Source organism: Pseudopipra pipra, chromosome W (genome assembly GCF_036250125.1).
Source record: "Pseudopipra pipra isolate bDixPip1 chromosome W, bDixPip1.hap1, whole genome shotgun sequence".
In the NCBI taxonomy this organism is placed as follows: Eukaryota; Metazoa; Chordata; class Aves; order Passeriformes; family Pipridae; genus Pseudopipra; species Pseudopipra pipra.
In genome coordinates this window covers 48,476,350-48,548,245 of record NC_087580.1, presented here as the reverse complement: position 1 = coordinate 48,548,245, position 71,896 = coordinate 48,476,350, and the positions used below count along the sequence as shown (strand labels likewise).

Sequence of the window (71,896 nt, the reverse complement as noted above, 5' to 3'; positions counted from 1 at the left end):
GGAGGGGGAGGAAGGCACTGCAGGATTTCAGAGACCTCTGTGTGAAGCAGATTAACCTGTAATTTGATGTTTTCAACCAGGGAAATTTTATCCCGTCATCCGAGGAACCCCATGAGTTATTTGTGTATTGTCTATGTGTGCATTGATGAAGGGAGATATTGAAACCAGCATCAAAACAGCTCATGGCAATGGTGAGCTGAGCAAAGCCTTCCAAAACCTGTGTTTTAAGCTTGATCTGCTCCAAAAGTTGGCTTTACAAAGGATCGCAGAATTGTATCTCCCCCGCCTCTGCACTGCATGCTTCCAGCTTTGAGCAAAAGGCTGTTCTGCTGTTTTCTTACACTTCTGATAACATTTTGCAGAGCGTCTCTCGTGTTCTGTTTCCAGGTGAGCTTCCCAAGGTCAATAAAAAAATAAGTTATTATCAGGCTAAAAAACAACATGCAAGGGAGCAAATCTGAAGTGCAGATGGGAGAAACACAGATGTGGTTACACATGGGGAAGAGCCCCTGCAGCAGCATCTGCACGGGATGTGGAGGAAGGGAGTCACAGAGATATTGAAATTTCTCACCTTCTCCCTATTTCCCATTTCTTCCCCACTTCTGGGCACAAGCACCTCAAAGTCCTAGCGAACCATTACCAGGAAAAGTGTCCAAACACTCAGAAAAACCCAGAATCACAGAAAATGCACGTCCTGTGTGCTCAGATAAGGACCCAAATTAAACAATGCAAACCACTGGTAACAGTAACTGAACAACGCCGGTGGAAGATTCACTCTCAGCGTGGCGTCCTTGACCACAAGTTAGGTTTGTAATGCTTGGTCCTATAAATGAGGCCACCAAATCCCACAGAGCAAAGTGAGAAGGTGGATTCCTGACAATTTCTGCCAGCAGCATCCATGGCTGAGGAGACAAGGCAAGGAAGGAGAGCAGGACTGGCTTAGAGAAGAAGGAGAAACGTGGGGCCTGAGCTTGCACTAAGCAGCCTCCAAGGCCAGGCACAAGGACAAGAGGTTTTTCTCATCCATGGCTGGATTTAAGCTGGATATTGGGGGAGATTTTCCTTCTGTTCAGGCGGAAACATCAGGAATTCCTAAGTTGAAGGGGCAAAGGTGAAGCTGAGTGGTTTTAATGTGGAGCTCGACAAGTCAATGAGCAAAAAGCATCACTCCTTGGAAAGGGATTTGCCAGGTGAAAGCTCGGGGGAGCATAGGAAGATGGCAGACAGGGATGAAGCACTTTGTGCTGCAGTCTTAACCATCAGCTTGCAGTGTGGTCGTGGGAAGTACTTCAATGCCCTGACAACTCATCTTTCTTCTGTACAATAGGGATAATACTACTAAGCCATGCTTAGGAACCACTCCAAACATTATCATTAAGGCATAACCACAAGAGAACCCCTCCTGATTCATGTTGCAGCAAAAAATATTGATAACTTAAGTCAATTGTGGCAATTTGGGAGTGGGAAATGCTTGACAGAGAGCTCAGCTCATCCCAAAGCAGGTAGAAGCCCCATGAGCACGTCACAGGTGACGCAGAAGCCAAAGCATCTCAAAACCTCCAAACCCATCCCAAGGAGGGAAGGACAAACAGCCACGGAGCCAGGCAGGGATGGAGTAGCCTCAGAGCTGGGTGCCCACCAGCACAGACATCCCTTCAATACTCATATTTTATTCATACACGAGTCCCACTGCATGGGCTCACTCCTCGCATGGGAGGCTGTTTAAATTTTAATTGGCACGTGCATGTACGTTCATACCCAACCAGCTCCTGCCTGAGATGTTGCCATGGCACCTCCCAGCCTCTGCCTCAAAGCACCAGAGTTCAGCCCTGCCCATGAAGCAGGGGGGGGTTTCACAGCTGGGATTCACCAGCGCGGGGTGAAACAGGCCGTTTTTATGTTCATCAGCTTCTAAAGAATCAGTGAAATCGCTGCAGTTCTGCCTAATTACCCACTTCATTATCAGTAGGGGAAAAGAGCGGTGAAACTCCAGCCATTTCCAAATTTCCCAGTTGCCTGGAGGGAAGTGAGGAGCTCAAGTGGAGCTGGTTCACCAGGAGAGCACTGGCACTGGTTTTGGGATGTATCCTGTGACAAGACCTTCCAGCAATTCACTGCGGGGTTAACACTTCTGCAGCTGCTCATATACATATTCCCACATCCCATCCTCCTCGGTGCAGCCTGTGGGCAAGTCCCGGGGCTGTTTCCCAGTCGGAAGCAATCCTGAGCCTTTGTCTCCTTAAGCAAACTGAGCAACAACCAGAAGGAAACTCTGCTGCAAATAATAAACACAAAAAAAATCAACACATTCCCAGCTTGTAAGAGTCAGTATATTATTTAATTAAAAAACCCTATTAAGATCAATGTGATTTCCCAGAAGGAAAAGATATTCAAATTATTTCAGCAGTTGATGCTCGCTGCTGTTACTGAAAGGCAGGGAGGCAGCTCTGCCCCCAACACCCCCTGCACTTGACAGCAATGAGAAGAGGAATATTTTAATGCCAATTCCCTGTGCAGTCAGGTTGCAGGGCCACTTTCACCTTGATGAGTCTTCCCAAGAGGCAGCACAGGCTGAGAATTTACAACCAATTTATTCAGACATGCTTAAACATGGAGCCTTTGCAACCTAAGTTTTTTTGGGTTTAAAAGCTTTCTGACTCCTAGGATATTGCAGGAATACATTACTGGGCATTGCTGAAGAGCTAGAAATGTAATTTTGATTTAAGATCATCTGGAGGCAGATAACTACATCATCTAGAAGAGCAGTTTTCCTTACAAGGCACCTGACCCGTGAGGACACACCATCACAAATTATGTACTTTAATAAAATAAACCTGGTTTATCCACAGTGGGTGTCATCAAAAGGTGTGGGTCTTGGGCCAAGTATTACTTAGAAATTAGAAGCTCTCATGGCAGCAGCAGGGAATGAAGGGTCCCATTAGTCTTTTAATTGCATTTATTCCCTGACTCTTTTGCAAGGGTGCAGAATGGGCCCATCAGGCCCCGTCCGATCCAGGCTTCCAAAACGACCGGCACAACCACACTCTTCCCAGATGGAAGCAGACAAGAGACAAGCAACAAATCTGATCTTAATTAAACATTTGTCTTGCAATTACATACTTCTGTGTAATTATCGCCATCAAGGCAAACACCAACTGGATCACACCGAGAAGAGACAGACGGTAAAGGTTAATGGGTCCTTCTCTCCTTTCACAATTATTCCAAAGATCCTGCAGAGGGAAGGGCAGGACGTCCAGAATGCTGCTGCCACTACAAAGGAGGAACAAGCCCATTCAAGGAAAATCAGCCTGAACTAGCAGACTCTGAGATCACATGTCTGAGAGGATGGATGATGATTTCTTTGAGGTCTCGCTCCAGGCTCGAGCACAGCCAACCCCAGTGGTTGTGCATCATTCCCATGTTTTATCACCCTCAAGCTGCCATGAGGATAAATCTGAACCCACCATTAATGGTTCCACATCTCCTTCTACATTAAGTAACCCAAATTCCTTACTGTCTCAGTCTGATGAGACTGGAATGTTTGCTAAAGAGGATGTTATGAGATAGACCGAACTCCACTCTCTCAGCAATTGTAAATGCAAAATTAAGGGGCTTCAATCAAGGAAGTGTGGAAAAATAGAAGAAATAACAACCCTTTATTAAAAGATATATGCACGCAGCCCTCCATTAGCCAGGAATTCCGCTAGATCTTTTGTAACGCTAATCGGCTCCCTTCCCCCTTTTCCACTCAAACTCCATCTTTCCTACAGTGAGGGGGGCAGGGGAAAGACAAATTTTCCTGACTTCCTAACCTATAACACTTACTTTTCCCTTTCATCACACCTTTGAAGCCTTCCTCACTTCCAACTTCTGGCTTCTCTTTGATCAGCCCAAACAGGCAACCAGGACCTCACAGAGAAAGGCTCCAAGCTGAGTCCACACCTGTTGTTCGGAAGTTGACTGCTTTCCATTTCTAGCATAAGAGCTTGGTAAACTCAGTGTTTATATATATTTATTGGTTTACTTTGCAATAGCTTCAAGAATGGATTCCTACTTTAATCTGTGCTCTGCTGTGACCAGCAGGTCTCCTATGACCTACCACTGCTGCCCAGCTCATTCCCAACCTTCCCCAGTGTCTGCTTCCATGGATATCTCTGCCTGTCATTATCACAGGACTGGCACAAGGAGAAGGGGAGGCAGCATTTAGATGCATGAGGTGGGGAAGCAGGGATGTCTGGAAATTGGATTTGAACAAAATTCACCAACACAGCATCTTGAACTCCTGGATAATTCATCACATCCAGCTGTAACTGGGAAGAAAGGGACACCAAGATATCATCCATGAGTAACTAGACAGGGATTTAACGCCCTTATGCTGCCATAGTGGGTATTGTAGCAACTCTGTCAGTATTCCTGACATCCCCACACAGCTGTGTCATGACTGAAGGCATAACAAAAAAACGAGACTATTAAAACAAATAGGAAAATATGGATTATTACCTCAAACATTTGAATAGTTTGAATAAATCTCAGACTTGCACAACAACCAAGCCATGCTAAGTCACCACCGTCACCCCAAAATTAACTCTCCAGAAGCAAGGTTATTCTGTGAACTAGTAATTTTGCTGCTCTAAAATCAAAGGTTGCAGGGAGCAGCAACCGCAGAGCATTCCCAAAGGTTAATCTGATGTGCTGAGCCACGGCTGAATTATTGATGATTAGTGGGGCAGGTTTTATCAAGGAATGAGCCCACAGGTAGGGACCACTATGTCAGAAAAATCCTTCAAGCCAGCACAGCTCACATCCGTGAAGAAGCTCATCCAACTCCTGGTCTGCTCAGGCCACAGGGAAATTTAATTATTTAGGTTTCTCAGCTGCTGCATAAATATCAAACATAAAACATTAGTTCATAATTGAACAGGGCAAGAGAAGCTACATTAGCAGGGGTGAGTGAGTTGAGGCTGGCCAGCACAAAGAGGTAGGTGGGAAAAAATTCCCCCTGAAATCTGGGAAAAAGGAAAGTATAAAAGGAAAAAAGGCAAACCTCGGAATAGATCAATCCACGAAACTACTGATCGTGAAACAGCCTTAAATTAATGCCAGGAGAGCCCATGCAGCTTCAGTTCACAAAGGGACATAAAGGTCTGGACTCATCATCACTTATTAATCTCACATCAATTAAATAAGATGCACTACTGAACGGGGATAGAATAAAAATTAAAGCCATTGTGTTGCTATTCCGCCCTATGATATTCCACTGGTTTATCTAAGTTGAGTAAATCCACGAAGAATTGAGGAAATGGGAAAACCACTTTTCTAGTGCAGTTCTCCATCTGAGGAAGCTGAGGCTACCACCTGATACATCAAAGTGCAAATACAATTATCTGGTTTCAACCAAATCTTTCCAAAATACTGAGTTTATTCAGCTTTGAAAGCAACACGTGTAGGGATAAACTTGTTCCACATTTCTGTCTGTATATATAAAATGTTTAATGGCCTCTGCCTATAAAGAAACCCAACCATTTTTAAAGCTTTTTCCTGCATTTTAATTGCATCCCAATTCCCAGAAAATTCTGTGAGATCGAAAAAAAAAATTAAAAAATCAACTGTTTAATTAGCAAGCACCATTGTTTCTGTACTTTGCCATGGAAAAGGGTTAGCATTTAAAGCTAATTATGAGGATATTAAGCTGCTTACATATATATCATCTTGTTTGTGACACATAAAGACTCCAAATTTCACAGGCTAGGGAAGGCAAGCAGACCTGTGACTGCAATCCCTGTGGTTTGTCTGGATTATTCAGTCCCATGAGGTACAGCAAGCATCATCCTAGAAAAAAGGTTCTAAGATTTTTAAATTAAGAGAACAATTCAGATGATCATTTGATAAAATCATGTATGGGAGAGAAACCTTTCTCAGCTCGGAGACTCCTCTGTCAAAGACCTCAAAATCAATTACTTTCTTTATCACCCAGTTCCCTTACACAGTTACTCAACAGCTTTGCTCAGTATCAGCTCCCTGTAAGCAAAGACCCGTGAATGACAGGAAATGCTCCTTTCTCTTCCTCCTCATGGCTACTATGAAAGGGAACATGTGCTCTCACAGATGGAAATCACTGCCTCCTGAAACAACACGAAGTGCTAAATACTCAGGGGTGCCAGCGCTCTGAGCAGATTTCAACAGATAATTATTTCCATTAGTGTCTCTTCAAAAGAAGAATTAAGGAGAACAAAAAAATGCCTTTTTTTTGTTTTAATTTTTAACCAACAAACCAGCAAAGCAACAGGAACAAAGAGCATTTTAAAAAAGCAGCTTGGTTTAGACTCAGTTTTGCAGAGGCATGGGTCTCTGACAGGCACAAAACCCAGCTCCCCTGGGACGTGTGAGGCCTTTCCTCTCCCGAGCAGCACAGTCCGGTGGCTCATCAGTCCTGCTGCTGTCAGGCTTGTGCAACGTTGCTTTCTCACTGTCAAACAGCATCTCTCCCACTCTCCGACCCCCACACCGTGCACACAAGGCAACAGGAGTCACTTTGATTTCTGACCAAGGCCAAACTTAACAGACACTTCTTTCATCTCTGCCAGAGGCATTTACCACATCAAATTATTGCCGATATTGGGTTCCCTGTTTCATCTAGACCAGGCCAAGAGGTAACCTTGCTCACCAGATACATACTAATCAACCACTTCTGTTCTTTACAGCTCCCACTGTCCAGGGGGTAGAGAGCAACAGGGGTGAAATCATGAAATGAGCTGTGTCCCAAGGAGAGTAGATTAAGGCTGCGGGAAGACAATTCCTTTCTTGTGTTGCCTCAGTTCCATCTTGTTTTCAGAAGCCAAAATAGCAGCAAAGCTGACGGTTGGCAGAGCACAAGCCAGCGCTGGGAAGCTGCACATTGGCTGTATTTGGCAGGAATATTATGTTAAACCATCCGGCAGGGCTGCCTCAAACACCTACAGGCATCCAGTGCCATTGCCCACTGTCTGCTGGTGAACGACACGGGGAGCACTGGTCAGAGAGAAATAAGTAAACATACAGCAGAAAACAGCCATATTTTGAGGCAACTCCCAGAGGAGAATGTTTTCTCCCCCAAATGCTTTGGGAACACCAAAGAACTAATTCAAGAGAGGAGACAGGAGCTCACTGAGCCCCTGGGATGGCTGGGAATGGCTCTTTCCCAGCTTGCAAGTCAGCACGAACTTTTGGAGGAAGAAAGGTGGAAAGGCACAGTAAGTGACCACAATCCAGACTTCCTCGGGAGAAGTAAAACAAAAGAAAACGTACTGTTAGGGTAGGGAATTAAAATAATGAGCACATTTGCGAGAATATGCCTGAGAGAAAATAGTTTTGAAAATTAAAAACTCCATAGTAACAGACTGAAAGCTGCTAACCAACACCTAGTTAAGCACAAACTGCAATCCCCACAACAAAACATAGGAAGGAGGTAAAAAAAAAGTCATGCAGCAATCAAGCTTACCCAGACCAAAACAAGTACTAGGAAAATAAAAATAATAAAAAAAAACTGTTCAGTGATACCTGAACAGAAAAAAAACTTTTTATGAAACTGTCAGCACTTTACAGTGAATAGGCAAAACCATGTTTTGACATATATGTTCTATACTATAAGGTTTTGGTTTTTAATATCCAACAAAAGGAAAAGGCAATCCCAAGGATCCCAGCCTCCACCTAAGTATAAAAAAAACCACTGTCAGCAACAACCACCCATTGGGTTGCGGTGAACACCATCATATAATTTCATTTTGTTTCAGCAAGGAATCAAATGTTTTGAGAACAGCAAGTTTTAATCATTAAGAATAGGTCTCACAGAATCCCAGAACAGCTTGGGTAGGAAGGGACCTTAAAGCCCATCTCATTTCACCCCCTGCCATGGGCAGGAACACCTTCCACTAGACCAGGTTGCTCCAAGCCCTGTCCAACATGGCCCTGATCATCTTCCCCAATTATACTACTAATTAAAACATTAGACACCTGTCTCTCAGTCTTGTTTGCCCATCAAGTTCCTTTTCAAGGCTGCCATACTGTTCCACATGTGGGACCTCTCCTTATAGTGCTCACTTTTCACTTGGACATGGTTCCTCTGGGCCCGGCCCAGGCTCTTCTTGCTTCTTCCCTACAACTTTCAAAGTTAAAGTTACATAATCACAAAGTAAATGGCACAGGAAGAAAAGTCAACCTGCTGACACAGAAAATTCCAAAACATATGTGACAAAAATCTCATTTATTAAATTTGGAAAAACGGCAAAAGTTTGCAAAACAAAAGGAATAAAACGAAAAGGAAAAATTAATTACAACACGTGTTGGGTGTCCTAGGCATGCAGGATTCCCAGGAACACGCCTTCCAATTCAAAAGGCCCGCTTTTTAAACATTCTTCAGGTTCAACCCTGTTTACGTCATAGAAGAGGCATTCCCCTCTCCCTGATTGGCTGTGTCATGCTGGGAGGTGGAGTGTCCAGCAGCATGGCAGCTTCCAGGATCAGCCATGTGGTATAAGGGGTTTCCTTACCAATATTCATTTTACAGTTCCCTATTCCCGTCCGTATGTTTCCCTGACACCGGTTCCAGGCTGAATCTGGCGTCTTACAACTCCACGATACGCCTTATAGGTTGGTAAAGATAAACTCCTACGTTACTGATTTAACTCATTTGCTTGTAACAAAACCGATTCTTTATTCCCCACAATCCCCCCTTTTTCTTTTTATTCATGGTTTTATTATAAGCTTTTTCTGTTGATTGTCTTTAGGCTTTCCAGCTTTGCTCCCACTCGGTTAATATATCTTGTGCCTTGTTCATTTCTTTCGTTTCTTTGAGGGCCGGCCGCAAGATCGTGATGTTCTAGATTCTCGGGCTTCTGGTTGTAGTGGTCTTTGGATTCATTGGCATAGTAGTACATTGCATTTCTTGGACAACACTAAAAATTAATCTCATAAAACATGGGATTAAGCAGGGTGGAAACAATAATTCAGAGATAGTCCCCAATAAGAAAAATTTCACTTGACTCTTTTTGCTCTGCTTTGGGTTTGCTGGCAGGCCAGTAACTCTGAATTTTGTGTAATTTGATTAGTAATTACTTCAATTACTGCTTGCCATCGTATTATTCGGTTAAGTATATAAATAGGAATTTGATAACCCCAGCCTCTATCATATGTCTATGTGTTCGGGGAACATATTTATCAGTAATTGAGTTTGTACTTAAGATTCTTTTATAGGGGGTATTCCCAACTGATTGTGAAAAGGGGTTCTTATTTTTGTAAACACTCTATTCTAATTGTTGTAAAGTTTCTTTACAATAAGCATTGTGGTAACATTTTGGATCGTCGGTCTCAACTGCAATAATCATCGGCTGTAATACTATTATAGTAAGCAGAGGTCCAGTATGACACGTGCCTCCACTCCTCATGCCTATTGGTTTGCAGCCAACAGCAGGGTAAAAGATCTTCTTTGTGACAGGTACAGAGGCCAACCTGGTCTTGCCCTCTACTATGTTGTCTTTAATGGTTGGTGAGAGCTATTATATTCTTTGCTTGCATAAATTTTCTTTTGTGACAACCGTAATATTTAGTTCACAATGCTTCATATAAAGAGGTAATTTACTTGCAATTATTACACTTCTATTTCACTGTGAGATGTAAATCTATTCTTTGTGTTCATATCTTGTTCTCAAAGCTCAGCTTGTATTTGTTTTACTAATTTCTTTATTGGTGACTTTTTTCATGAACTAGAGATCTCACTTCATTTTACAGCAAGATGATGTCTTTCTGTAATGTTATTTCCTTTTAATTGTTTGGGTTTCCTTTTTTTTTTCAATTCAAATGATCTTTCAGTTTTGCTTCCCACAAAGTGCCTACATTTTTCCTTTCTCATCTCAGGAAATAATGAAAACTTCTCTTAATTACACTATTTGCATTAGACACTAAGGTGTTTATAAGTGCTTATTACAGTTAGTATCACAGAGCAATAAGAAGCTCTTTCTTGATCACCCTGTCCGCACTAGACACTGATTAGAATTGACGTTACAAAATAGCAACAAAACTTTTCTTACAGCACTGAACACCTGCCGATCAAAACAAGGAAACTCTCTTTGCATCACTCAAGATAGTGGGAAAACTTTTCTTTTTTTTTTACTTGCAGCACTTATAGAATCGATATTACAAGTCTGCGAGAAAACTTCTCTCACAGCAACCATACCAGACATCGAAAGCTATACTTCACGCACACCACACTCACCAAACTCCTGGAATAATTTATCAAGACACACAAGCTCCAGTTCACTCACTGCACACAAATTTTGAAATAGAAACAATTTACTGAGTTACACAAGTCCTGGCTCACACACTGCACGCAAATTCTGAATCAGCAGACAGACTCCGAACCAGCAGACAAACTGAAAATTACCAGATAAACTGAAATTCACTAGACAAACTCACTCTGAGCCACCGGAAAATCACCAAACGGAAAATCAGCACACAGTCCCAAACAGAATCTCAAACAGCACACAGTTTTAAACACTACACAGAGTTTTAAACAGTACACAAAGTCTTAACAGCACACGAAGTCTCAAACAAACAGCACACAAAGTCTTAAACAACACACAGAGTCTCAAACAAACAGCACATGAGGTCTGAACTAGCACACGGGTTCTCCACTTCCGAGCCTTCTCTCTAAGTTGCTGTTTAAAAGCTTTTTACTTAAACTAGAGCCACTCGATACTTTTCCTCTTAGGTGCAGCCTGCCTCCAAGCTCTGAAACTCACTCTTCCTACTAAAATCACTCAAAAGCTTTTCTTCTAAGCCAGAGTTCTCCCCGAAACTCTTTCAGCCGGGGCTGCTTTAAAGTCCCATTCTCTCAACGGAGGCTGTCTAGACCTCTTTCTAACTGCTTTGCCAGACTTAATGGATCTCTCAGCAGCCTCCCCATCGCCTTCCTAAGTTTTCGTACTTCGGCTCTCGTCAAAGGACTATTCACACAGCTCATATTTTTCTATGGCTCGGAGCTGTGGCACTGCCCCAACCCTTGTCCTGTTACGCTGCGGGATGTTCCCTCCCGCCCAGGCCCTTGCCTTGCTAGCTGCGGGATGTCCCTTCCCGCCCAGGCCCTTGCCTTGCTAGCTGCGGGATGTCCCTTCCCGCCCAGGCCCTTGCCTTGCTAGCTGCGGGATGTCCCCTCCCGCCCCTCTGCGCTTACCCCCCCCCCAGCGGCGTCCGTGTGCGCCGCGGCCAGCGGGGCCGGCTCCCTGCGCGCTGCGGTCAGCGGAGCCGTTGTGGTCTACCAGAGCTGCCCCGCTCGCAGCCCGCGCCGCTTGCAGTTCGCGCCAGCCAGCACCGCAGGCATTCCGGGCCGCCCGCAGCCCGCGCCGCATCGGCGGAAGCGGCCGCGACCGCCGCCGCTACCCCCAGCGCCAGCGGGGCCGGCTCGGTGGCGGCTCCGCCGCCTCTCCGGTCAGGAACTTCCCCCGCCGCTCCGGCAGGGCTATGTCCCCCCGCCTCCTGCTACGAGGCCGACCTGGACCCGCCCATGCTCCCAGACCGAGACTCTTTCTGCTCCGCGCGGCATCGCGCCACGTGGCCGCCGCCATTTTCGGCGACCACTACACTCCCGGTACTATACAGTCTCGGCACTGCTTCGCGGCTCCTACGGCCGCCGCTTTGCCCTGCTCCGCCGCTGCCCGGGGCACTTCGCCGCCCGGCGCCGCTCGCCCGCGGGCCCCCCCGCGGCCCTCCCGGCGGTCTGGCCCCGGCCGCTCCGCCGGTTCCCGCCCCGCTGCGCTCGCAGCAGCCGCCTGGCTCTACTGCACGCAGCCAGCGCCGCTCGCTCCCGGCCTCCGCGGGTCCATGTAGACGATCTGCAGACACGGCACAGCACGACTCCCGCCGCCACCGCCCCCTCGGCACCAGCCCCTGATTAGTTAAGCTGCAGGAACCCCCGCCCCCCAGGAACCGTGTATTTCCGTCTGGCGCCGCCGCCAGATCCCCGTCCGGCGCCGCCTTTCGCTTTAGCGTACCGGCGGGCCCTTGGCCGGCACTTTACACGTTCGCACACACCGCCGGACTCCCGGCTGGCGTCGCCTCCCCCACGCACGCGCCACCGGACTCTAAAGCTCCCGCGAGCGCCGTGCCAACCGCTGCCGCTGCGCCGCTCAGCCCCTGTCCGGCTTGCCCGAGATTAGCCCGTCTCCAGCCGCGGGGCCGACTCGGTTCCGCCTTCTCCCCCGCGCGGCCCCCGCGGCGCGGCCGCGCGCCGCGCCGCTTGGTGCCGGCCCCGCGCCGCTGTTTAGCGCCACTCGCTCCTGGCCCCGGGCCGACCCCGCCGCGCCGCTTCGGGCCAGCCCCGTCGGCCGGCCCCGCCGCGGCTCGCGGGTTCTCACTGCTCTGGGGTCCGACCACCCCCCGGTCCTCCGCTCTCGCCGACACTTTCATTTACATTCACACACATATACACACACATTTCACGCAGCCCGCCCGGTAGAATTTAAAGATTATTAGTTCCTTACCGGGTTCTGTGCACAGAGTTTTAAGGGCTCCAGAGTTTTAATTTGTATACCGGCCGGGATTCCTTTCGCTTCCTTTTGTTCTACAGTCGTTCATCCCGGGTCTTTGCCGCGACCGACTCTGGCGAGGGTACAAAGCCTCCTGGGCCGCCAAAATCAGGGCGGAGCGCGCTTTCCAGGGGGTCTTGGCACCCCCAGCTGTGGTCGGCAGGCAGTTATCCCGGACGAGCTCCCAAATTGTGAGAAATATCTCATTTATTAAATTTGGAAAAACGGCAAAAGTTTGCAAAACAAAAGGAATAAAACGAAAAGGAAAAATTAATTACAACACGTGTTGGGTGTCCTAGGCATGCAGGATTCCCAGGAACACGCCTTCCAATTCAAAAGGCCCGCTTTTTAAACATTCTTCAGGTTCAACCCTGTTTACGTCATAGAAGAGGCATTCCCCTCTCCCTGATTGGCTGTGTCATGCTGGGAGGTGGAGTGTCCAGCAGCATGGCAGCTTCCAGGATCAGCCATGTGGTATAAGGGGTTTCCTTACCAATATTCATTTTACAGTTCCCTATTCCCGTCCGTATGTTTCCCTGACACCGGTTCCAGGCTGAATCTGGCGTCTTACAACTCCGCGATACGCCTTATAGGTTGGTAAAGATAAACTCCTACGTTACTGATTTGTTTAACTCTTTTGCTTGTAATAAAACCGATTCTTTATTTCCCACACATACAATTAGAATAAGAAGAAATATTAAAAAAAGGAAATCTGGAAATTGGTTAGAGGCATTGAGAAAAAAAAAATCAAATGCTTCCTTTGAGTAGCTCCAGAGTCTGTAATGCAATCTCCAACTCATAAACACAAAAAGAAAATTATTAACATGCAGAGCATTTAACTTCCATATGCTGACATGAAAATGTGATTAAAGCTGCCTGTAACCAGTTGCCTTTCTGGTTTGAATTAGTAACTTACCAAAAGAGAGTAGTTCCCCTCAACTTTTCAAAACAAAACTCAAATAACCTCAAGGCCATTTGATATTGCCCCTCTTTCCTCACTCCTGCCTTTCAGAAAATAAGAGAGCTGGAAAGGAGTGCACACAGACAGAATGTCTCTCTCTTGGGTAGACAGACCATGGGAAGCTCATTAGCAGATGATGTAGCGGACCAGGTTTGAGCCACGAACTTCTCTCACTCTGTGGCAGTGCCTCAGGATGCTCAGGATGCTGTGTCCACCTTCAGCTGGGTGAACGCCTTGATATCAGCCTCCACAATAAAAATTCACCTGGAAAACAAATAACGATTTTGCCAGAGAAAGGATAGGATACACTTTTAACGTTTCACAAGTGAGAACGCCACCTTTTCCTAACAATTCCACACACTGATGGAAAAGCTACCATCAGCAGTAGGAAGGCCTCACACTATCTCAGGAACTTCATTGTACTTTATAAATTTGTCATCAGAAAGAGCCTTCCCATGAAGTTCAGACACCCTGCATCATCCTAAGGCCTCACTCAGTGAGCTCTGTCTCCCAGCAGGAACTCAAGTTCTGGAATTGGCTCTTTGCGAAAAGGAGGACAGAGCCCTGCATACATCAGAGCTATGCAGCCCACCATTCCCTTGACCTCTATCCGATTTGGAAGAGAGTAATTCTTCATTACTTAAGGAAATGCAAGAAAAAGACTAACCACAGAAACAGCATCCTCCCTGTGTGTCTAAGAAAATGGCACAGGAAGGTCCTGCATCAGACAGAGCTGGCAGCTCATGCCTTCTTGTGGCTGAGTAACTAATTCCATAAGGAAATTCTCATTACAATTCAGGCTGCCCAGGGCAGTGGTGGAGTCACCATCCCTGGAAGTGTTCAAAAAATGTGAGGATGTGGCACCTGAGGATATGTTTTAGTGGTGAACATCATGCTGGGTTGGTGGTTGGAATTTGTGATCTTCTAGAGGCCTGTTCCAATCTAAATGACTCCAAGATTCTAAGCACTCCATAGCTATATTCCATGGCTGTGATTTCATACTCAGTCTTTATCCACTGCTCAGATAGGAGATAATTATAGACCTAGTAAAAAGACTGTATATTTAATGCTTCCTGTAACATGGCACAAGGTTTTAACCATGTATCTCCACAAAACTGTAAGAAAGAAAAGCAATCTGAAAACAGGGATGTGCTAATTGAGGTATAAGAAGGAAATGTCCAATTATCTTTAAGGAGAGGAGGTAGAAGGAAGTGCTTCCAAGTCTAATGAGAAGGAAGACAAGAGTACGGGTGTTCTAGCTTGGAAAAATAAGATAGCATTCTCCCTCCTCGATTTATCCTTTGAGGCAGAGGCAGTGACATCTAAGATAACAGAAAGAAGAGATGCTCCATTAAAGTTATTAGAAGGTCCTTCCAGTTTAAATGGAGAGAATATAGCTGATACAAGCTGGAAAGCTGAAGCTGCCAGTAAAGGACTAAGGTCCCAGAGTATTTATAAGCATAATGTCCCCCAAAATATTCCTTAACCAGAGCAGAAGAATAACAGGTTGTGTTTTCTCACAGACTGATCCACTTTGAGAGTTGGTGACACGTCTAATAGAAAGTAGAATCTTTCAGAGACAATAACTGTCCAAATCTAATCTCTCCCAAACAGGAAACTATGCTGTAATCTCTGAGCCTGTAACACCACTGAATTCCCATACAGATAAGAAGTGTGAAGTTTGTTTACCAGGAAAAGAAGAAAACCTGCATAACTGCTTAAAATACAAGTACCATTGGATAGAGACCATTTACAAGTTCTGGTAACCATAGAATCATAGAATAGAATCATAGAATCGATTGGGTTGGAAAAGACCTCCGAGATCATCGAGTCCAACCCTTGGTCCAAATTCAGTCCATTTACTAGATCATGGTACTCAGTGCCACGTCTAATCTGCGTTTAAAAATCTCCAGGGATGGTGAATCCACCACCTCTCTGGGCAGCCCATTCCAATGCCTGATTACTCTCTCTGTAAAGAATTTTCTCCTGATATCTAACTTAAATTTCCCCTGGTGGAGCTTAAGCCCGTGCCCCCTTGTCCTATTGCTGAGTGCCTGAGAGAAGAGACCAACCCCCACCTGGCTAGAACTTCCCTTCAGGTAGTTATAGACGGTGATGAGGTCACCTCTGAGCCTCCTCTTCTCCAGGCTAAACAACCCCAGCTCCCTCAGCCTCTCCCCATAGGACTTATGCTCCAGTCCCTTCACCAGCCTTGTTGCTCTTCTCTGGACCCGCTCCAGTACCTCAATATCCTTTCTGAACTGAGGGGCCCAGAACTGAACACAATACTCAAGGTGTGGCCTCACCAACGCAGAGTACAGGGGAAGGATCACTTCCCTGGTCCTGCTGGCCACGCTATTTTTGATACAGGACAAGATCCCATTGGCCTTCTTGGCCACCTGGGCACACTGTTGGCTCATGTTGAGCTTCCTGTCAATTAGTACCCCCAGGTCCCTTTCTGCCTGGCTGCTTTCCAGCCACTCTGTGCCCAGCCTGTAGCGCTGCATGGGGTTGTTGTGGCCAAAGTGCAGGACCCGGCACTTGGCTTTATTGAACTTCATCCCATTGGAATCAGCCCATCTCTCAAGTCTATCCAGATCCCTCTGCAGAGCCCTCCTGCCTTCCAGCAGGTCGACACTCCCTCCCAATTTGGTGTCATCAGCAAATTTGCTGATGATGGACTCAATCCCCTCATCTAAATCATCAATAAAGATGTTAAACAGGACTGGACCCAACACAGACCCCTGGGGAACACCACTAGTGACCGACCGCCAGCTGGATGCAGCTCCATTCACCAGCACTCTCTGGGCTCGACCCTCCAGCCAGCTCCTAATCCAGGAGAGGATACACTTGTCCAAGCCATGGGCTACCAGCTTTTCCAGGAGAAAAAGCATTAAACCCAAAATGTTAGGAGCCCAGGGATAACCTGCATACTGGTTAGTCTGTTATATCAGGGGAACACCAGAATGTTCTGAATTTTGGTAAGATTTCTTCTTATATTTGCCCAGAATTCAGGGCAGCAACATTCAGCATAGCAGGATCTTTTTTATGAAGAAACCAGAGCTGGATGAAGGGTGGTGGTTTGGTCCATGCACTAAACAACCAGCTAAACTCCCTGAATCACCTTACTGGCTGGAAGTTACCCTGATAAACCAGGCAGCATCTTTTCTCATCTTGAAATCAGAGAACAGGTCAGCTGGCAATCAGCCCAGGCTGGGAAACTCCGGGAATTCTAAGCAGAGGGTCACTCACAGTAGAGATTTAAGCAAACAAATCAATGAATGCACAACCTCATCCTGAAAAATGCAATGGATAAAGACATTTAATCATTTTGTGCTGGCCAGATAAGAACTGTCTGACAGCCTGCCAGACCTTTTCTCTAGACTTTCTGGATGATTAGTCACAAAAAAATCCCTAAACAAAACAACCTACCACACAAACACATACACTCTATCAGATGCTGAATGTCCAACTGTCCAACATAAACAAGAAAATAAGACTGTCTCTCGGGTGCTTGAAGAAATGAAACACCTCAATCTTTCAGATTTAAAACCCCCCAAATTTCTGGCAGAAATTTCTCTCTGACTAGCTGTAGCTTTCTCAAGTTCCTAGAAAGGTTTCTTCACTGCAGTCAAGGCTCCTGTGGATCATGGAGCAGCATCCCAGGCCTAGGAGGGCCTTCCTAGTGTTTAGCCTGTCCCAATAACCATGGGCTCCAACTCCTTACTATAGTTCTACAGATAGAAACAGTTAAACCAAAAATATACTATAAATTAAGAGTGATGAAGCAAGTACTTTAAGAAATCTCAGATTAATATAAACTGTTGTTAGACTGAGGCAAAACATGTCTAGAGAAACCAAACCATTGGAGCCCGTATCAGAAGCCAGTCACATGAAGTTATCCAGCTGCATGTGTTTAGTATGATTCCAATAGTCCTTTAAACACTGACCTCTGTATGACACGTGAGACCCCACCTGGAGTCCTGTGTCCAGCCCTGGGACACCAATATAAGAAAGATACGGAGCTGCTGGAGCAAGTCCAGAGGAGGCCATGGAGATGTTCTGAAGGCTGAAGCCCCTCTGCTCTGAAGACAGGCTGGGAGAGCTGGGGGTGTTCACCTGCAGAAGAGAAGGCTGCAGGGAGACCTCAGAGCCTCTTCTAGGGCCTAAAGGGGCTCCAGGAGAGCTGGAGAGGGACTTGGGACAAGGGATGGAGGGACAGGACAAGGGGGAATGGCTTCCCACTGCCAGAGGGCAGGGTTAGATGGGATATTGGTAAGGAATTCCTGGCTGTGAGAGTGGCGAGGCCCTGGAACAGGTTGCCCAGAGCAGCTGTGGCTGCCCCGGATCCTTGGAAGTGTCCAAGACCAGGTTGGACATGGCTTGGAGCAACCTGGGATAGTGGAAGGTGTCCCTGTCCATGGCAGGGGGGTGGAATGAGACGATCTTGAAGGTCCCTTTCAACCCAAACTAATCCATGATCCTATGCTTATCCTATAGGTCTCAAAATAAAGTGACAGGCAGGTCCATCAGATCACAATCCTTCCCTACAGAAAAGCTGCATTTAGAATCCAGAAGCAAGTGATGTAATCACCATACTGTAACATTGAGTCTTGAACAGCAACAAAACCAAAGCAAGAACAAGTTGCAGTTTGTCATAAAGTGCCTCCTGAGTACACAGTGAGTGCTCAGGGCAGAATGTTCTCACATTCTGTCTAGGCCAAAAACAGGGAGGTGGGTGCCAAGGTGTTGTCAGAGAAAGTTCTTTTTCTGTGAGACAGAACAGAGTTTGCTCCACTCTTTATGTCTGAAATTGGAAGCATGAGGGCATTCTAAGGACATGGCCAAGCTTGATATGTGCAGTACACCCCTCCAGGAATAATTACATACTTGTTCTCAGAAGGAAAGGAATGTCAAAAAGGGGATTTTAATATCAGAGATTTACCATGCCACATATTTTTGGAAAAACTAACCTGTAAGTAAAACTTGCTTTTCAATTGAGGGAAAGGTATTTTGGTTGATTTTCACTCCCTCTATGCTTTTAAGAGAAAACTTCTTAAGATTGTCAGGTGGACCTGTCTCTCCCACAAAGCCGCTGCAGGACAACTGATTAGTCAGACTTCCCAGCTTCAGAACAAATTTTCAATAGTTCATGTCTATTCTAGCTTAAAAACTGAAAAAACAGTTTATATGTTTTGTTTATCAAACTGGGAGTTTCCAGAACTTGTAGTGATTCCAAACTAAATCTTTGTGCACTCAAAGTTTCTGCCACAACACACCACGGAAATGACATGTTTTCAGTGAAAACATACAAAAAGTGACCAAATCAGTTTTGGGATAACTCTTCAGTCACAAATACTGGAAAAAAAGTCCAGTATTATTATACTTGTGCTGCAACATCCAAGTGTTATGAATTAGGTACTAAAAAAGGGGAAAAAAAGAAATACCTTTTGTATCTTTAGTTTCTTCTTGTATGAACCTGTCATAGAGATTTCTGACTGCAAAACTCATAGATTTCAAAGGCCGATGCATGATCTTGTACTTGCCCACGACGGCCTTGTTAATCTCTTGAACAACTGCATTAATCTGATCATACACTAAACGACCTTTCAGATACCTACAAATAAAAATAAAAATAAAAATCAGTAACCAGAAAGTCGCAAAGTTCCTTGTTTATTTTTCTCTTTCATCAGCCTTATCTGAACAAGCCATTCCTAGTTAGAGGCAGTTTCCTCTGCTTTGTGTTAATGAATAAATGTAGTAGTTAATTCTGTTCATTTCCTTGATTGTTTAACAATCTTGAAGGTAAAAAAGCCATGACAAATTCTAAACCAGAACAATGAAATACTAGAAACCTAAATGAAGAAGTAAAATATATCCAGTGTTTAAGCTGTAAAAAGTCTTTCAAAATGGAATAAAAGTTGCTTTTATAGCATGCCACTTAAACTACAAACACAGAAAAATCAAGTGACTTTGCAGAAAACATCGCATGAAATGAAATGTGTTTGCCTAAGAGCACAGCTTGGTTCATATTATCACCACAAATAACCTGTGTTTGATCTCACATCCTTTTATTTGGTGGGTTTTTTTGAAGAACTACCAGTTTTGTGTTGTCTTCTATATTTCATTGTGCAGCCTACTGAGCTGTGCAGGCACCGTTCTGCACCAGTAAGGTCCACTTTTGAACTTTCAGAGCATTTCATAAAACCAGTACTAGAAGAATAAGATCTGTTGATAACAGCCTAGAGGTACAGGAAGCACAGAAGATAAAACCAAAGTGATGTGGAAAAACTAGAACACTGGGATAATTTGCAAGTAAGGCTATTCAGTATTTATAGATGGAAAGGCATGCCTTTAAGGAAAAGGAACAGTGCTGCAAACTGAGAAGCCATTATATAAAAATGAAATCTGAAACTGAAATAACAACACAACCCCCCAAAAAACATGGCAGTAAAAGCCAGGCCAACCTGAATTATCCTGTGACCATCATTCAGTTGCTATAGCAAACCAAACGTCTTTGGAAAATATACAGAGAATTTAAAGTGGAAGTGGCTAATCAACTACAAGTTCAATATTCCAAACCAGAATGTGGGCAGGATTTTTTTTTTACCACTGCCAACTAAAAGTAAGTGTTTGCTGTAGATTTCAGTAACAGCCAGTCCCTGCTGCCAGGTCCGCACAAGGTGTGTAAAACCTCCCGAATTCAAAGTAACTGTTTTAGTTCAGTCTGAGTTTGAAGCTTAGTTGCCATGAAGTTACTCGCAGCCAGCTTTCAACTTTATTGATACTTCTTCGATTAATCCAAAGTTGGATGTGCAGCCATTTTGTAATTATAAAAATTATCTACTTTGCACAGAAATAAAAGCAGCACTACCACCCCTGAGATGCAGCCACATCATAAAAAACACAGTCTACAACCACAGGAAGGCTTTGCTTGTATGCATTAACTGCTATTTATTGCTCCGAATGCCTCCCTTAGACACAGGGGAACGTGCAGAGCTATGAAGGCTAAGCCCAGAGGTATAAAATACCTGAATTTAAATTCCTGTGCTCCCACTATCAATAGACACTCAGTGAACACACTTAATAAAGTCAAGGGAGCACCTCGACCCATCCTGAGGCTGAAACAGACAAGCAGGATTGGGTTGCCTAAACCTAAGAAACAAGGGCCCTGAGAGGCCCTCGGGCATCCAAGATGCTTTAGTCTGAAATTAAACTCTGTCAAAACCAAGCAGAATTTTTATTCTGTGCATAACTAAGGATCATAAAAACTCCAGCTGTTTCACAGTCCTCTCATGTTTCTACCCAACCATGGCTGGAAAACCTGTAAATGCTAACATTTATTTCAGCCCGTACATACACTAATACAAAAATACAAAGTTAAGAAGTTCCAAATCCAGCCATTTAATTTAGATTTAAAATAACTTTAAAATCTGCTTCGCTATTCCAAAAGCAGCAAAATTCAGAAATCTTCCTTTAAAAAAAACCCAAAACAAGTGACCCAATTTCTTTTTTTAATCCACAGAAGCCCTTTTTCGACACATTTTTTTCCATAGGTATGAAAACCAAAGCACAGTGATGTGCTCCTCAGAGAAAAGAAGAGCATCAGTGTATCACATATATACCACACTAAAAGAGATAAACCTCTTAATGGCCACTACCTGCTCCCTAAAAAATGCTTAGACTAAAAGAAACATATTCCCTCAAGTTACCATCTTCTGAAACTCGAGAGTTATAATGAATGTGCAGATTCTAAAATATTTTAAGCAGTAAACATTTTAGAAAACAGTAAGAATTTTAGACACAGAATAAAGAAAGCTTCTTCCTTTGCCTTGAACTCAATGTTAACTGAGACAGATACCAAGAAATTTCCTTTCTCTTCTTCAAAAAAATGCCTTTCTGGATCAGATTTGAAGGGTAAGATAATTTGCAAGTCTCTGACCACAGAATAGAATCACACAATTGTTTGGGTTGTAAAGAACTTTTAAGATCATCGAGTCTAACCGTGATCCTAGGTCAGAACTAGTGCTGACCTGGAGAACTGGGATCTGAACCCAATCCTTGTTCATCCAAGGGAATATGTTTGGTGTAAGAAAATTTGGGTCACAAATATTTGCTGCTTAGATTTGATCAAACAGTATGTGAAATCACAAGTACTCCCTCAATCTTGTACTACAACATTGCCAGGCAACAGTAATACTGGTAGATTAACAGAGCTATGTAAATTCATGTAAATCTTCCTCCACAGAACAAACATGCTTTTCCCAGCTGAATAAAATTATTTCTAGAGCTCCACCAGCACAGTCTAAGATGTAACCTCTCTATAAGCCTGCAATGAATAGGAAAAGGATCCATCTGGCCTCTGTCCCCATCCTCTGTGTCCACGAATAGCAGTGGAAAACCTTCTATTTTCAAGGATGATCACAGAATCCTGTAGGCTGGAAAAGCCCTCTGAGATCATCAAGTTCAACCCTTCCCCCAGCACTGCCAAGGCCACCACTAACCCACATCCCCCAAGTGCCACAACTACCTGTCCTGTGATATGGAAGACCATAGCTTTAACTGGAAGTTAAAATAATATCTAAGAGACGCAGGTGGTGGCGGTAGATGACCCATGATTCAGATCCATATAAGAGAGTAGACAACACTATGGCTTTGTAAACACTGATCTTGGTGCTTTTCTTCAAGTGTTTATTACGCCATACTCTTTTATGGAGTTTTCCAAAAGCACTATATGCCTTTGCTAATCTGTTGTCTATCTCTCCGTCAATCTTACCATCTGAGGAGATGAGGCTACTGAGGTAATTAAACTGTTGGACTCTGCGTCTCTTAGAACGCTTCCATCAACGCTGCCTCCGTACAATTCTAAACATCCACTGGTCAGACTATGTGACCAACACATCTGTTCTAGAGCAAGCAGCTATCACAAGTATTGAGGCCATGCTGATGAGAACACAGCTGCGTTGGGCAGGTCATGTCTCCAGGATGAAGGACCACCGCCTCCCTAAGATCTTGCTTTACGGTGAACTTGCCACTGGCTGCCGCATGAGAGGAACCCCGAAGAAAAGATACAAGGACTCCCTGAAACAACATCTCAGCCTTGGCCATATTGATCACCATAACTGGTCTACTCTGGCCTCAAATCGGGAGGCCTGGAGACACACCATCTATAACGCAGCTGTCTCCTTTGAGAACACACGCAGGATCACCCTCGAGGAAAAAAGGCAACACAGAAAGAACCGTGTATTGCAGAATACACCATCTAAGGAATCTTTCTGCTGTGCCTTTTGCAATCGGATATGTCTGTCACGTATTGGCCTCATAAGCCACCAGCGTGCCTGTAGCAAATGTGGATAGAGCCTTCCCAAATCTTCGTTCGCGAAGCCTAGCCATGATGATGATGATGAAAATAATATCTACTTGGAATGGTCTGTGTCTACTTCTCTTGCCAGAGCAGAGATAAATGCCAAAGACTCCCATGCCCCAGGTTTACTCTTCCACAATTTTATCAGGAGAGAACTACCTAAGGGAGTAAATACAAAAATACTAGAGGTGATCTGCAGAATAAAAGTACCAGGTGCATGCTCTTTTAAGAGGTAACCAGAAGTCCTTTATCATTAGCTCAACATTCAGGATAAGAAAGAAAATGGACATGACTCACCTGAAAATTTTGAAAGTTGCAGGAAAAATTATTGGAAAGTCTCAAGTAAAATACACTCAAAAACATTTCATACTGAAACGGGTATTGTCAGGGAACACACTGAATCTAGAGCCTCAATAACAGTTTAGCCTTAGGCATCAAGAGAAATTTCTCCTTTTTTGCAGAAATATTTATCCTTGCCCCCAAAAAGCCATTTAAAAAAAGTTATTCCTACATGACAGACTTCAGACAAGGATATCCATTAATCAGGTCACGATGTTAGGGAAAAATACCCATAGCTTTCTATTGAAGAAATTTGGGAATTTCAGTGCAAAGTGTTTTTTCCTTGAAACAAGTTTGATTTCCTTTGCTATCTGAAAACAGATTGATAAATCAAGAATTGAAGTTCCAAAAACCAATAACTGGGTCAAATAAAACCAGCATTTATGATTATTTTTCCTTCTAGCTGTAAACAAATCTTTCATCTTATGAGATCATGGCTCTTTTTTTTTTTTTTGTAAGTTCTCAAAACAAGAAGAGAATTCACCTGTTAGCTAATAAATTTCTGTTCATACAATTATAGTGACTTTTGCAATAAGAGGTTTGGGTTTTAACTGATTAGCTCCGATCTTCCCAATAAAATAGAAGACTCTATTAATTTCATTTTCAGGTTTGCCAGTGCTGCATTTCAACTATTTGGAGCTATTATCATGATGTTTCACCCTGCAGAATATTTAAAGTTTCAAGCCATCTCTGTCAGTCCCAGTTCTGCAGGAGGTCACGTTCCCAAACCTGTGTTTGCCACCCAAATTGACATGACAGGGTGTAAGGAAAGCCACACTTACGCAGGAACAGCTTCAAATTCTTCTGCCATTATTAATGGTATTTCTTTAATGACTCTTTTCTCTTTTGCAGGTTTCTTAGCAGGTTCAGGTTCTGCCACTTTTGTTTGTTCTTCGTGTTTCACAGTTGGCACGGTGACGCTGTGAAATGAATGAATATTAAGTGTATAAATAGCAGATAAGTAGTAAGGAGAATTACATTACATTAGGGAGTCTGCTTACTCACAGATGTAAATCCTAATCCATCTGTTAAGTTGGATGAACACAATTAATGATATTCCACAAAACAGAAATAAATAAAGCAAGCCTACTCCCATTTCAAACTGCATCCTTCAAGTGACTGCATTGCAGCTCTTGGTTTCTCTGCTACAAAGACTGCTAGCAGGTGAGTTGGAAGCAGTCCAAACACAGCACAGCGCAGTTCAAAATTCAATGTACCATTACGTTTCACAGAACATGAGGCCTGGCTTTTTATCAGATGAACCACAGCACAGAGCTGCAGATTCGAAATACTTCGGAGCTCTTTGAAACAAGTTCAAATCTTGGAAAGCCTGACTCATCCATTAGTCTTTTGAAGTAAAGAAATTCAACAACATCCAGCAGACTGTGAATTTTTTAATATTTTCTTTTTTTTTAGCAAGATCCCCAAAGTCAAAGAATTTCCTGCTCTGAGTGGTTATTAGAGCATTATTTTTCCTCTAAAGGCTCATCTTAGAGCCTCAAACCCAGAGTGATTTCCCAGCCACCCACCTAGAGGCTCCTTGGCATGAGGACAGCAAAGAGGATGCATTTGGCCATTGGAGCATATGGACGTTATTGGGATGTGCAACAAAATTAACTAAAGCAGTACAGAGCTGACCTGGCACAAGAAACTGATCCTCCACTTTGATCTGACCTTCCCATAAGAGATTCTTTTTTGATGTGGGGCCCCACAGCCAGCAAATGGCACAGCAGTGCCCCATCTGCTGACCCAGGGCTGGGATTTGAGGTGTCTCTTGATGTGACACACCCAAGCTCAGTGTCCCAATCCCAGGAAAGACAAGTGCCATGGAGAGGACAGGGAGTGCCACCTGCTGGACTCTCAAACAGCCTGGCCAGGGACGGGAGCAGCCTGACACAACGCAGAGCCCTTCTGAAAACCCAGACACCAACAGCTAAACCTACTCCGATGTAAACATCTGAAAAACATCTGTTTACATCAGAACAACAACAAAACGAATCCTGGCATCCTTGGAGATAGCAGGGAATGTCAACAAAAAGGAGGGAAAGGGAAGCAGGGGGGATTCTGGGTGGTATTGGAGGTGGGTTTGGAATGGAAGGATAAAAACAAGGACAAAGGGAAGAGAGTTCACATCTTGAAACTTCACTCCTCCCACGCTCCAGTCTCCTGGCATCCATCCTACTGCAACAATGGTTCTACATGGTTCCTCATCCCCAGGTGCTTTTGCTTTGTGTTTCCACCCAATCCCTTGACCCTGTTCTGCTGCAGTGACGTGGTATAGACACAGTTCACCATGACCTGGATGACGAGAAGAAAGAACTGACGCCTGTTTACAAAATCTAGGCCGGGTCCGGCCTCGGCGCCGCCAAGTCTGTCTGTGCCCGCGTGGGCAGCAGCAGCCGTGGAGTGGCCCTGGCAGCAGCGGTCGCGGCCCTGGGTGCCGGCGGACTGGTAGTAGCTGCGGTCCGGGTGGAGCGGCCCCGGCCCTGCCGCGGTGGGCAGCAGCGGCAGCGGCTCTGTGCGTGATTGCGGTGCCGTGCCCGGCCCCAGCCGGGGGCCAGCGGGATCGCTGCGGCGGCCCCTGCTCGGAGTGGCATGCCCACGCATGCGCCGGTGGCGGCCCCGGTAATGGCAGCCGTGGGCCCCGGCGCAGTGGACGGCAGGGGTGTCTGTTTTCCCCGCGCTGCCGACAGCCATGGTCTCGAGCGGTGTGACGGGGGTATCCCTCCCCCTTCTTCAGTAATTCTACTCTTGCGGCAGGTGTTTCCCGTGCCTGCAGCAGCGCTGACCCCGGGGGGGTGGCGGGCCGGCAGCGGCGGCAGCGATGTCAGGCAGTGCAATGAGGGGGGCTGTCTGTCTTCTCCCCTGTTTTACACCCCCCCTACTCCCTGGAACGTGTCCATCTGCACCTGTTCTTCCCCTCCTATGTATCGTTCTTTCTCAGCAGACCACATAGCTAACTTGCGTCATAAGGAGAGCAAAGGCAATTTGACTCCTCTTCTTGATTTTTCTCCGGATGAGCCCAACCTCTATTCCCCCTCCTCCCCCTCCCTCCCTCCCTCTCCCTCGTCCTCTGACAAATGCTGGTGAAAACTCCCTTAACAAAGCAACACTTTTGCGTCCAGGGGGGCCGAGTGCTCAAGAGAAACAGGAGACGCAGGGGGGGCAGAGGGCGGGAAAAGGTGAAGAAGGGAAGACAAAAGGGGGTAGTCCTGCTCCCTGCAGAAGTGGTCCTTGCTCTACAAAAAAGGTTGAAAATTTTCAAGGTAATATCCTGTCCCTTCCTGTCATATTTGTCTTTTGCATGGAGAGTTGTACAAGATTTACAAGTTAACGTTAGCAAATATGCCATAAATTCCCTTTAAGTTATGAGACTGATGGGAAGTACACAGCCAATAACTACTTAAAATGTGTGTGTGAGTGACGAATGACTGAGTTGGCCACCTAATGCATGACTGGAAATTGACTGTGAAAGAGAGAAGCTACGTTAATGTGTAACTGTGTAGATTTAAAAATACTTTCCGTCGGTGTCGAGATTTTAAAAAGATGTGTCACATGACTCCGTTGAACCGTAGCGAATCCTTATTCTGGATGGTATATGAATTCTTCAAATTCCCACCATAAGTAATTCCACTCTTGTGAAAGCTGGTGACGTTTTAGCTATTTCAAAACTAGCCCTGCCTGGCTAACCATTTGGTTGGGATTGAGGTTAAATGAGAGATTCTTGCGAAAATTTGGTAGTCTATTTCCATCTTGTATGAAATTTGTGGAGGTTAAATCTCAGGTGGAGCCTTTCCACTGGTGGTGTTCCTTTTTCATGTGTCATGCTGCCCATGGATTGTAGCTGTGTGGGCTGTGCAGGAGGCAGAGTCGTTTGAGCTTTTCTGTGTTTTCCAGGGTTTGAATCAAGGGTTGTCGATGTTGCTGCCTTGCTTGATCAGCCTGTTGCGGGGGGGCCCTGCGGACTGTCGGGGCCATCCTGCATCCTTTCTCAGAAGCATCAACGGCGTTATAGATAGTGTGTCTCCAGGCCTCCTGATTGGAGACCAGAGTACACCAGTTATGTTGATCAGTGTGGCCAGGGCTGCGATGTCATTTCAGGGAGTCCTTGTGTCTTCTCTTCGGGGCTCCTCTCGCGCGACAGCTGGTGGCAATATTCATTATAAAACAGCTAGTACTTCATCCTTGGGATGTGCCTTGCCCATCGCAGCTGTGTTCTCAGCAAAATGGCCTCAATACTTGTGACTGCTGCTTGTTCTACACCAGAAATATTTGTTGAGAGTATCTTAGATGATGCAGGACATAACATACTGCTTCAGGCCTACTTGCACAATCCGGTCTGCGTGCCCGATGGCAGGGACCTGTGTTCTCCAGCAGCAGATGTGTGTCCTTGAGCAGCAGATATCAGAAAACTGCATAGAGGAAAACAAGGAAGGAGGATGTTATCCAGGGTGTGAGAAACCAGAAGATGGGGGGGCCTGGAAATGTGCCTTGGCTAGTAGAGCCAATAAAGTTATAGATATAGTGTGTGAAAATGAATGTAACCAATAGAAAGTTAGAATAGAGTGTGTGAACCCTGTAGGACCCTTGATAATGTGTGTATTTTTGGAATAAAGTTAGAGCATTGACTGTATGTCCATGAGGATGTGTCTTTGACTCTGGAGCTCCTTTTTTGCATCTTCTTATTTTACGTATTGATCACATAATCTGACTAGTGGATGTTTAGCATTGTACGAGGGCAGCGTGGGTTAAGTGCCTTGTTAATCAGCCGTTCTAGTAGCACAATTGTGGGATTTTGGGATTTTTTGTTCATGTTGCAGTCATTGATGCTAACTATACAAGGCAGATCTGTGCTATGGTCTCCACACCTTATCCTCCAGTGACAATTCCTAAAGGGACACAAATAGCTCAACTTGTACCTTTTGTGAGTTGTGTTCCCCAAACAGAGCCTCGTGAGCGTCAGGATGGAAGATTTGGTTCTACTGATGCACCACAAGTCTTTTGGCCAGTGCTGATCTCTGTGCAACGTCCACAGATGACCTGTACTCTCTACGATACTCGAAGCTTGCTGTCAGTTGTCCAGGCGAATGAACTTCTGCATTCGAGAGCTGACGTAACTATCATTGTATGGACATCCTGGCTGGCCTCCTGGCCTGTGGTCATGGCAGGGGTCGGGGTTGTGAGACTGAGAGGTACTGCTCAGAGTTTTCTTTCAGAACATGCAGTGCTCATTACTAATCCTGAGGGTCAAACTGCTACTGTCAGGCCATATGTTACTGTAGCACCTTTAGCCCTGTGGGGATGAGATGCTCTATCTCAGTGGGGGTGAAAGATCACTACAGATTTTTAACTGGAGTCACTGTATTGCAGGGTGTGCCATGACCCACCATTGCTTTAACTTGGCTTACAACTACTCCTGTGTGAGTTAAGTAGTGGCCCCTACCTACAGAAAAGTTGTTGGCCCTGCAACAGCTTGTTAAGGAGCAGCTTGATGCTGATCACATTGAACCATCTCAGAGTCCTTGGAATGCCTCTGTCTTTGTGATAAAGAAAATATATGGAAAATGGAGACTGCTGCATGATCTCAGATGAGTTAATGCAGTCATAGCTACCATGGGAGCATTACAGCTTAGTTTACTGACCCCTTCTATGCTTCCTGCAGAATGGCCCATTGTTATTATTGATTTAAAAGACTGGTTTTTCACGATCCAGTTAGACCCCAGATATAGAGAAAAATTTGCATTTTCAGTTCCATCTGTTAATCATACAGAACCTTACGACCGTAATGAATAGAAAACCCTCCCCCAAGGAATGACAAACTCTTCTATGATTTGTCAGTGGTTTGTGGCTATAGCATTGTTTCCTACACAAATGCAATTTCCTGACTGTCTTTGCTATCATTATATAGATGACATCTTACTGGTTGCGGCCACTGAGGATCAGTTGGGTGTGTTGGAAGCTGAAACCAGAAAGAGTCTACAATCCTTTGGCCTAGTAGTTGCTCCTGAGAAGGTGCAGCGAGAGGACCCGTGGAAGTATTTAGGGTTCAAAATCACACGGAAAAGCAGTCATTCCTCAGCCAGTTCAATTGGATTTTAATGTCAAAACTCTTACTAAGGTACAAAAGCTATTAGGGTCTTTGAATTGGATTATGTCCTATTTGGAATTGACAAACAACCAGCTGGCACCTCTATTTGACCTGCTCAAACATTCTGACAATCCTCAGCAACCAAGGGAACTGACTAAAAGAGCGGTTCGAACCATCCAGCAAGTGGAGCAGGCTTTGCATTCTAAATTTGTTTCGCAAATTGGTCATTGTCAAATTGTCTAATTTTTCATTCTTGCAGATCACGGTGTTCCTTTTGGAGCATTGGTACAGTGGTCTGACCATTGGTCTGATCCACTGCACATCATCGAGTGGCTATTTTTGCCTTATCGGGCTCAAAAAACTGCTCCTGGATTGTTTGAGCTCATAGCTCAAATCATCATTAAGGCTAGAAAGAAGTCCGTAGAGTGTACTGGCAGAGATCCAGCTCACATTGTTGTACCTGTACAATCTCATTACTTTGAGTGGTGTCTGGAAAACAAATATGAATTGCAAGCTGCTTTAGCTGGGTTCCACGGCCAAATTTCTTATCATTTACCTTCACATCCCCTTCCTAATTTTTTTTTTAGGGAAATTCCAATTGGACAAAAATACTACACAGCGCAGAGCCCCTCAATGGTCTTACAGTCTCTGCGGACAGCTCGAGGAAGACGGGTGAAGCCACGGTAGTGTAGAAAGCAGAATGTGGATGGCAACATCAAATTGTTCATCAGGAAGGTTCTCCTCAAATTGTGGAACTTCGAGCTGTAACTCTTGCTTTTCAGTTATTTCCTAATCGGCCTTTAAATGTTATTACTGATTTTGCATATATTGTTAATTTGTTACAGTGACTTGATCAGGTGGTGTTGTATTGTCCATCTCCAGGTCTTATTTTTCAGGTTTTGTTTGAGCTCTGAAGAACTCTTTTGCAGAAGCTTGTTCCTTATTTTGTGCTACATGTTCATACTCATACCTCTTTGTCAGGTTTCTTCACAGAGGGTAATGCCTGAGCAGATGCTCTTGTTTCTGCTGTTGCTTTGGGACCTGTCCCTAACACTTACCAGCAAGCTGTCTTGTCTCATCAGTTCTTTCATCAAGGTGCAGAAGCCTTGAGACATCAGTTTAGCTTGACTCACTCTGTTGCTCGCTCAATTATTGCTTCCTGTCCAGACTGTCTTATGTCTGTAAATCTGTCCAAATTTTCTTTACTTTGTGGAGGGTCAGTCATGTTACGGCTGTAGTGGTTTGAACCTTGTTTCCCCCAGAGGCTAAGAAAATGGTAAAACCCCAGGGGGTGGTAACCCCTGGAAGTTTTGAAGTTTTGTCCAATGGGTGCTCCTGCGAAATGTAAACATACCACAAGCAAACGGAAGAGAAGAGTTGTAGTTTGGTTGTTGTGGAAGGAGTAGCCATGTTGTAAGACCACGAGGAAGGAGCTCGGAGCCCCTTGGGGGCCTCTGGGGCCCCCCAGCCCCAGTTGGGGGCTACGGAGATGTGGAACAGTGTTAAGCTGGACTATGTGTCTGTAGCTATGAAGGCTGGGAGTTCTCTTTCCACCGTGGGCAGCGGCAGGAGTAGCAGCAGCCGGCACTGACCGGAGAAACAGTGGCACAGAGCCAGAAGAGATAAGACGAAGCAGCAGAGGCATTACAGTCAAGCAGGAGGGAACTCCTGGAAAGAGAGAGAGAGAGCTGGCAGCAGAGAGACAGTTTTGGGGGTAAGAACTGAACTAGACCCCCAAACCCTTTGAGACCTCCGGGAAAGGAGGGACATGGACTCCTATTAAGGAGAGGAGTTTTTGGAATGCTGCAGCACCGGAGAGAGAGGAGCTAAGAAGCTCAAAGACGTCCCGGAGCTGGACCGGGACGGCCAGATGGAATGCAGAGGGGGGTGACCTTGCTTCCCCCCCCCGCTGCCACATTGGCAGTTGAGACAGAGCACAGGAGCTCTGGTGGAACTCTTGAGGCAAAGACTTTCAACTGAAAGCTGCCCAAGATGTTCTGACTCAGGGGTGAATCCCTTGAGGAAAGGACTTTCACGAAGATGCCCCTGCATTTCATGATATACCTGTGGTGAAGCGAGTTTTGTCCCTGCTACGCAGTCCACAGGTGAGGCCTTCACTTGGAGTCGACGGGTCGAGGGCTTGGAGACCCCCTTGTGTGTATTGAAAAGAAATCCAGCTATCAGCTGCTGCATGTGGAGAGGACAGATTGCTGCTGTAGAAGATCCTGCTGCTCAGAGACTGGAAGGGATCTGTCCTTCTTCCCTCCTGGACTTTTATTTGGAGGGGAGAAGAGATCTGATCCATTGTAAATACTTATGTCATGGTAGAGATAGTTGTGATCGTGTGTATAATGTATTGTAGTATTTATTTGTACAGTCATTGTAATATATTCCCTTTTCCCCATTTGGAGTCTGGTGTGTTTTGTCTGGAAAGAATCATCTCACATTGGATTGAGATGTGACAGGAGGCTAGGACTAGAGAATTGGATTTTGGAGATCTCAAACCATGACACGGCTATTTCACGTTCTTTTACAGGACAGGTTATTGTGAAGAGAGTGTATGGTGCCCTGAAGCAATTGCTTCAAGAACAGAAAGGGGGAATGAGGGGATAACCCCCTCAGTCTCTAGGCTAGACAAAGCTCTGTATGTCTCAAACTTTTTGACCTTCTCTGGCGATTGTCTTTATTTACCTTCTTTTAGAGTTTCAGGAAAAACATGCTGTGCTTGGCAAAAAGCCTCCTCCAAACTGATGCTCTTGTGGTCCCTGTGAGAGCTGAGGATGGAGAACAGCATGCAGATGCAGACCTTGTCTCTGGTCAGTGGTCTGATCCACATGACTTGATAACTTGGGGAAAGGGATATGCTTGTCTCTACAGATAATGGCCCTCGCTGAATACCTGCACGGTATGTACATCCTGCTGTTGGTCCCGGAAGTCGTTAGTGCAGTTCCTGACCTGTCAAAGTTCACTCCATGGCATAGTCAAAACGTCTGGGTGACACTAATGAAGAAACTGAACCACACGACCTTTTGTGCATCACTGGCATATCCAGAGCAGCCATTTCACACCTGTCTTGTTGGTGTTCCTCTGGGTGACACGGAAGCATCTCTCCTGGTGCAGGATGTCGTCCGATGGCATGACTTATTGAAACGGGACTGTCATACTGTGCGCGGGTGTCTTGACCGTGTTGATAGCTGGGATGATGTGTTGTCTGTTAGCACTCCAAGAGTTAGATATTTTAGGGTCACTGTTTGTAGAAGACTGTGTGTATTTTAATCATTGTGTAGGTTATGACATAGAACGGGCACGTGGTGAGTCTATGGTACGGGATGTGTTCCCTGAATCATCTTTCTATAAAAATAGTTCCTTCTGGTGTCGGTAAGAATCGGACTTGGAGTACTCCAGCAGTGAGTGCACCTCGTTGACTCCCTATGGGAGTGTTTCTTGTGTGAGGAGATAGAGCATGGCCAGGAATCTCCGCACAGCCAATAGGGGGGCCTTGTACATCTGGAAGGTTGGTGGTTGTAGTTGTGTTGCTGATGCTGCCTTGTCTAGTGTCGTTCCTGCAAAGGGCCCTGCAGGATACGATACGGGCAGTCTTTGTTGCACAACTACAGACAAGGGGGGAATTGTGGGGTGAAGTCGCAGCCCCACAGTTGAAGCTTGAGGGGTTTGGAATATTACAAAGTGTTGGGTCGTTTTCCATGAGAGCAGTAAAGCTAATTAGATAGTTCTCATGGACACAGCCTCGAGTTATAAAGAGTACAAGGTTAAAGCTGTTTGACTGAGTGCAGGTGCTGCATGCCTAAATGTTTTTGCAAGAATATGTTTATATTGTATGCATGAGAAAGTTGAAGCGAGCAATCTCAATAAAAGCTGCCTGCTACGCTGAGCAGGCAGACATCTCTCTGTCTCATCACTCTGTTGTGTGTCGTGTGTCTTTCTTCCCCCACGGACCAAGACCTACCGACAGATACCCTACAACACATACCCCCACTGCATTCCCACCCAGGCTCAGCAGAAGTCTGGATAGAGGCAGCACTGGGCACAACAACAGAGCGTCATTTCTCACGTACCATATTCACAAACTGTTGTTAAAAAAGGGAGATCAAACAGAACAAAAAATAACCCAACTGTGCTTACCAAACTACAGCCCTGGTATCAATAATACATAACTGCTCAGTTTACATTGGACTTAAATTGCCTAAAAGTTAGTTTCATTGATTAGACACAGTGAGATTGTTCAACTCCACTGATACAGACCTGGTGTCTATATGCATAAATGCTGAAAAAATTAGTTATGCAGCTAAGCAAGCTGCATCCCCTCCGTGTTATCCAAAGGCAGGCTTCTTATCAGAAGTCAGGTATAAATACAATAGCTAACTTTTACTTTCATGATTAACATCAAGTCACATTCTTTCCTCTGCACATAATCTCATCACATATTACTTGCATCTCAGAAAATACAAAACATAAAAAAAGAATGCGAGTTACTATAATCAAATTGTTTGAAATTTTAATTGAGATTCGTTTGTTTTGCAACAGTTTCTCAAAGGCTAGCTATGATGAAACACAAGAATCATTTTGAATGAGACTAAATAAAAGTACAAATCTCAAGAAATAATTTTGCATTTGGAGAAGACTGAATAGAAAAGCCTGATTTTAACAGGATTACCAAGAGCATTAGGGAACGTCCTTGCAAAAATTCCTCCCTTTACTTAAGGCTTTGAAAACAAGGTTTTTCAGAAGTATGGAGGCACCTCTAATCTCAAGGCAATAATTCAGAATTGGAAGTTCTTAGCATCCTTAAACATAGAGCTAGACAAGTATTTTCTAAACAAACTTAAGATTAACAGGTCATTACCGTAAAGTTATTAAAATTATATTCATTCTTGCCATTGGGATCTGGCATTGTAATTGTCAGTCACTCAGTTGTTCCCAATTTATTGGATTAAGCAAATAATGCAATATTTCATGGATGCTATTGTTTTATTATCTAATACTAATTAAAATATTTACACTCTTACTTTTCAATCCACATTTTAGGACTCATGGCTTTTACTTTTAGCACAATGTTTTTGTGTCAAGTGTCAGAATTTCATTAAAAAAAATCAGGAACCTGATACCATATAGACAAGCCTTCTCTATATTTATGTTTAAAAATATTCATTTTCAAAAATGACAATTTATAAAAGAAGAGCCTTCTAGTAGCTTTCTTCTAACTCATGTTTACCACAGATTCTACTGAGCTTTTCCTAATTTAAAGTGTCCCTTTTAGAGTGTCCTGCTGCCTCCACATAGAATCAGTTTCCTCCCTCATCCCCTTCTAAATTTAATGAAAAAAAAAATCAGTAGCTGATATAAAGCACTAAACATTACCTACATCGCCTTTTATTGAACTAGGATCTTGAACACTCCCTAGCTTTGTTGAAATTTAACCACTGTTGTGCTGGTTTTGGCTGAGGTAGAGTTAATTTCCTTCCCAGCGGCTGGTGTGGGACTGTGTTTGGATTTGTGCTGAACACAGGGTTGATAATACAGAGATGTTTTTGTTATTGCTCAGCAGGGCTTACACAGAGCCAAGGCCTTTTCTGCTCCTCCTATGGCCCTGCTGGGGAGGGGACTGGAGGTGTGTGGGAGGTTGGGAGGGGACACAGTTGGGACAGGTGACCCCAACTGAGCCAAGGGATATTCCAGACCATATGACATCATGCTCAGTATATAAAGTGGGGGGAAGAAGGAGGAAGGGGGGGATGTTTGGAGTGATGGTGTTTGTCTTCCCAAGCCACCATTATGTGTGATGGGCCCCTGCTCTCCTGGAGATGGCTGAACACCTGATTCCCATGGGAAGGGCTGAATGAATTCCTTGTTTTGCTTTGCTTGTGTGAGTGGCTTTTGCTTTCCCTATTAAACTGTCTTTATCTCAACCCATGAGTTTTCTGGCTTTTACCCTTCCAATTCTCTCCCTGATCCTGCTAGTGGGGGAGTGAGTGGCTGTGAGGGGCTGGGTGGCTGGCTAGGGTTAAACCACAACAAAAAGGCACAGGATTTTTGTGCTCCAAGTCCTCCAGCAACAATGTGTTTTCCCCAGCCTGAAAGTTAGGGACTGCTGTTAGCAAACAGCAAACAGTCTGCCCAGAAAATTCACAGGTACCCAATTGGCCACTTACATTAGAACCCACCAGATTTTACTGATTCTTCTGCCACAGACACTCCGCAAATCTATAACAAGAGTTTGCTTCTATAGCAAGAGGAAAAGAGGTAAAGTTACTCTTACATATAGCCAGGGATGATGTAAGTGATACAAGCTATTCATTATTAAAATCCTCACAAAGCTGTCCGTGTCTTTGGTAGTTTCTGTTCCATGGCATTACATGAATGGGAAAGTTATTTTTCACATGAAAGAAGTGTAGTTGTACATGAAGAAAGCTAACTTTGGTCCACTTGTCCAGCTTCCTAAGGACAGCATATTGAAAAGGTGACCACCCACCATTGGTTCAAAAATTAATGTAAAAGCTAGCAAAAATAATTGGGTATTTCATTCCTAAACCTGCACAGTGTGATTATTTGTCCTAGTCATCTACCTTTTCATTCTGTGTTTCCACTAATTGTTGAGTTTTTAAGTCTTCAGCTTGTTCATGATTTTCCATATCTGCATCATCTACTTGACTAGTTTTATTTTCTTCTGCTTCTCCTTGATCAACACTTTCATATTCTACTTGTTCAAGGTCTGTTCCATCTATAAGTTCTGCCTGTACTTCTTTCATCTGTATTTGATTTACATGCCCAACGTGTAACTGCTCCATGTGAACTTCAGCACTTTGTTCAGTCTGAATGTGTTCAACTTCCAAGTAACTAATTTGCACCTGTTCTTGCAGTTCCTCCATCTGTGTGCCTTTCACTTGATTATCCTGTATGAGATCCCGGTGCATCTGTTCCACAGTTACCTGTGCAGGATCCACTTGTACCTGAATTACTGGTAGGACATGGACTTGCTCTACTTGTTCTATTATAGTCATTGATGTTACTGGTTCAGCTTCCATAGCTTCCACTGGAAGAACCTCTTCTGTCACTATTCGTTCTGAAATATTGTGCATGTCTTTGAGATGCCTTCTCAGCTCACTGCCTTGCATAAACCACAAATCACAGAAGGTACAGTGGTTGGGTTTGTCACCAGTGTGTATTACCAAATGATTTTTAAACTGATCCCAGCTGTTAAACACGCTGTTACAAACCTGAAACAAAAGATACAGTATGTTAAACAGTGCAAACAGAAATATAACAAAGTATAGTGCCTATTTCAGATCATGGCTTCACATAGTGTAGCTTCTTGCTACTTGGATTAAGAAAGCCCACCATGTATGTTAGAGGTAAAAGCTGAGAAGTCAGCTTCAAATGAACAGAAGACCTGGTATTTATTTTTAACACATGGTGTGCCATTTTGAGTTGTGCATACACAGGATATGAGTCAGTACAACATTTTAAAGCTTTCTTATTTTAACCTTATGTGAAATTCACATACAGATTCACACCCCAATAAATGTCTGGTGCTAGAATTTTGAGTGTAAAGCTATTTATGTAATAATATCTTATGATCAAAGTGCAATGCAAGCTGTCCTTTTACTGAAGTTCTAGATGCAGTACTACTAGCCAACATTTCCTTATAAGCTTTCATTTGTTCATGGATAGAGTAAACTCTCACATTTTGCCATTTCAAAAAAAATATTTGTGATTTTAGCAGATAGAAATGTCTTAAAACTCCATCTTTTTAAGTCTCTTCTAGCTAAAAGTACTGCTTTGACTGCAGACATACTATTTTCACAAAGCATATGAGCACGCTTCCCTTCAGCTGGCACGGAGGTAAGTAGCCTGAAAACAATACACAAAGACTGCAGAAATGAATGAGGTGCCAGGGTAGAAGAGAGAGAGAAGAATGGGGTAGAGTCAGGCTTGGAGTAAAGAAACGGAGTCAGGTGTCTTTGTCCACTCTTGGCTGCAGAAAGAAGCAAAGAACATGCATTTCACTGTTGGCAAATATTTTGAAACAGAATGTTCCATCTCCACAATTTTCAGCAACAGCACAGAAGGATGATAGAGTATCTAACAGGGATTAACTCAAGGAACAGGTCTGTGTAATGGAGCTGAATATCTCCATTTTGCTGTTGAAATCTTAAAACCATGTTTGTGATGCTAGTGACATGCTTTTTGTGTATGTGTGTCCCCTAGGATCATGCTTTAGAAAGAAGCTGAACACATACACTTCTTAAAATACTAACCTTATAGATAAGCACTCAAAATTACTTAGTCATACATAAAGGTAATGACTATCAGTAATACCCAGGCACATAATATACTGTTCTTGCCATGTGGAGCCTAATTCAGTACTCAAGGCGTACACTGAAGAGCACCAAAAGTGCTCATCAAGCAAATGCAATTTTGTTTTCTCCTCCTTGTTCAGTGAACCAAGATTTTATTTATTTAACACTATTAAAATTCAGTTCTAAAGAGAAAAAAATTCAAGAAAAATTTATCCAAGAATTCCTGTAGTTGCTGCAGGCTGAAATAACACTAACCCACATTTACAGTTATCTGTAACAGAGAAAGCTATGAGGTGAAGCAACTAAACCGAAGGGTCACAAAACCAAAACAGTATCTTCAATGAGGCTACTAGGTACAATTTTGTGTTATACAGTAGTTCTCATGTTCAAAACAAACTTATCTTTAGGACAAAAGCATGCTCCCAAGAATTAACTTCAGTATAGCATAACTAAACAATGCAACAGCATTGGTGAAAAACTTTTGATTAAATGAATTTATTCACCTCCTGCAGTATTCGCCACTTTCTGTGAATAAGATCACTCTTTTTTTTGAACAAATAAAGCTGATATCCAACAGTTTTCTTTACTACACAACCCAATTTAACCTCAAACCACAGCAATTCTGTGAACTGACTAAGGTGAGAGCCTTATTTGAGACTGTCACAGCAGTGGGGCAGCAAAATGGTAAATAAATATGCTACAACCAACCTCAGCTCTCATATTTTCTAGCTTTTCAGGATCAACTTTTAAATGCTAAGTAACATTCTTCTAAACAGCTGTTGTGAGTTTACTCGTTCTTTTCCCTCTGGAGCTGAAGATAGTTAATTTCAGGGGTGGACTTCCTGGTGCTGAGCCAATTAGAAGCTTTAGTAACACCTCTGCAAATTACATATTTAAGAAAACAGAAGAGAAGGCTTGTGGCGCAGAAGAAATTGGAGCCAGGAGAGTAGCAGAGGGAGCCGTCCAACCTGGGGGGCTGGGCCCCGCGGCCCTGGCCCAGGATGGGCCGGGGCAGCGGCCATGACCCTGGGTCCGCAGCAGCTGCTAGCCCGGAGCAGGCAGCGGAGGCTGTGGGCGGAGGGGCAACTGGGGCCAGGACTGGGGCCCCGGCTGAGGTGTGCAGCAGAGCGCAGAAGAAATTCCAGAGAGCGAGAGAAGAGCTGCTTGGGAGCCTCCCGGACGGCCTTGCCGCCTCCCCTGCCACAGCGGGGGAGAGGCGGCAGCAGGCTGGCTGCAGCTCTGAGCATCTGGCTCAGAGCAAGCAGAGGGGCCCCTGCGAAGGGGCGGTGGCAGCCACAGGACCAGCCGAAGGACTCTGCTGCGGTGCAGTTGCAGCCCATGAAGGAGGATTGCTATCCTGCCGTGGGAGGACTAAGAGGGAGTGAAGTCCTTCAGAGAATTTGCAACTCGGGGAGAGAGAGAGAGAGAGAGAGAGAAGCCACGTTGAAGCAGGTTGTTCTGGGTAGGACTTTAATGAAAACTATTGGGGTATAAAGACTGAGCCTAACCCCAGAACCTGCGACCTGGGGGAGGTGTGGACCTGACTTGGAGGGGTCCCCCGAGAACTTACTCCCCTGGGAGGGACCCCACGTAGCAGGGAAAAGACTCAGAGCTTTAACTCTCTGTAACCTGTGGTGAAGATCATGGTGGAGCAGGTTGTCCCCCCGCAGCCCATGAAGGATCATCGGGGGTGCAGAGACCCCTCGCACCCCGATGAAGAGAGACTTTAGCTATCGCCCTGAGAGTTCTCCTCCTGCATTGATGCAGGGGGCCGAAGGGTGGTTAGAAGTGTGTTTAATACTATGTATTTTATTACTTTTTAGTCCCTATCCTGTTAGCAATAAATTTTAATATTATCCTCACATCAAGTCTGTCTCGCCTGTGTGAACCTCTCTCACCTTTTAGCAATTTTGTGAGGGTTTAAATCCGGCCAGAGTAAACCCACGACAACAGCTTTTCATGTGACAGTTGCATAGTGACCAAGTACCCTACCTATCCCTCTACAGCATTTATATTTGCTTAAAAGACATTACAGATTGTCATCATAAGTTGAAATGACTTTACAGCCAGTCAATATATTGGTATTAAAGAGAAGAAGAATAAATTAGGAAATAAAATAGTACTTTGTATTTTGGACATTAGTGAAGCATGCTCACAAGCAGGAAAGGCCTAGGTCTGTTCATCAAGAACCTTAAAAAGGAAGCAGAAAGATCAGTAAGATGTATTTGAACACTTACCTACTCACAAGAATCTCTCTGATTAACTAAGTATTATGAAGCTCCATATCAGTAATTTAATATTTTAAATGGAACTACTTAGAATTTACCCTCATATTGTACTTGAAGGCAACCTTTATAATTTATTTTACTAAAAATAGTTCTTGGAGACATAAATCCACTTTTGTTGCCTTTCCTGCTCAGTACTCTCACACTCCCTCAGCACAGGAAGGAGGTATCTAGCCTCAGACTCTGCTACTCCTATTACCCACCTGACATTCGTACAGCTTCTTTCTTCCCTTTTTAGCTCCAGCTCCAGTCTGACAGGCCGTCAGGTGACATTTGAGTGTACTATTCCTAGCAAAACGCTCATGGCAATTTGGACATTCAAATGGTTTTTCACCTGTTAAGACAGACACAAGGATATGTAAGTGTATAAAACCAGCCAGTTTTTGGTCAGCTCTTCCTTTTGTGTAGGTTGATAAATATGCTGTAAAGACGTGGCCAACTGGACTATTCTACAGAAGAAAGACATTCTATGTAAACTTTATGTAAATAAAATGGCAAAAACCTAATATGGAGTCATAACTCTCATTTATAAAATCAAAACAAAATAAACCAAACAAATCAAAACAAAAACCATACACACAATAATGTAATATAATTCCCAGTGTCATTTAAGGCATATTCAGGTTTTTATGAAAGTTAGGTTATTATTCTGATGAAATATCTTAAAGAAATAGCAGCTATTTCTCTCTTTTCACCTGATAATAAGTTAAAGGCTCAACATTAGTATATACAAAGTGACACATTAACGAAGGAGGTATTTAAATAATACAAAGTTTTATTTTCAAGAACAATGACAGAGAGCTGAAACTAAGCTCCAGAAAAAGAAGTTGACACAGAATGACCATGAAGTAACAATGCATTGGTATTAAAACAAACAAACCAATCCTCAAAACTTTAATTCGAAGTAGTATATCATTATTACCATCATCAAATAGTAACAAAGAAAAACTGCTGTCTCTGTTTACTAATTTTATCATACACAAACACAATGAAATTCAAGGAAATTAAAGTACAAAAAAATTAGGAACGATGTGTTTCTTCTGAGTCTGGTAATTAATCTGTGGAGGTACTGATACCAACATCACTATTGAAACAAACTACTTCATGAACTCCAGAAGACGCTGATACATTTCAGGGAGTAACATAAGAATCTATTCTAGCTAGATTAAGTTTAAAAGCCTACATTTTCATGAATGCAGTAAGTATTGACTATTGAGATGGAAAGCAAATAAATCTGTATTTTCAGAAATAAAGACATTCAGAAGTGCAAAAATGTTAAATGGAGGGAACATTCCCCTTAATGGTTATAAAAGGCTATGTTTTTGGAAACTGTTGTACAGGTAATGCAGAAGATGCTTGAACTACCATCTGTCTTGTAGATCAAAAATCAGACATTGCATGAGCAACCAAATACAGAATCACAGAATCAACTACATTGGAAAAGACCTCAGATCATAGAGTCCAACCTTTGACCCAACACCACCTCCTCTACTAGACCATGGCACTAAGTGCCACATCCAGTCTCATCTTAAAAACCTCCAGGGACAGTGAATCCACCACCTGCCTGAGCAGCCCATTCCAATGCCCAATCACTCTCTCTGTGAAGAATTTCTTCCTAATGTCCAACCTAAACCTTGCCTGGTGCAGCTTAAGACTGTGCCCTCTTGTCCTACTGCTGGTTGCCTGGGAGAAGAGACCGATACCCACCTTGCTACAACCTCCTTTCAGGTAGTTCTAGAGAGTGGTGAGGTCTCCCCTGAGCCTCCTCTTCTCCAGGTTGAACAACCCCAGCTACCTCAGTCTCTCCTCATAGGACTTGTGCTCCAGTCCCTTCACCAGCCTCATTGCCCTTCTTTGGACATGCTCCAGCACCTCAATATCCTACCTGAATTGAGAGGCCCAGAACTGGACGCAGTACTCCAGGTGGTGCCTCACCAGTGCTGAGTACAGGGGAAGAATCACTTCCCTGATCCTGCTGGCCATGCTATTCCTGATACAGGCCAGGATGCCATTGGCCTCCTTGGCCACCTGGGCACACGCTGGCTCATGTTCAGCTTCCTGTCAATCAGAACTCCCAGGTCCCTTTCTGCCTGGCTGCTGTCCAGCCCCTCTGTCTCCAACCTGTAGTGCTGCATGGGGTTGTTGTGGCCAAAGTGCAGACCTGGCACTTGGCCTGAATACATTGGTGATCCAAGAGAATACCTCAGGAGGTAAGCCCCAGGAGCAAGAAATCAGGCAAGGAAGGCAAGAGACCAGCATAGCTGAGTAGGGACCTGTTGGTCAAACTAAAGAGCAAGAAGGAAATGCACAGGCAGTGGAAGCAAGGACAGGTATCCTGGGAAGAGTATAGAGATGAAGTTTGGCTGTGTAGGGATGGGGTCAAGGAAGGCCAAGGTGAAGCTGGAGCTGAACTTGGCAAGGAATGCAAAGAATAACAGGAAGGGCTTCTACAGGTATGTCAGCTAGAAAATGGAAGGCGAAAAAAGGTGTTACCCCCCCAATAAACAACACTGGTAAAATGGAAGCAATGGACGAGGAGAAGGCTGAGGTACTCAAGAACTTTTTTGCCTCAGTCTTCACTGGGAAGGGGGAAAGGCTTCAAACTGACAGAGAGTAGGTTTAGATTAGATATTAGGAATAAATTCTTCCCCGTGAGGGTAGTGAAGCCCTGGCACATGTTGCCCAGAGAGGCTGTGGATGTCTCATCCCTGGAAGTGTTCAAGGCCAGGTTGGACAGGGCTTGGAGCAACCTGGTCTAGTGGAAGGTGTCCCTGCCTGTGGCAGGGGGTGGAACGAGACAAGCTTTAAGGTCCCTTTCAACCCAAACCATTCTATGATTCTATGAATACTACAGAACAAAACTCACACCACAAACCTTCACCCGCCCCATGATCTAGTCACATTTAAGGAGTTACTTGAAGCAAGGCACTGCCCCGTTAAGGACTGATTTATTCTATTCTTAATCAAATTCTTCAACAATCTTCAACATATTCTGCTCAAAGTATCTGAAACTGACAAATCAAAAACAACAGTGGCAATATCCAAAGGCCAAAAAAACCATTGTGTGATTTCTTGCACAGTGCAAATCAATGCTGCGACCTCAGCTGTGCTGGTCACAGCAGCAATGGAAAACACAGAGAATGTATCAGCCTGCCTCTAGCTTGAGATGTGCACTGGCAAGCTGGGGAATAAACTCCTCTGCTAAAGGTGACAACTTGCTTCTCTTCCCCCAGGTGTCATTCAACTATGAGTTTATACAATCTCACTTAGATGAGACTAATGAGGGAGGTTCTTGGCCTGATCTAACAATTAATTTTTTTTTCATTTATGAGAACAGGTGAGATTTCACTTGCCAATCATAAGTAACTCTCAGGACAGAAATTCTGATCTAAGATAGTCCAATATTGTGCTGGTCCTTTATAATCCGGCAGCCATAGGAAGGGGACTGCCCAAAATAAATATTTTTTAACCCAAAGACATTCATAACAACACAGTGACTTATTTATTTGCCCAATATGTAAGAAATACTAGGGAATTCAACCATAACCATAAAGTTGCCAAATCATTATTTAGATTGGGTTTAGAAAGAAATAGTAAAGTTTGTTGGGGGTTTTTTTGGGTTTTTTCTTTCTTTTTTTCTCCCCCACAAACACAAAGGCAGGCATTTATCAAATGAACTTCTTGGGATCATTTATTCAAGGTATGCAAATAGAGTCCATTTATTCACTCCTATGGAAGATGTTATTTGCAGTTCAAAGTATGCTTCCTGTGAAACATATTTTAGATTAATGAAGAATGGCAAAGACCTTGATTAATTTTTCCCAATAAGTTTGTATAATCTGCATACAAATTAGTTCAATTACAGAGTTTACAGACATGGGCTGATTAATTTGGCTGCTTGGAGTAGCACATCACTGGAACTGGAAGTAATTAGATTCCATGTGTGATACTTGCATCAATAAATATTTAGAAAGTACTCTGCATCTCCTGTGATATGCTAAGTTGCTTCATCCCCAAAACCCTTTGTCACAACAGCAACCAACATACTGCTATATTTAGCTTATTCTGTTAATCCTCCACAAACTTTTCTCTGAAAAGACTTTTGTCAGGTAGCTTGTATTTGGCTTGGTCATAATGGAGAAACACTCCCTGCTTCATAGAGGATAAGGATTTGCCAAAGAGTTTTCATAAATGCAACTTTTAAGAGGCTATTTGGAGTAGATTGGATACAGTGTTATATATCAATACTCAGCAGTCCCATATACAGATGCAAAGAAGTTGAAATTAAAAGGCTTTCGCAAGAACAAGCTGCAAAAGAAATAAGACTGCTACCTTCTATTAAATTCTTATTGATGATTCATGACTGACATTACACAAAAACATCTAAAAGATCAGGACAACATGTATTTTACATTCAGAGAGCTATCTATATAATGCTCAGTAGCTATTCAGATAGTACAGACTTTTCAGTGAGATGAAGAAATAGCATCTTAACCTCCCATATTATATAGAAGAAGCACAAGTAATTTTGTACTCAAAAAATACCGTCCAGATTTCAAAGATTTTACAGTAACAAAAGTCTACTATAGTCACTAGAAATATTTTGCTGTGTTAATTAACAAAGAAAATGAAATCATAAATGAGATGTCAAGAGCAAGGGGGTATTTTATGCCTAATGCATTAACAGGCATTTGCTCATAAGTTCTGTTAAAGAAACCCTTTAAAATGTATATTTCACTGAGAAGCTCATGGTTCAGATCATATTTCAACAGAAACATTTACTAGTAGAATTGTGAACATAAGAGTGGCTCCTCAGTTTGGTACTTTTGAAGAAAAAAACATGCTTTCAGAAATTATTTTGAAAGAAATATTTTAAGATTTAATAGACTTAAGAGAGAAGCTTCATTAGTGCTTTCTGGTTTTGGGCATCCATTTTTAACCACCTCAATCCCTCAAAGTTTTTATCACTGTAAAACAAAAAAATAAAATAAAAAAAACAAACCAGCAGTTTAGTTGCAACTAGAAGCCAAGTATTTCTAGCACTCAGGACTCATGCGTTTTCTTCAGCATATTCTTTATTTCCCCAAAACATGCAAAACCCCAAAATACTAGAGCCAAAGCCACAAGTACAGGACTATAGCAGTGCTCTTACCTGTGTGCTTTCGGAGGTGCTCTTTAAAATGACCAAAGTGATCAAACTGCTTATCACAGTACTGGCATATATGTATTTTTTTGCCAGGTCTTTGCTTCTTGCTAGCACCACCTTCATCAAGGTGGTAACAGGTGAGGTGTTGTTTCAAAGCACTCTCTCGTAGGTACCTTTTATTGCATATGTCACACTTGTAACTCTCAGCAGAGTGTGTTTTCATGTGTTCCTTAAAATGGTAAAACAATTTAAATGAACGGTTACATTTTTCACAGTGGAATAAATTCTTCACGTGGGACAGCTGAAGTTCCACAATTTCAATATCTTCTACCTGTTTGCACAAGGGATCAGTTGCACTGCCACCTTCTTCTTGGATCTGGCATTTTGTCTCTCCTTGACGATACTTACTGGTGATATCAGCCAAAAGAGCCAAAGCAGATTCATCTGATGTACCCATTGTATGTATGTACTTTATAGATTGCTCTTCAGAAGCTACTTCAAGTGTTTCAATGCTGTTATCTTCTACTTCAATCATCCCTTCAGCAATCTCAACCTCAATTTCAACAGGCTCTGATTCTGCAGATGGCAGTGTTTCTGTGATAACATTAGAGGTTTCAGCTATCTTCCTCTTTTTTGCTTTATTTTTATCTTGCCTTTGATTTGATTCTAATGGTGATGAATTTTCTCTGTTCCTGCAAAACATTTCCATAAACATAGTTAAGATCTATAAGCACTTACATAACAATTCCTGCCTGATGCTGAGCTTCTGCATTAAATACTAGCTAGCTGTTTCTCAAAGAAGCTGAATTATGAATGACCACATAACCTGCACCCATTTCAGAAGCTAATTTGTCCTTTATCTATACACCTTTGAGCTGTAGAACAGCACAGTTAAAGCTGTGGAGCCTTTAACACAGGGTTATTCAAGTGTTTTAAATAGCTCCACTTGAATGATACAAAGCACCTATTCAAGAAGAAAGGCCAGTTAGCCTAATGACATAGGTGTATCTAAGAAACTTGTGAAATTCTGTACTTGGAAAGAAAACTTCTCCAAAGGAAGGAGTTCTTTGGCCTGCCTACCCAGAAATAAGATTAAAGTTCTTCCTACACTATTCACCTCAAGCTCTGGAGTGCATGCAATTGCCTGCAGCACTTACAGCTTCTTAGAAAACACTACAGCTGTGACTTCACACAATGATTATTATAACATCTTGTACTTCAAGAAAACACACAGCTAACAATTGTAATAAAACAGAAAAAAGCCACTGGGATGCGGAAGGAGTATTTTAGTTTAATTTATCTAGGCTTAAACACAGTCCTTTGCTCTGTTCCTCTTTTCCTTGCACCATAAACACACAACCCTCTTCCTCCAAGATGTCAGAGATAGCATCCCATCTCAAACACAGACAGAGCTAAGTGGGCCAATGCTTTCAAGTCACACACTCATGATTATCCACAGCACTTAAATGCTGGAGGTTTTACTACTGATTATCAGTTTTGAAAATGAGTGGCTACCTTCCACTCAAATCAGACTTACAAGAGTAATTTGTGCTTTTATCTTCCTTTGCAGCCTGATAAAAAGAGGAGACTACTGTCCTTGAGTACATTATGTGGCTCAGGTGTGAAACTGAACACATACAACACACTGTACTTCAAGGAATAACAATTGGTTCTTTTCTTTCAAGTCTAGATTATGTGCTGTGCAACTCTGATGCATTACACAAATGGTTAGTTCTATAATAACCTCTACTTTAGCTGAAGTTTCTGAAGCTTACCCCTTTCAGTCAAAGCTCAGATAGAGGCACTGTATTGCAATTTGTCCCCTTCCTACTGTGAAGGAGAAAACTGAGACTGACAGGTAGTACTCAAGTTTGTTTTTCTAACCAAAAACACCTGACCAAAAATCTATGAACAATTGAAATAACTCTAAGAATAAACTGGCTTCAACATGTATGTGTTAAGCCAAACATTTATTTCCTTGTAACGTAAGAATTACAGCATCTACAAGTGATGCATAACGAACAAACTGCATAACATTAAACAGTAGTGGGAATTAATTGCAGACTAGACAGTTTAGCTTGATGGACTGATCTGAATCCTGGTTCAACAGCTCTACCAGTGTACACAGACTCACAGTGATACCAATTAGAACATAGGTTTTCAATTTCAAGTGCCTGAAATTTCTCAAGCAGACAGCAAAGGTCTGCTTTTCCCTGAATGAAAAAAAAAGTTCTTTTGGTGATACTGATGCCTATGGATTTTTTTGATTTTTAGCTTTTTGTAGATTTTAGAAGTAGCTGTAGTCTGTCACACTTTAGCACAGTAGTTTACACATACCCCAACCCTATTACCCCATTTCATATCAAACTTTCTAAATTCCTTTAGTTTGTTTAGACTTCCCTCAAGGTAGGCCTTCATTCTGTTTAAGAACATTTGCACTGTGGCTTGAACAAGAAGATACACCAATAGACAAAGCAACCTTCAAAACCCAGAACCTTGGAGGAGCTCCAAGGACTGGACGTGCTGTGACGAAGAGGAAGATGAGGAAGGGGGGGTCTCAGGACCCCTGACTCAATTTCCAGGGGGGCAGAACTGGGGGGCGGATAGATCTGGGATTGGATGGACTGTACTATAAATTGTGTAACCCCTGGACACGTGGTGCGCGCATCTCTGTACTCCCTGTGGTTGAAGGCCTTCTATTAAAACTGCTCTCTACCTTATCTCTACTAATGATTGCCTGGTGAGTCTATTTTTGGCTCCCGTTATCTTAAGGCAACAATACCATGTTTAATCTTAATAATGTCAAAAAAGGGTGTTGGTGGAGTTGTAGAACTAGAAATGCACAATCCTATCTTTCTTCTTAAAAAACCCCAACATACTTATTCAGCTCTGCTACCAATCAACAGAATAACTTGATTCAAAAAAACCCAAAAAAACACTGATGTTGAAAACCAAGTTTCCAGGGTACCATGTCATGGAGGTTTTGTTTGTTTGGCTCCTAGAAGAACTCTGTGTCAGTGCCACTCTCCTTAGCTTAGTGTGCCTATGGGGAGATAAAGAAGAAACAAGTCTTTCCTTAACCTGAACACAAAGACCTTTCAGAATATTTAGAAGAGAAAACAAAGATAACCATAATGCTGGGAGGCATTTATTGCCCCTCCCTCTGCTTCATGACAGAAGAACAGTGTAGCATATGGAAGGAATGAGAACATGACAGCACTTTGGGAAAGGGAAGGAAGGGGAAGAAAAACAGCATGATGGGAATGGCACCTGCTTTTCTCAGGTTGGAGTTTGGTAATGGATTGCAGTTCCTTGTACTGTTTCTTGTACAGTACTGGATAAAAGGTGCTACAGCAACATTTGATTAAGTACTGATCCCATATGAAACCAATTAATTACATTTTTCAAGAAGTTTGAGACACTAATTTTGCAACAAGAAGTTTTAAAATCACTTCCTATTCTCTTGAAACCAGAAACCTGCATGAAATCAAAACACCAGTGCAAACTTGTTAATGTGGTCTAATTACCTGAGAGACATCGCCACTGTACAGCCAGCTGGCAATCAGGTGTGGGCAGTCAGATAGTACAGAGGCCTGGTATTAGTTATCACGAAGTCACAGCCCTACAATGTCTGCAACATTTACATCCATGTCACTTGTCATCAAGTTCCAGCCCAAAGAATGTGACATTCATTTTTTTAGCCTGTATAATTCTGACCCATATCTTATAGTACAAGAGTATACAATACCACAGAGGTTTAGGAGGTTCCAGGATAAAGAAGAGCACTGCAAAATACTGGCAGTCAGCTCTCGTAAAAGGATTCTTAAGATTCTCCATTTCAGTGTTGGGAAGAAAAAGAGGCTTATGTGTTTACCTGATTTCAAGTGCTTTGATCGCTTCTAACATCTGTAGATACTCAGCTGCTTTCCAAACATCATTTGCTTCTTCCTCACCTTGGACCATTAGTTTTGCTGTATAGGTGAACTCAATTAGGTGGCGAAATGCCATGTTACTTACACCTGTTTACAAGCAAGAAAAACAGCCTCTCTTAGCAATTCCTCAGTCTTGCACACTTGCCTGCTCACAGCACTCCAAGAGCCAGTTTCATGATGTCACCCTTGAAAGACTCACATTTGAATAAAAAGTCTACCATAGAAACACATGAATCTGGAAGAACTACAGAGTCATTCCATGACAAAGATAAAAAGAAGAATAAGATGGACAAAAAGCTACTTGTATAAAATAATAAAAAGTACATATTTAAACATAAAAATATGATCTCTCTCAAGAGAGCTCTGAGCAGCAAGCTACCAGAAGCTGAATTGCTCCAGGAAATTGCTCCTTGCCTACCAGGCAGGTATTGCTCCACATCTATCCTGTTCTTGCACCACAGCCAAGGTATCTTTTCAATTTTTCTTCAGAGGAAGTCTTTTTCAGTGGCAATAACTACCTGTACTGGTTTGGGTTGGGACAGAGTTAAATTTCTTCATAGTAGCTAGCATGGGGCTATGTTTTGGATTTGTGCTGAATCATAGAATGATAGAATGGTTTGGGTTGGAAAGGATCTTAAAAATCATCTAGTTCAAACCCCCTGCCATGGGCAGGGACACCTTTCACTAGACTAGGTTGCTCCAAGCCCCATCCAACCTGGCCTTGGACACTTCCAGGAATGAAGAGTCTACAACTTCTCTGGGCAATCTGTGTGTGAGGAACTGGACTTTTTAAATTGCCTTAAAACATTGCTACTGGAGTGAGCTGTGCAAGCCCCCTTCCAGGGGACTGAAGATAAGGCTGAGGGGAGGAGGCCCTAGGGGCGAAGTCTTGGGGGCGTGATGCCTATCTAAAGGAGACCAGTGGCACTCTCTGGATGTGTGATATTTATCTCCTATGGGCCAGGCCATGTCAAAGGGGCCATGTATACACACATCCATCACTACCCCAGAGGAGGCCTCTTAGTAGGGGTGCCTTTGAAGCACCCCCATCCCCAAGCCTAAATGACTGCAAAAACCAGTGCTTTCAGCCTCTGCAAAAGCGGCTCCCCATACACATGGGGTGGGACCAGGAGGGTTTCTCAGGGTATATAAACCCACCGAATTCTGTGTTTTGTGGGCTTCTCTCCCCCATCACTCCCCAACAGACACCAGTGACAACAGCAACCAAGTTCACCAGAGACCTTTGAGTGGTGACTATAACTTTTATTCTTCTCTCTCTTTCTTTCTTTCTCTCTTTTAACTCTTATTCTTTTCTCTCTTTCTTTCTCTCTTTTCCCTTACACATTTTCTTGGGTGGCTATATTACAATCAAAATGACTACATACCTGTTTTCCTTTGCAACCAAATTATTCTAAAAGAAGTCATATATATATATATGCAAACACTGATGACCTAGGGATATAATAATAAAACAAAAGTTACTCCTGCCTGGCAGGGCAGGTTGTAACACTGTGCCAGTGCCTCACCACCCTCATAGTAAAGAATGTCTTCCTAATATCTAATCTAAACCTACTGTCTGCCAGTTTGAAGCCAATGCCCCTTGTCCTGTCATTCCAGGCCCTTGTAAATAGTCTCTCTCTCTATCTTTCTTGTAGGCTCCCTTCAGGAAGGCTGCAATTAGCTCACCCCAAAGCCTTCTCTTTTCCAGGCTGAACAAACCCAATTCTCTCAGCCTTTCCTTGTAGGAGAGGTGCTCCATCCCTCTAATGAACTTGGTGGCCTCCTCTGGACTTGCTCCAACAGGTCGATGTCCTTCCTGTGATGAAGCAGTGTTGATAACACACTGATGTTTGAGTTACTGCTGAGCAGGGCTTATATAGAGCTAAGGCCTTTTCTGATTCTCACACCGCCCTGCCAGTGAGGGGGCTGGGGGTACGTGGGAGGTTGGGAGGAGACACAGCCAGAACAGGTGATCCCAACTGACCCAAGGGATATTCCAGACCATACGACATCATGTTCAGCATATAAAGCTGGGGGGGGGGGGCAGGTGGAGGGGCCACTGCTAGGGGACTTGGCTGGGCATCGGTCAGTTGGTAGCAAGCAACTGTTTTCATTTGCATCACTTCTCTTCCTTAGTTTTTTTCCCTCTCTCTTTTCTCTTTTACTTATAATGTTTACAAAGTTATTATTTCTTTGTAATTATGAAACTGGTTTTATCTCAACCCACAAGTTACTTTCTCACTTTTACCCTTCTGATTCTTCCCCCCCATTCCACTGGTGGAAAATGAGCAAACCTGGCTCTATGGTGCTTAGTTGCCAGCCAGGGTTAAACCACAACACTACCCCAAAACAACTCAAGAGCTGATATTTAGAGAGCTAATTGATATGATCAAGCATGCATTGAAGCCCATACCAGGAATACTACATTCATTTTGAGCTTGGGCACACAACTCTGAAGGTTTTTATTTGCATGAATCAGACTACCTTCAATTTCCACCAAGGGCTCCTGAGTGAAATCTTGGAAGAATTTGTAGAAGAACTGGCTACAGGCAGCAAGAACAGCCTTATGAGCTTTGAAATGGTGACCTACAAAGACAGACAAAAAATTTGGTTTAGGATAACACCTTCCTTACTCATAGTGCAGAATAAGTACAGATGCAGAGAAAAGAACAGCTGCAGAATCACCCAGTCTACAAATCTATTCCAGCAGCACATAGTCACTTAGTATGTCTCCTTGTAACATGAGATACCACTGCCTGTCCCATCTTATGCAGATCCTTGCTGACATCACTGACCTTGTTGAAGCTCTGCAATTCAATCAGCCGAAGGACTCACTCAAGTCTTTCTCTTTTCAGATATTTAAGTTGTGGGAAATTCCTGTTGAAATTTTTTCCCATATGTCTTTGGCTCAGCTCTCAGGTTTTATCCAAGCTCTCCTTAGTTTTTGCTGCTCTTACATATGGATGTATTTAATCATCACTTCTGCCAGCATAAAGATCCCTGCAGAACAAAGTAGTTCTGCTGTGTTCTTCCTGTTTTCTAGACTGTGTATTCCTCATCACTGTGTTGCCTTCTCCCTGGTGTGGGCATGAACACTCAGAAGGCTCCATGGGACAGAGGTAAAAGAAGCAACATGGATTAGAACTACCCAGCTGCACAAGAAAACAGTTTTGAGCTCCATATGTGGATTTTGTAATACTAGAGCAGGAACAAACATTCAGGATAAGTTTTGTGCAAGCGTTGTCAGTGAAACTACAGTGATTCTAAAGAGTAATGTTTTCTTCATTTGCTTACTTTTTTCTAATCCAGGCTCTGTAGGACCCTTTTCTTTCAAGTAAGTTCTTGCTATCCTTTTAAGGATCAGGTGGTACTTCTTTAGCTAGGTCTGTCCTAGTGGACACTGCCTATCTTCCTTGAAGTGCTCATTCATTCTAAGACATGTTTGGGATAAGAAGCAATCTTAGGTGTTCTATTAGACACCACCTTTTCTAATGAAATAATAAGTATTTATATCTCCATCTTCCTTTTACACTAATACTTATGTCTTTAGAATTCATAGAAAAAGCAAGTTGTTCTACCTTATTTAAACTATTATATTAAAATAGTAGGCAGATACCAGAGAAGCAAGAAGGCAGTCTTATTTCAAGATGTTTTTCCTTTTTTTTTTTTTAAATAATCAACCAATATTTGTATGAGTTCTCTACATGCAAACAATCAGTTAGGGAAAGATATTTTTACAATGTTTTGGAAATCCTTAGACAACACATTAAATATAGCACAGCCATTTCAAAGTGGGTTTCTATCTGAAAATATTTAGCCCCTTGTTTGGAAGGGGCTCCCTATTCTCTGCCTCTACTCCACTCTCATGAAACCCCACCTGGAGCACTGCATCCAGGTCTGGAGTCCTCAGCATAGGAAAGATGTGGATCTGTTATAGCAGGTCCAGAGGAGGCCACAGAGATGATCAGAGGGCTGCAGCACCTCTCCTATGAAGGCAGGCTGAGAGAGAGCTGGGGCTATTTAGCCTGGAGAAGAGAGGGCACTAGGGACACCTTAGAGCACCTTCCAGTGGCTAAAGGGGGTCTATAAAAAAGAGAGTGACTTTTTACATGGGCAGATAGTGATAGGACAAGGGGGAGTGGTTTTAAACTCAAAGAGGGGAGATTTAGATTAGATATTAGAAAGAAATTCTACCCTGTGAGGGTGGTAAGGCACTGGCACAGGTTGCCCAGAGAAGCTGTGGCTGCCCCATCCCTGGAAGTGTTCAAAGCCAGGTTGGATGGGGCTTGGAGCAACCTGGTCTAGTGGAAGGTGTCCCTGCCCATGTCAGAGGATAGAATGAGATGAGCTTTAAGGTCCCTTCCAATCCAAACCATTCTAGGATTATATGAAAAGCAGAAGCAAAATTATTAATCACTGCTGGAGACTGTTCAGCCCAAGATTAATAAATGAAACTCTGCAAACAATTCACATACCAATACAGAGCCAAGAATTTGTTAGCAGGCAAGTTTGACAGCTGACCTGTGACAAACCCAACAGTTTCCCAGCACAGCTTTCAGAATTCTCTGGATACCAACTGGTTCTCAGGCATATACATACCATCGACAATCAGAGTGATATCTGTAAACTGGTCCTGCTCACGTTGTTCATTTAGTCTATCCAAAATAACTTTATAGTGTTCGGGGAATTCCTGGATACATTCCATCATTTCTTCGGCTTCCATGGCAAAAGGATTAATCTGCAAAAGATGTGGTAGGACAGTAAGAATACTGTGCCACTTAGAAAGTACTATGCACAGTCAGGTTAGTATACAAACATGAACTAACTAGCACTTTTCAGGGACTAAAAAACCAATAGGAACACCAAACTGTCTTGGTGACAGATTTACCTGATTTTAGCTGACAGGTAGGAAACAGGGTTAATGAAGTATGGTCTTATTTATACACATGAAAAAGCAGTCAAAGTGGGTAAAGTGCATTTCTTCATTCAACAGATTCAGCAGGGACCCACCTCCCTCAAAGCAAATACTGCAGGGATGTAACATCTCCACTGCTAACTATTCTACATCTCAGCAGCATAATGTCAGAATCTTTATAAAGTTACTTCTTGCAATTCTACCGATCCTCTTTGTGAAAGAATGGTTCTGGAAATTTTCATACTTGTCACATTTTGTATCTAGTAAACATAAGACATTTACTTCCTTTAAATAAGGAAGTAATAAAACAGCACTTTTCAGTTTTTGGGTACACAGCAGTTGCCAGGGATTTAATGTGTTGTCACACCCAAGAGCAAAGAGCTTCTTATTTACCCAGCCTTCTTACACTTCTCCCCCTACAAGGTGAAATATTCTTTGCAAACCTTTTAAGAGATATGTATGCTTGTAATCTCATGGCTCTTCCTCCCTTACTTATACAACAAACATAGCTGGGGGTGGGAGTTGCAGAGATCCTCAAACCTGAAAAGGTTTAGCAGAAGTCTGTGTCTGTGGATGAGACAGATGTTGGTGTGCTGCTGATGCAAAAGAATCTCTGGAGAGAGTCCAAGTGCTTCAATGAAAGCATTTCACAAATTAACTCTGGGCAAAATTACTTCAGATCTGTGCAGCAGCACTCATCTTCAACTTCCACATTCACATGGCTCTCACACTGAGAATGCCACAGACAAAGCAAAGACATTTCAAAGTCACATTAATGCAGAAACTTTGTTTTCATAGTCTAACTCACTTGGAAGAACATATGGTTTCTGAGAGATGGTCATTGGGCTTGAATGAGTCTTATAGTGAAGGGTATGTCTCAAACTCCTTTATTGTTTTACTTAGTATGGACAAAAGGAAGAAAGTCAGAGGAGCAGCTAGTATCAAGCCAAACATTGAATACAGAGATGGAAAATTCTGGTGTGGCAAAGAAGCAGTTTTCTTTAGAGTGCTAGAAGAAACTAGATAGCAGGTGCTCCCTAACTTGTGCAGATCTTCTGTACGTGATTGGATTTGAAAAGTCCTGAGCTGGTGCCACCATGCTTGCTAACTCCCCTGTGCAGCTGCGTAAATCCTACCTCGCTTCCAACAAACACATAGTGGAGAAGAATTACCTGGTTATGATAAAAGCAAAGTTATTGTTTTATGACTAACGGACAATCAAGTGAAGGAAACTGTGGAATTCCTATTTTTACCACAAAACACACTCTTTTTTGCATCTCAGAAAAACTGTCCCATTTTGCCAAGAGATGGAAAAAAGAAGAGCAGAAGCAATTGCTTATGGAAGTTTAGTTCTATCTGCTATCACTGCTTTGCCAGGCAGATGCTGAAATACATATCAGGATCTCATGAGGGCAAAGGAGAAAGTGAGGTTGAAGGAAGAGAATGCTGCTGCCTTCACCTCATCTGTAATGATAGGTCTAGGACAGATGATCAGCATCTTTCTTCCATCCATCATTCCATAGTCTCGTGTGGAAAGGTGTCAGCCATTTTACTTCACCGCTTAATTTTTCTTGCCCATTTTTGACACGTCGTACAAGGATATATGACTTGCAGTTAAAAACGTAATTCCCTAAAAGTTAAACCAATCAAAATTTCAACCTCAAATCTCATCATTTCCACCTATCCAGAATTTACTTCCAAATTGCATGTTTATAGGGAGATCTTACGCCCCCCTCCAAAATAACAGAGCAAGCTCCCCAATCTAAGAAATTTTAAAAAGTTTCAGTCTCTCAGAACACTAAAAATCACAAATAAAAAAACGACTTACGATAGGTAATTTATTGTCCTGAATTAACACAAAACTAGTAAAAATGTGTGAATTTATCACACATCTAAATACAGTTGCAGCATCCTTTGACTCTTCTAATTTTAAACTCTGTGATATTGCAGAAGAAAGCCCAACAGAACAGCACATGTTCAATGAGAGCATAACTACTTTGGAGCAAGAAGTGAAATGCACAGTCCTCAGAAAAAAACCAAGAAGCCAAGAAAGGCAGACAGAAGTGATCCAAGTTGACAGGCTCATATATGAATGATGAAAACTGGATTAATTCAGTTATTTACCTGGATTTTTCAGCAGACTCAGTTGACTACTGACTTTATTAATTTCTGACACTAGATGCATCTCACACAATATACATGCAATCGGCAGATCTGTTCTTATAAATCTACCTCAATTAAGCCATCTTATTATTTCCACACTCCTGAACTTCAACAGGAACTCCTCTTATTTCAGGCACAAGATATTTGTTTTCTTTGTCTACATGGATCATACACAAATGCAGGCAGGCAAGGCAGGCAACACAGAACAGCAGACTGAGCACTGGCCAAACCACTGCCATGTCATTGTAGCCACATCAGGAAAGGAGAATGAGGGGTGTTTGGTGGGTAACAGCAGTGGTTGCTTCAAGATAACACAGACACGAGAACTACTTCTGCAATTTGCTATGCATTTTTCTTCAAAAATAACAGCCACAGAGCAAGGACGTGAGTCAGCCCCTCAGTTCCCTCTCGATCGCATACAAGGCCTCACTATCTCTGAAGCGACCCAGGCACTCACGCCCCGACGAGCAGGGCAGGGCACAAGCTGGGTGTGGCACTGCCAAGGGGCACGAGAGGCCTCCAGTTGTCCATAGCGGCTGCAAGGCAGAACTGCGACCTGCCGCCAAAACCCACCGGCTCGAGTTTCCGCGGAGCTCTCGAAAGCGAGGCCGAGGCCCAACCCCGTCAAAGCCACTCACAGCCCCGCGGTCAGCCATAGCCCCACTGGCGGGCGCTGGCGGTAATCAGCGCGAACCCCGCCAATCGTAAGGCGGCGGCAGAGCCCGCCCCAGGCGGAGAAGCAAATGAGTGCCCGCCGAGTCCCAGGAGCGGCAGAAGACGGAAGGCCTAGCCAGTGCTGAGTGCCTGCCGGGCACGGACACGGGCACAGGCGACGGCGACCGCCTTCAAGTGCGAGTATCCCACGAGGGCACCCCCGAGAAAGGGACCCGACCGCTGCTGGCCCGAACCGTACGTTCAGCAACACTGCCACCTCATTAGTCGTTATTACGTCATCAAAGCGCGCATTAAATACATTCCTTTTCAATTCCCGGCCGGGTTGCACCCTGGAGGCAGTTTCGCTGAGTAACTCACCGTGAGGAGCCCCTCACCCTGCCGCGCTCTCTCTGCTGTTACCGCTTCCTGCTCCCCAGCACGCTGAAAAGCGGGACAGGCGCCGGCCAATCGCTACTCGCACTCCTGGCCTGCACCGCGTGCGGAAGTGACGGTAGGGTCAACCTTTCACACGACAGCGTGCGGGGGGGTAGGGGTGGGGTGCGGTTCGACTGCTCGGAGCATTCTGAGAGTTGTAGTCTGGGATGTGTGCGTGTGTCAGCACCGTATGGCTGCGGGCAGGGAGCGGTCGTTGGAGGTAGGTGACGCCGCCGTGAGAAGCCGCAGCCGGGGCGGGCCTGGGGGGAGGAGGGGCAGGCGGGCTACTTCCTCCAGGATTGGCACATCGCCGCGTCGCTGGTTCTCTCCGCAGGGGAGCAGGCAGTGCCCACGCGGGGTGGGGCAGCCGCGAGAACTGGCGGCTCCGACGGTCATTTCGTGCAGTCTCGGCCCTGAGCTGCGGTGGGAGCCCTGGCGGGTGCCCATTCCGCCCGGTAGGACGGCTGTTCCGCCCCTGGGAGGGACACGGCTGCTTTCTGAACATAAAAGAAAAATGCAATTGAATTCATCATTAGGATAAGATTAAACGCCGTCGTTTTTACCCAGATTTAAAGTCTATACGTTTGCCAGTTTCAGAAATGAGCCAACAAGCACGTGCAGATTACTTGTAACAAAGTGCTGGCAATATTTGACTGCCCTTACTCTGTTATGGAAAGTACATGTGCTAACCACCATAACAGGGTTCAACTCTAGGTTTCTGCTGAATCAATAAGCCAAAAGGAGCTTCTTCTATGCAGTCCTTTTTATTAGTAGCACTACAGCTTAAGCTGGATGCTTCCGAGAGGGACCTTGAACAAAAAAATCCCTGGGCAATTATACCCTTAAAATCTTAATTTCCCACCTGTCATGCAACAGTTCAGACCAGTAGTAATAGTAGGGTCTGGTGTCTTCTGGTTCTTCACATCTTTATCACTGTCTCTAGGCGGGCCATTTCTTATCTCTAAGGTTGCAGTTTCTGTTAATGAATGTTCATAGTGGTTTAATGCCACTTGAATTCATATTTGTTTTAGTTCAGTTATAATGTCACTGTGGTTGTATTCATTCCTCTTTTATGCTACCACCTGTAGCATCTAAATTTTTTAGCCTTTTTCGTCACTGCATTTCACTAGGGACTTTTATGCCCTTTCCTCTTAATGGTTGAGTCCACATAAGGTGTGGACCACTGTTTTAAGGCAGTGGTTCCTTATGGTAAAAAGGAAAGGCTGAAGGCTTCGTACTTTCTTTGCAAATGCTATCAGCTCAGTATGTTAAGTTCTATAGAAATGCCTGAAATATAAATCACAGAATCACAGAATCTGCTGAGTTGGAAGGGACCCACAAGGATCATGGAGTTCAACTCCTGGCCCTGCACAGGACCGTCCCCAAGAGTCACACAATGAGCCTGAGAGTACTGTCCAAATGCTTCTTGAGCTGTCAGCCTTGGTGCTGTGACCACTGACCTGGGGAGCCTGTTCCAGTGCCCAAACATCCTCTGGGTAAAAAACCTCTTTCTAATATACAACCTAAACCTTCCCTGACACAACTTCAGGCCATTCCCTCCGGTCCTGTCACTGGTTCCCACAGAGAAGAGATCACAAGGAAGTTGTAGACTGCAATGAGGTCTCCCCTCAGTCTTCTTTTCTCCAGGTTGAACAGACCAAGTGCCCTCAGCCGCTCCTCATATGGCTTCCCCTCAAGGCCCTTCACCATCTTTGTTGCCCTCCTTTGGATACTCTCTAGCAGCTTAATATCTTTCTTATATTGTAGTGACCAAAACTGCACACAATATTCCAGGTGAGGCTGCTCCAGTGCAGAGCAGAGTGGGACAATTACCTCCCTTGACCAGCTGGCAATACTGTGCCCAATGCCCCCCAGGATACAGTTGGCCCTTCTGGCTGCCAGGGCACTGCTGACTTATATCCAACTTGCCATCGACCAGGACCCCCAGGTCCCTTTCCACAGCACTGCTCTCCAGCCTCTCATTCCCCAGTCTGTTGATACATCTGGGGTTGCCCCATCCCAGGTGCAGAATCTGACACTTCCCCTTGCTGAACTTCATATGGTTGGTGATTGCCCAGCCCTCTAATTTTCGAGGTCTCTCTGCAGGGCCTCCCCGCCTTCAAGGGAGTCAACAGCTCCTCCCAGTTTTGTGTCATCTGTAAACTTGCTTAGTATCCCTTCCAGTCCTGCGTCCAAGTCATTTATGAAGATGTTGAAGAGCACAGGGCCTAAGACAGAGCCCTGCGGAACCCCAGTAGTGACAGGTCGCCAGTCTGATGTTACCCCATTCACTATTACCCTTTATGCTTGACCCATGAGCCAATTGCTCACCCACAGCACGATGTGTTTATCCAGCTGTGAGCTGGACAGTTTGTCCAGAAGGATCCTGGGAGAGACAGTATCGAAAGCTTTAATGAAATCCAGAAAGATTACATCAACTGGCTTCCCTTGATCAACCAGATGGGGAACCTTGTCTTAAAAGGAAATCAGGTTTGATAAGCAGGACTTTCCTCTCATGAAGCCATGCTGGCTGTGACTGACGAATGTGTTGTCTTTCAGGTGTTTTTCAATACTTCCCAGAATAATCTTCTGCATAACTTTACCAGGCATTGAAGTGAGACTGACAGGCCTGTAGTTTCCAGGGTCCTCCTTACCCTTCTTGAAAATCAGGACAACATTCACCAGCTTCCAGTCAGCTGAGACTGCTCTGGATTCCCAAGACTGCTCAAAAATCATCGAGAGAGGTTTTGCAATGACATCAGCAGCTCTTTGAGGATTCTGGGATGAATCCCATCAGGCCCCATAGATTTGTAGGGATCCAACTGGAGCAGCAGATCCAGTCAGGTGAGCAAGGGGTGTTGCCAGGACCATTTGCGGAAGATTTAAATGGCTCTAGGGAGCATGAGTGACCCAGACTGTGGCGAACAGGGGTGTGGCATGTCAGTGAGGGCGTGGCATGGCAGTTCGAGCAGGCAGGGTGAGCAGGAAGGGTGCAGCCACCCTCCTGGCTCCTGGTGGTGGGTTGTGTGTTAGGTGTGGATGTGGTGGGTTTTTTTGGTTTTTTTCTCCTCCAACTTGACTAGATCCAGCAATTGTTTACAGGCGGTCAAAAACCATTGCTGCTGCTGCCAGCAGGAATGTGGTGACACAGAAGCATGCAGCTGTCCAGATCACTGGCTGCAGGGAGTGTCTGAGCCTGGCGTTAGTACCGGAGGACAGTGCAAAAGACACCTGTGTGCGGTGTGAACAGGTGAATGATCTTCTCTGTCTACTGGCAAAGCTTAAGGAAGAAGTGGAAAGGCTAAGGAGTATTAGGGAGAGTGAAAGGGAAATAGACTGGTGGAATTACACTCTTCCAACCCTGAGAGAAGCTCAGCAGGAGTCAGAGAAGCCCTGCCCCTCTTGCCATCAGGCAGAAGGAGGAGATGTAGTAGATGGAAGGTAATGGAAATGGATCCCTGCTCAGAGAGGTAAAAGAATCCCCTCCCGACCCCCATCGCCTTCGAGGTGCACTTACAAAATATGTATGAGGCCCTGGATCTACAGGGTTAGGCAGAGGACACTAGAGAAAAAAATCTGTCTGAAGAGTCTCCCAGTTGCACTCCATCTACCAGACGGATCACTACTGCAGCTATTAAGAAAAAAAGAAGGGTAGTTGTAGTAGGTGACTCCCTTTTGAGGGGAACTGAGGGCCCTGTATGCCAACCAGACCCATCCCACAGGGAAGTCTGCTGCCTCCCTGGGGCCCGGGTAAGGGATATTACCAGGAGACTCCCCGAGCTAATTCAGCCCTTTGATTATTACCCACTGCTGTTTGTCCAGGTTGGCAGTGATGAGGTTCATAAGAAGGGTACCAGGGTAATTAAAAAGGACTTCAAGGCTTTGGGTTGATTGGTTGATGGGACAGGAGTGCAGGTGGTGTTCTGCTCAGTTCCTGCAGTAGCAGGGATGAATGACGAAAGGAACAGGAAAAACCATGTTATCAATAAGTCGCTTAAGGACTGGTGCCATCACTGGAATTTTGTTTTTTTTGATCATGGGGCAATTTTTAGGGCACCAGGCGTGCTTGAGTCAGATGAGCTTCATCTATCTAACAAGGACAAAAGAACTCTAACCTATGAGTTGGCAGGGCTGATCGAGAGGGCTTTAAACTAGGTTTGAAGGGGGAAGGGGATAAAACCAGGCTCTCCAGAGATGAGCCTAAGGGTGGTAAGCCAGAGTTGGGGTGAAATCAGCAGCCCAGCTGAAGTGCATCTACACCAATGCACGCAGTGTGGGTAACAAACAAGAGGAGCTGGAAGCCATTGTGCAACAGGAAAGCTCTGACATAGTTGCCATCACGGAAACGTGGTGGGATGACTGGCATGACGAGTGCTGCAGTGGATGGCTACATGCTCTTCAGAAGAGACAGGTGAGGTAGGAGAAATGGAGGGGTGGCTCTGTAGCTTAGGGAGTCTCTCGACTCTGTAGAACTTGAGGTTAGTGACAATATGGTTGAGTACCTATGGGTCAGAATCAGGTGGAAGGCCAACAAGGCTGACATCTTGATGGGAGTCTGCTATAGACCACCCAACCAGGATGAAGATGTGGATGAATTATTCTATAAGCAGCTGGTGGATGTTTCAAGATTGCCAGCCCTCGTTCTTATGGGAGACTTTAAGATGCCGGATGTCTACTGGGAACTCAACACAGTGGAGAAGAGGCAGTCCAGGAGGTTCTTGGAGTGTATGGAGGATAGCTTCTTGTCGCAGCTGGTGAGCAAGCCTAGTGGGGCCCCACTAGACCTGCTGTTTACAAACAGAGAAGGGCTGATGGGAGATGTGGTGGTCGGAGGCTGTCTGGGGTACAGTGATCATGAAATGATAGATTTTTCAATACTCAGTGAAACAAGGAGGGGCATCAATAAAACCTCTACCCTGGACTTCTGGAGGGCAGACTTTGGCCTATTCAGGAAGCTGGTTCAGAGAGTACCTTGGGAAACAGCCCTTAAAAACAAAGGGGTCCAGGAAGGCTGGACATACTTCAAGAAAGAAATCTTGAAGGTGCAGGAGCAGGCTGTCCCTATGTGCCAAAAGGTGAGTCGGTGGGGAGGATGATAGGCCTGGCTGGGCAGGGAGCTTTTGCAGGAACTTAGGGGAAAAAAAGAGGGTACATCAACTTTGGAAAAAGGGACAGGCAACTCAGGAAGTGTTTAAGGATCTCATTAGGTCATGCAGAAAGCAAATTAGAGAGGCAAAAGCTCAGAACTTTATCTGGCCACTTCTGTAAAGGATAATTAAAAAGTGTTTTTATAAATACATCAATAGCAAAAGGAGGGGCAAAGTAAACCTCTATTCTTTATTGGACGCGGGGGGGAATATAGTTACCAAAGATGAGGAAAAAGCTGAGGCACTTAACACCTTCTTTGCCTCAGTTTTCAGCAATAAGACAGGTTGTCCTTAGGACAACTGGCCTCCTGAGCCAGTAGATGGGGAGCAGAATAAACCCCCTGTAATCCAGGAGGAAGCAGTTGGTGACCTGCTGAGCCACTTAGATGTTCCCAAGTCTATGGGACCGGATGAGATCCATCCTAGGGGGTTGAGGGAGCTGGCAGAAGAGCTCACCAAGCCACTCTCCATCATTTATCATCAGTCCTGGCTAAGTGGGGAGGTCCCAGATGACTGGAAGTTGGCCAGTGTGACACCCATACACAAGAAGGGCCAGAAGGAAGATCCGGAGAACTACAGGCCTGTCATCCTGACCTCGGTGCCCGGCAAGGTTATGGAGCAGATCATCTTGAGTGTGATCACACAGCACCTACAGGATGGCAAGGGGATCAGACCCAGCCAGCACGGATTTAGGAGGGGCAGGTCCTGTCTGACCAACCTGATCTTTTATGACCAGGTGACCCACCTGGTGGATGAGGGGAAGGCTGTGGATGTGTCTTCATGGACTTTAGCAAAGCCTTTGACAGTGTCTCCCACAGCATACTCCTGGAAAAACTGCAGCCCATGGCTTGGATGGGTGCACTCTTTGCTGGGTTAAGAACTGGCTGGATGGTTAGACCCAGAGAGTGGTGGGGAATGGTGCTGCACCCAGTTGGTGTCTGGTCACTAGTGGGGTTCCCCAGGGCTCAGTGTTGGGCCCAGTCCTGTTTAATATCTTTATTGATTATATGGACAAGGGGATTGAGTGTACTTTCAGTAAAATCACAGACGACACCAAGTGGTGGGAGTGTCAATCTGCTGGAGGGTAGGAAGGCTCTGCAGAGGGATCTGGACAGGCTGAATCAATGGGCCAAGGACAATTGTATGAGTCAACAAGGCCAAGGGCCAGGTCCTACCTACACTTTGGCCACAACAACCCCATGCAGCACTACAGGATGGGGACAGAGGGGCTGGACAGCAGCCAGGCAGAAAGGGACCTGGGGATACTGCTTGACAGCAGGCTGAACATGAGCCAGTGTGTGCCCAGGTGGGCAAGAAGGCCAATGGCATCCTGGCCTGTATCAGGAATAGTGTGGCCAGCAGGACCAGGGAAGTGATTGTCCCCCTGTACTCAGCACTGGTGAAGCATCACCTCGAGTACTGTGTCCAGTTCTGGGATCTTTAATTTAGGAAGAATGTTGAGGTTCTGGAGCGTGTCCAGAGAAGGACAATGAGGCTGGTGAAGGGTCTGGAGCACAAGTCCTATGAGGAGAGGCTGAGGGAGCTGGGGTTGTTTAGCCTGGAGGAGGCTCAGGGGAGACCTTATCACTGTCTACAACTACCTGAAAGGAGGTTGTAGCCAGGTGGGGGTCAGCCTCTTCTCCCAGACAACTAACAATAGGACAAGAAGGCACAGTCTTAAGCTGCACCAGGCAAGGTTTAGGTTGGACATTAGGAAGAAATTCTTTACAGAGAGAGTGATTGGGCATTGGAATGGGCTGCTCAGGCAGGTGGTGGAGTCACCATCCCTGGAGGTTTTTAAGAAAAGACGGGATGTGGCACTTAGAGCCATGGACTAGTTGACAAGGTGGTGTTAGGTCATAGGTTGGACTTGATGATCTCAGAGGTCTTTTCCATCCCGGTTGATTCTATGATTCTGTGATCCCACACAATTTCACAGTCAGCTGGGAGTTGATCATTCTCCCAGTCATGGTCCTCCAGCTCAGGGCACTGGGACTCCCTTGGTCCGTCATCCGTGTTGAGGACAGAGGCAAAGAAAGCGTTAAACACCTCTGCCTTGTCTCTGTTCCCTGTTTGTGAGTGTGGCAGGATAACCCACACTGATAAGGGATAGAATCCAATCAGAGAATACATACAATGCAAGACAGCATGCAAATTCAACTGCTGGCACCAGGGTGCTGTCTTGGTGTTGAATTATGCTAAAACCAGCCTTTGCTTTCTCCTTCAGTTCCCTACTCGGGCTTCTAGGACATGGGTAAGTTTCCTTTCCCACTGACTCATGTCTTCCCCATGCTCAAGTAGGAAGTACCACAAGTTGGTTCGTGGGGAGTAGTCTCTCCCCCAGCTGGGGGGCATCTGTCCCTGACCTCAGAGTCTCTGGTTTACACCGGTGCAACATGGAAGCTGTTATCTTTAACTGATATCTTTATCTTAGCCGTATAAAATAATTAATGTAGCTTAACCTATAAAGCTTATCATTAAAGGTCAGGCAGTCTCGGCAGAAAGGAATTTTTAAGAGACAGAAGGTCTCCTTATTTTGAAGCAGAACTGATAAAAGCTAAAGAGCTAGTTAAAACTATCATCGTGATTGTACACTGTTTCAAAGTGCATGGGCACCGATTCCAAAAGGCATGAAGATGTGTCAAAACTGAGAGTTCAAGAAAAGGAATACAAAAAGACGACGGACGAACGAACGACCACCAGGGAGTTGTGAACGACCACCCAAAGGGACTGCCAACTCAAAACGGGAGGCGTGTCAAGGGGAGGAACAGTTCTGGGAAATGGGAGGAATAGGATTAGGTAATGTTTGAATTGTTAATTAGGTAACTGAATAAAGGCAGGAGGCTTTTGTAACTCAGGTATGCACAAGTTTTTGAGAAAATATTCTCTTGTACATCCAGTGCTGAAATAAAGGAATGCTTTGCTCCCTAAAACTCAAAAAGGGTCTTAGAAAGTTTCTTTATACCCAGTTTTCGGGCAACAGTTTGCACTGGTGCTTCATGGAAGCTGTTATCTTTAATTTCTCTTTAAGTTTTTTTGTGGCTGTCTTTGATTTTGTTGGTAATTTCCTTTTTGAAATTCCAGAGGTCCTCAGCCAGCTTTTCTACAGAAGCAACTTGGTTTCGGGATGGAGCGTGGATGGTGTCCTCATATGTCCGCAACTTCTTTGCCATGGTGCCCACTGGTTCCTGTGCTTCACTCCATTGAAGCGTGGCTAGGAAGTAGGCATTTATAGGTGTATGAGTGAGTTTCAGCCACATGTGGATTCTGACCTGTTGTTGGAGAAGATTATCTTGAGCACAACTAGCTCTCTGAGTCATTGAATCCCTTGTTCCAGGAGTCTTGCTGCCACTGCAGATCTTCTTCACAGAGGTATCTCTCCCTTACACTCACTAGAAGGCGTTTCCAGAGGCTGAGAGGTTCTCGCTTCTTTATGAACCCCTGGTCAATACCTGCACCTTGGGACAGGGATCCAGTGTCTTGCTTCAGAACTGTCCATGATGGTGCCATCGCCAGAGGTGTCCCAAATGGGGAGCAGCCAAGTCAGTATGGGCTCATTTTGTAGTCAAGTGAGGTCTTTTCGCAGATTACGCAGCATGTCTAAGGACAGGGACTCAGTGATGAACTTGGGTTCTGATTCCTCCACTGGTTGTGAAGGCCCTGGTTCCCCGTCCTTGTTAACTGGACGTACTGACTTAGTTTTATACTTTCTCTTTTTCACGGGTGCGATTGCTGCTGGCTGTGGTTGCCCTTCTGTTTTGGCTGGAGACTGGGCAATCATGATGTCCGTTGGTTTTCCTGTTGCACTGTTTTTCTTCCCCTCTGACTGTAGGTGGTGCTGTACAGTTAAAACTACAGTACAATAAGCATTGGCCAGGGTCAAGCACATTGCAATGAGTTGGCCCTCTCTGGAACTGATGGAGTGGTTTTCCCTTAAGCACTCTGCAGTCTTACTAGGGATCTGTGTTTGGTCAGGGGGGAGCTTCCAAACTCTCAGGGCAGAATATTTCTTCAACACTTGGCCTATCTCTTCCCACACCCCCATCCAATCAGGATGGTTCATGTCTGGAGCAGGCTGTTGGGCCATGTCCGCAGCCCCTGGGGTAGGTTTTTGGACAGCATCCCTATTATCTGGGGCAGATTTCTGGACAGTGTCCCTAGTCTCTGGGGAAGATTTCTGGACAGTGTCTTTGGTCTCTGGGGCAGATTTAGGGGTATCTACCCAAAAACCCCTCAGCCTGTCTCTAAATACTTGAGTGGACTGTAGTGAATAAACATAGCAAAAACATCTGCAAGAATACGGTATCTTGAAAATCTAGAGGGAATTTAAATTCTTCAAAAGCTGTTGTGGCGGGCCTGAAGGAGAAATGGATGAAGGGTTGGGAAAAAAACGCTCCCCTGCGTTTCTCCTCAAGAATGGGTACCATTATCAGTAAATCCCCAAGGATAATAGCATAGGTTATGATAGTAATATAGCCCTGAACACACATTCTAAAGGAGACTTACAGGCATTGAATTTACCACCCCATGGATCCAAGTTACGAACTGAAGAATAGAAACAGTTGCCCTGGTTATAGAACCTATTTTGAGATAACCACCTATAAATGGAAAATATGTATGCAAGAATACATGCCAAAAAACCAGGAATAAGTCGAACAACATGATGCCTATATCCAATACACAAATGGATTACTCAAAACTGTTATTCTGTTTCTACTTTTCCTCTCAGTGCCCCATAGTGGGGGTTTAAAGACAATGTATGCTAGGAGGCGGGACCTCTGATGGAATAGAAACCCCTCCCTCACAAACTTATTGTAAATTTGAAAATATGAGACTTTCGAGCAACGTGTAGAAGTGAAATAATGGTTTACTAAAAAGAGAGAACAAAACAGAACAAAACAACACCCACACAATAATAGAGAAAATGTCACCCAGAAATCACTCTTTCACTTCCGCACCGCTGAGCCAACAATGCAGTCCTGGTGCTGCCACGTGATCCCAGTGGTGGTGTCTACGACACAGCAGTGACCACAATGGCGGCAGCGGGAAGGGACGGGCAGGCAGCTCTGCTCTGCCTGAGGTGTATTGGTGCCCTGGCAGGCAGTGGGAAGCCAGCATGTTGGGGCAGTGAGTGGCAGGAAGCAGGCAGGTCAGAGCCATGGAGGGCACTGGTGGCTCAGTCCTTGGACAGTGTGCAGGTGGCAGTGGGCAAGGTCCATGTGGGCAGCGAGGCTCACCAACTCTGGATGCCATAGTGTGGGGGGGTGCAGCAGTCTTGATTGGCAGAGAAGTGGGGGCTGCAGCAAGCTGTCACAGGCAGCGGCTGGGCAGCTCCTTCTTTGCTACCATCCCAGAACAAAGAGCATGTTCCCTAGTGGGAGCAAGCGAAGCAGCAGTGGCTGCAGCACCTCCGAAAGGGCATGGGGGCTTCCTGGGTCCATGTGGCAGGTCCTACAGGCAGAGAGAGAAAGCCGGAAACTGCTGGCTCTTTTATTCTTCCCAGTTCTCATGGGATTGCTGCTCCAGGGATCTCGTCTCCCCCCCATCTGCTCCCCCCTCTCTCCATGGCTGTTCCCCCGGCAGCAGGAGGGGGGAGCCACACTGCTATCGGCTATCGGCAAGCAGCCCCAAAAACCCATGGTGGCATGGGGAAATTCAACAAGAGAATCTAAACCCACAACACCATGTCATCTGACCTTGCTTCCACTGGGCACACCCCTTCCTCTTTTGCCTTATCTCCAAGAGAAGATCCCTGCTCAGCCAAGCCAGCGTTCTGCCTCACCTGCTTGACTTCCAACATTTGGAAATTGCTGCTCCTGTGCCCTTAGGAGGTGATGTTTGAAAAGTGACCAGCAGTGATGGACCCTAGCACCTGCGAAAACATTTTCCCAGGGGACCTCACTCACTAATTCCCTGAGCAGCCTGAAGTCTGCTCTCCTCATGTCCAGGGTTGAGGTTTTGCTGGCACTTTTCCTCCTGTGAACAGAGATTTTAAACTCGATCACTTCATGGTCGCTGTGCCCAAGATGGCCACCAATCCCCACTTTGTTCACAAGATCCACTCTGTTGAGACGGAGCAGATCAAGGAGAGCATCTTTCTGAGTCAGGTCCCTTAGGACCTGTTCCGTGAAGTTGTCATCCAGGTTTTTTAGGAATTTTTTGGCCTGGGTTGAACCAGCTGTGTGATGCTCCCAGTTTATTTCTGGCAAGTTGAAGTCCCCCATAAGGACAAGGGCAGTTGACTTGGAAGTGTCCCTTAGTTCCTCAAAGAATAATTCGTCGGTATCATTGTCCTGGCTGGGAGGTCTATAGCAGACTCCCATGGTGACATCCGCATTATTTGTTTGCCTCTTGATTCTTACCCAGAGGCTCTCAACTGTGCCATTGCCAGCTGTGAGCTCCATACATTCTAACCCTTCTATTACATACAGTGCCACCCCTCGACCTCTTCTGCCCTGCCTTTCCCTCCTGAAGAGCCTGTAACCATCCAACAGGGCACTCCAGTCACAGGACTCATCCCAACAGGGTTCACTTATGCCAATGAAGCCAAATCCCTGGGACTGGGCCAAAGCTTTGAGCTCCTCCTGTTTGTTCCTCATGCTGCAGCATTGGTGTAGAAACATTTCAGGTGTGGTACATTGTAGCCAACACCTCGTGGGGCAGATTAAAGGATCCCATGTGTGCTCATTTCCTCAAGTTTTGGCACACCATCCCATCACTCATCACTGGCGAGCCTGGTTTTTTCCCTTTCCCCCTTTCAAAGCCAGTTTAAAGCTCTGTCAACGAGCCCCGCTGGCTCCTGTGCTAGAAGTCTTTCTCACCTCTGAGTTAGGTACATCCCATCAGGTATCAGTAGACCAGCTGTTGAGTAGATTATCCCATGGTCAAAAACCACAAAATTTTTCTGATTAAACCAACCTCGGAGCCATTTGTTGACCTGATGGACCTGCCTATTCCTATCAATATTATTCCTTGTTACTGGAAGGATCGAGGAAATCACTACCTGTGCTCCTGATCCCTCTACCAGTTGTCCCAGGGCCCTGAAGTCTCTTTTGATTTCCCTTGGACTTCTCTTTGTTATTTCATTGCTGCCAGTTTGAATAACCAATATCAGAGGGTCTTACTAGACTGGAGAGTTTTCCAGTAATGTCCCTTACCTGAGCCCCTGGGAGACAGCAGACTTCCCTATGAGTTGGGTCCGGTCTGCATACTGGGCCCTCCATTCCCCTTAGAAGGGAGTCTTCTATTATAACTACCCTTCTTTTCCTCTTAACAGAGGAGGTCATGATGTGGGGTACAGGTGGCATTGCTTTAGGAGGCCACTCTATCCCAGAAGGACCTTTGCCTACCTCATCAGTTGTCTGGCCTTCTAGTTCCAGAGCCTCATAGCTGTTATAGAAGGTGCCAGTCCTACTTGTTAAATTCTGAGAAGGAGGAGGAACCTTCCTCCTGGTACGTGCAGCAATCTGCTTCCAGCCTTCATCTTTAACAGACCCTTGACTAACAGTCCTTTGACTCTGCAGGGTTCTGAGTCCACCTGCTTCTCCACTGCAATGGAGATTTGAGACTCCTGAGAGTCTAGAGGCTGTAGCATCTCTGAAAATAATCGGTCTCTCTCTTGCTCATTTGCTTGAATACTACACAGCCTGTTCACTCTCTCCTGTAGATCCTTCATCTGTTGACACAGCTCTTCAACCTTCTGCAAAATAACTTTGTCTGCTCCAGCCTTGTGAAGAGGCATCAGGCACTCCTGGCAACCTGTGACCTGGGGAGTTGTGTCTACCATCAGCAGGGCTGTCTTGCTGGAGGCCTCTGGCACGGCTGGTACAGTGACTCTTGCAGCTACAGAGGAAGCTTAAACTAATATGCTAATAAGACTTGGGCTGAAAGGATCTCTTTGCTCTTCCTTACCAGCTACTGAGTCCATTTGCTGCCTCTATTGGCTGCTCCTGGATGGTCAGAGAGGAGCCCTTCCTGTTTGCTCTGCCTGCACAAACTGCCTTGCAAACTGCCATGCCACGCCCTCACTGATGTGTCATGCCCCTGTTTGCCTGCTGCTGTTGTGCAAACTGCTGAGCCACACTCTCAGTGACATATCATGCCCCTATTGCAAGCTCCTGTTTGCTGCGCTCTGGGTCACTCCCTAGAGCCATTTAAATCTCCCACAGATGCTCCCATCACTGCCCCCTCCTCACCTGGTTGGCTGCCGAGGGCTTCTGGGCCCTGACGAGGCTTTGGGCTGCTGCTCAGGTTCCTGAACACTTTGAGACTCAGCAGGGGGAAGAAAGATGTTACAATAAATGGAGCATCTCATTTGATTTGAAACACTGACAACATTCTCTAGTTTTGCAAAACTTGCTAGCAAATATATTGGCAATGTTAAAATTTGCTGACCCAGAGGAGATATTCTATACAGACTTGTCTTTTCTGCATTTTATAATTCTCAGTGCATGGGCATTCAGCATATCCTTTATTTTTTAGAGAACTGTAAGTCTATGAAAATGGAACTGAGGTTTCCTCATATTTGATTGATACATTTATAAACCACCAGTTGCATGATTTTTTTAAATTAACCAAATTTTGGATACTATAAGGGGTCAGTGACTACCCCTATATAAAGGCTGGGAGTAAAGGTGTCAGGGTTGACAGCAGGTCTGTCGGAAGGAAGACAGTCACCATGAGCTTACTAGAGCTTAGTCACTATGAGTCTACAAATGCTGAATCATCGTGAGTGTGCTACAGGGCAGCCAATCCTGATGCATGTTTATTTGAAGACACCAATTGTAGTGTAACATGTATGTTATGCCAAGGGCTATAAATGTCAGTGATTTGTTACAATAAAGGATCTATCCCTCTCCTGTCCTATTTTTGGAAGAAGACTATTTCTTTCTCGCTTTGGCCATCTCAACTTAACAGCGACATTTGGTGATGCCGACGTGATGCTGTGCCAAAGTGACTTATCTCCGAGAGAGAGAGAGAGTTTGAAGTGATCTCCTAGAGAGAGAGTTTGAACCGTGGGCCGAAGCATAGTGGAGATGGCGCCCGATGAAGCTTTGACAGCAGTGGGATTCTGCCTTGGTCCAGACCTGAGATTTTATCGACACCTCACGAGGTAAGACATCGGAGGTGAGCCATCGGGAACAAAAATTGTAACAATGGGACAAAACATAAGCCCTCCTTAGTCGTAAGGGTGTTAAGAGTAACGATTTTGCATTATGACGTGTGCTGTTATGGTGCTGAAAACAAGGCTTTGAAGCTACTACATCAACTGCATTTAGTGTGTCTGCCTGGCGCTTGCTCTGTGAGACTTTGAAAGATTTGGAAGCGGGCGGGAGGCAGCAATCCATGCAATGACTCGCATAAGAACCAAATTCTGAGATGCAGCTACCCAGGAAGATAAGCAGACTGCCAGTGTCCTGAAACCGTAGCAAACTGTCTTTGAAACTTTAAAAGATCACGCTTTTAAAAAGTCACCACCCTCCAAGCCAGAAAATGTAGAAAAACCTAACAATTCATCACCGGAGGCAGAAAAGAAAGAGGGGCTCCTCCCCTCCATTGCCGCAGATGTGGGAATTTTCAGCTGCGTAGTCGCGGA

At 44.6% G+C, this 71,896-nt stretch overlaps 2 protein-coding genes across 4 annotated transcripts; both read right to left on the bottom strand.

Annotated features, from left to right (window-relative positions):
- Nucleotides 1–13,581: 13,581 nt before the first annotated feature.
- Nucleotides 13,582–25,915, bottom strand: LOC135405061 (spindle and kinetochore-associated protein 1-like). Its single transcript, XM_064639779.1, is given in 5 exon segments — nt 13,582–13,727; nt 13,730–13,774; nt 18,957–19,132; nt 24,001–24,191; nt 25,472–25,915. Coding segments are annotated over 5 exon segments (942 nt in total). The 3' UTR covers nt 13,582–13,641.
- An 8,737-nt stretch (nt 25,916–34,652) lies between these two features.
- LOC135405237 (zinc finger protein 131-like) lies at nt 34,653–58,346 on the bottom strand. 3 transcript variants are annotated; one of them, XM_064639908.1, is made up of 7 exons: nt 56,639–58,346; nt 53,587–53,725; nt 51,472–51,573; nt 48,930–49,074; nt 45,062–45,747; nt 40,113–40,243; nt 34,653–36,541 (listed from the first exon to the last, which is right to left on the bottom strand). In XM_064639908.1, exons 2-7 carry the CDS (start codon nt 53,708–53,710, stop codon nt 35,879–35,881), a joined length of 1,851 nt encoding a protein of 616 aa, XP_064495978.1. In that variant the 5' UTR covers nt 53,711–53,725; nt 56,639–58,346; the 3' UTR covers nt 34,653–35,878. The 3 variants fall into 3 exon arrangements, with proteins under 3 accessions (XP_064495978.1, XP_064495977.1, XP_064495976.1); XM_064639907.1 differs by having other exon boundaries at nt 57,098–58,346; XM_064639906.1 differs by lacking the exon at nt 56,639–58,346 and adding an exon at nt 55,362–55,566.
- Between the last annotated feature and the right edge of the window lie 13,550 nt (nt 58,347–71,896).

Coding starts and splice junctions, on each gene's coding strand:
- LOC135405237 (XM_064639906.1), bottom strand. CDS start 55,418: ATGATGGATGGAAGAAAGATGCTGATCATCTGTCCTAGACCTATCATT. Junction 49,075..51,471: donor GCCCTTGGTGGAAATTGAAG/GTAGTCTGATTC, acceptor GCTTGTAAACAG/GTGTAAGTAACATGGCATTT. Junction 40,244..45,061: donor GCACCTCCGAAAGCACACAG/GTAAGAGCACTG, acceptor CTGTCTTAACAG/GTGAAAAACCATTTGAATGT.